The sequence below is a fragment of the Pelodiscus sinensis genome, chromosome 12 (genome assembly GCF_049634645.1).
Source record: "Pelodiscus sinensis isolate JC-2024 chromosome 12, ASM4963464v1, whole genome shotgun sequence".
NCBI lineage: Eukaryota > Metazoa > Chordata > Testudines > Trionychidae > Pelodiscus > Pelodiscus sinensis.
In genome coordinates this window covers 45,559,749-45,628,808 of record NC_134722.1, presented here as the reverse complement: position 1 = coordinate 45,628,808, position 69,060 = coordinate 45,559,749, and the positions used below count along the sequence as shown (strand labels likewise).

Sequence of the window (69,060 nt, the reverse complement as noted above, 5' to 3'; positions counted from 1 at the left end):
CACAGCCTGCTGGAGCCGCTGGGATAGAACCACTGATAGGCTGGGCTGGGGATGAAGGCCGGGCTGGTGGGGCAGGCTCGGCTCCATAAGCCCCTGGGGACGGAGGAGGGGCGCTAAGCGTGAGAGGCCTGAAAGCAACGCCTGGCTTGCCCCTTGGAGCAATGGATCGGTTACGCCCGGTGTGCTCAGCGATGGTGGGGGGAGGAGGCCGGGGGCTCAGAGAAGGTTGCAAGGGACCATAATGACCGGGCAGCCCTTCCAGCTGGGAGCAGAGAGCGTAAGTCTTTCCGCTTTGGTATCCCAGGCCAGATGCTTAGTTGGAGAACGTCCCCCCTCCGTCACCCTGCAGGGCTGAATTGGGTTTGTTGCTGACGAGGGACCGGGGCTGCCGGTGTAAGTGTACAGCCGGCCATGTGTGGAACCGCCGGCGGCTGGGAGCACAGGCGATACCAGCAGGAGGGTGAAGAAGGTCAGGTGGTCACAACAGCACACTGTCTCCCTCTCTCTGCAGTCCGTGAGGCAGCCGGACGTGTTCCATCCTCCACGCAGGCCTGCAAGAGTCACGTGGAGAAGCCACAGCCTGTAACCCGAGGGCAGCCGATAGCCGTGGAACCGCACCAGCCCTGCGCTGAAGGGTCGTGCCAGGGCTCGGCCAGCTCCAAGCCCCACGTGGGAAGACACTGCAAGGCCCCAGGGTGGGGAGGGGATGGTGAAGGCCACAAGGCGGGGCAGTGGTCTTGTTCGCCGTGGCTCACAAAGGCCGTGCGGTCGGCTCTGAGGGGGACGTCCCTGAGTTGGTGTCTTTCTAAGCCATGAGCACAACGGCTACACACAGGCGCTGACGCCGCAGGACCCAGGAGCCATATTATTTGGGAAATGCACAGAGGGCGAGGGGGCAGCCCATAGTACATGCCATGGGCTGGCATTTCGGGAGGGGGGGTCCTGTCCCGCTCACCTGGCCCTGGCTAAGTTCTGAGGCCTCTGGGGCTCGCTCTAACGCTATGTTGGCGCGAGTGGGTCTACCTGCAGGAATGGAGGCAGGCCCGGGCGCTTTGCCGTGGCGAGCCGGGCAGGTAAAACACAGAACGCCCAGCCGGCCAGGCGACCGCAGCCCAAGGCAGAGTGGGGGGCAGCCCCCAACGCTCGCCCGGCCACGAGGCCTCGGCGCCAGGGGACTCGGGTGTTCCGCAGAGGGGTTGGCAAGCACGCAGGCGCCCACCCTGGTAAGCCCGAGGCGTGGTCCTGTCTGGGTGGGGGGGCTTGTCTCTGCCCGACTTTTCCTGCGCTCTGCCCGCCCACCCTGGTGAAGCAAAGGTCTATGCCCAGCCCCTTCGAGGCCCAGCCCCTCACGCACCTTTCTTGGGGTCCCAGAAGACGCAGTGCCTGGCCGTGTCCTGCAAGCACAGAGGGGTTAATGTGCATGGCAGCCCCCCTCGGGGCGGAGGGGAGAATGGGGGGGCCGGCTCACCAGGGGCAGTGGGCTGTGGGAGAAGGTGAGTTCCATGCAGTTGTTGAATGCAGCGGTCTCCCTGTCTCCCACGTTCACGCTGACCATGACATTGTCCAGCATGGTGCCCGTCTGGTCAGGGTCCTGCAGGGTACCGGCATCGTGCAAGGGCTCCAGCTCATCTGCACAGGGAGAGGGGCCCCCCAAGCGCCACCCCCCTCGCAGGGCGGGAGGAGACTTCGCGCACCCCCCCTCCTCCCCCAGGCCAATCAGTCTCCTCCCGTCCTGGCAGGGTGGGAGGAGCTTTGCGGGCAGCCCCCCCACCCCCAGGCTCTGATTGGCTGGGAGGCAGGGAGAGTGGCAGGGCCTCCGTGGGCTGGATCCACATGCTTGGAGGCCCTTTTGCCCACCCCCGCTCTAAGTCGTGGCTGGTTGATGACCCTGTCACGATTCACGGCTCTAGATCCGGCAGGCCTAGGCATGCGTCCTGCCACTGCCCCATCACACGGCAGCCCTCCCACGGCCCTGGCTCCCACAGTGGGGCCACAAAAGAGTTTGTTCAGCCACCTGGCCTTCAGCCGTGGACTCAAGTGGCAGCTGTCCTGGAGCAGTGTCTAATTCAGGGTGGGGAACCTAAAGCCCGGGGGCCAGTTGCGGCCCCTGGCTTGCCTGGATCCAGCGCCCCTGCTGCCCTCTGTGGGGCTGGAGCACCCAAAACCTACCGGCCTGGGCCCACATAGGCCTTGCTGTGTGAGGGGAGTGTGGGGAGTGTCTTCCTCCTTCTCAGTTGGGGCCACGTCAGTGAGAGCTTGGGGGGGGGGGGTTGTTTTTTGTTTCTCATGCGTGTGCGGCCCCTCGACTGATTTTTCTGTGGGTCAGTGGCCCCCAGCTCAAAATAGTTTCTCCAGCCCTGGTCTAATTCACAAGGGGAATGTGCCCTCGTACGCAGACTCTGCCCCTCGCCATAGCTGGGGGAAATCAGTGCGTGTGTGTTCACCTTGCCCTGGTGAATCAGGGATTGCTGGGGGGCCAGGGGATTAGCTACCAGCCCTGGCTTACCTTAAAGAGGCCCCATTGTTCCACGTTGAGCACCATGATGGCCACTTTGACGTGGTCTGTCTTGTTGTGAAGGGACTGAAATATTCCCTGGGGCAGCTTGACGCTGCTCACGTGCCCCCTCACGCTGGCGTTCCCCTCCCTGGGGACCTGCATGGCGGAGCGGGAATAGCACGTTACTGCGCGCGAGGACGCCGGGTTCTTCTCTAGCACCGTCCGCCGCAGACCCCGGGCCCTTTCCAAACACCCTGGCGAGGTGGAGATTATCCCCCCCCCCCCGCAGAAATGGGGAAATCACAGACAAAGAGGAAGCCCCTCGCCCACCGTCACTCAGCGCCTCGAGAGCTGATCTGGGCCTAGACCTCAGATGCCCCACTGCTCAGTTCCGTGCTCTGGCCACGAGAGGGCATGGCCGCCTCGCGGTTGCCACCTGGGCTCGGTGTGAGGGTCTGTGAGAAGAAGCAAGTTCTTCCAGGCCAGGGGGAGCCTGGGGAGGTGGGGGAATCTCCATCCCTGGAGCTCCTTGAGAGCAGGTTGGAGAGACCTCGATCAGGGTTGGTCTAGAATGGTGCTTGGTCCTGCCATGAGGGCCCTGATGGCCTCTCGAGGTCCCTTCCAGTTCTAGGGCTCTGTGATTCGATTGACTTGGCCCCTACCAGCCCTGGCGGCAAACGTGAGCGATATGGAGCGTGAGGTACGGCCGCCAGCACCCCCCACCTTCTCCAGGGGTGGTTTCAAGGGACTCGTTCCTTCGTTGCCCCACTGAAGCGGAAAACAGGAGATCTGAAGAAGTCCCTGGGTCCATCCTGGCCTGCAGTGTGCCGGCAGGGGCTAACGCAACACAGCGGTTGCCTTCGGCAGTGTGGCCGCCCCCCAGAGCACCCTGACCCCGAGGTGTCTGCCTGAGAGCCGAGGACCAGCGCCCAGGCGGCAAAGATGCTGCCCTGCGAGGAGGATGGTGTTTGCTACCTCGTTGGGCGCCAGCGTGAAGAGGAGGTCCTGGTCGAGGCTGGTGCTGATGTTCTGCACCCGGGCCTTCATCCTGCTCATGTCCACGATGTCCTCGTGCGCCTCCTCCTTGGTGAGGTAGTCCTCGAAGGCCAGCCAGAACCTGCCATGGGAAGGAGGGGCATGCTGGGAATGGGGGAAGGGGTGCAGCTGTTCCTACTGGCTGGGAAATGGCCGCCCGGAAATGTGTGTCCCCAGGACGCTGAGGAAGAGTAGTGCTGCCTAGGCGTATTTCAGCTAATGGGGAGCAGGGAAAAGAGAGGCGGGAAAGAGCCTGGCTGAAGGAGGCTGGGAATAACCCTTCCCGGGGGGGGTTTGGCTAGGGTTGCCAGATGATTTAGCCAAAAATACTGAACACTCCCCCCGCAAAAACAAACGAACAAACAAACAAAAACCCCCAAAAAACACCACCCTGGGGAAAAAATTCTATTGAGAAAAAGAAAAGGGGGGAGACCAAAGCTGCTGAACAACAAAAAAAAAAAGGACCCTGAGACTTATTAAGCAAAAAAAAATATATAGATAAAAAAATAATTAAAAAACCCGCCAGGATGGCCCCTTTAAGAGGCTTTTTGGACCTACGAAGTGGCCATCTTGTCTCCCTGCTCCAGGCCAGACGGCTCCCCTGCAAAACCAGGAAAGCGGGGGTGGGCCCAGTTGCTGAGTGTGTCGTAGGGTTGCCAGGTGTCCGGTATTGACCCGGGCAGTCTGGTATTTTCACCCCCTGGCCGGGAAAATATCAGAAAACACCGGACATTATCGGACATTATCGGTGTCCGGTATTTTCTGCATTTTTTTTTACCAGAGAGGAGGCGAAAATACCGGACTGTCTGGGTCAACGCCGGACACCTGGCAACCCTAGTTTTGGCACGAACCCTTCACCTCAGCACGAGGCTGGCTTTGGGACTGACCGACCCCTCGCTCCTGAACTCTGGCACTGCCCCTCTCTGGCCAGGAGCCTCCCTCCTGGGCCAGGACATGGGGGCATCCTGGGCTGGCTGCCTTAGCCTGCCCCTCTCCCTGCTGAGCCCTGACGGGGCACCGGGCCCCACTCCCCAGCACGCCCCCCCTGTACCTGTGGAGCTTGTCCTGCAGACACGCGCAGGACGTATCGTTCTTCTTCTGCGTCTGCTCCTGCTCCTGCTCCACACACGTGTAGTTGATGCTCATGATTTTTCTGGCGCACTCCGGAGTCACGGGTAAGTCTTTTCCAGGCTCGCAGAAGCCGCAGCACTTGGTGCCAGCGTCCACCCCTGGGGGAGGCAAACACAGCAGCAGGGATGTGTCCACGTCCCCCCCCACTCACCTGGCCAGCGGGGAGTGATTCGGAGACCCAGGGTCCCCGGGGCTACAGGAAACAGAGCAGCGACCGGTGTCTGGGGGCCGTGGCTGCTAGAAGAGAACTGAGCAGCCCTGCCCTGCGCCGCTCTTGGGCCTGCAGCTGGGCAGCTCCCCGGCAGCCTGCTCCGAAGTGGGGGTGGCTGGTTAGCCGTGCCAGGGGGTGCTCTGCGAGCCTCAGCAGGCCGGGCAGAAGCACCAGCCGGCTCAGAGCGGCGCGTCCGCGGGACCTGCCCCCGTGGCCGTGAGCGGGAACCCTCCCAGCACGCACACCTGCCGGGCGGCTGATGTCAGGAACGGCATCTCCCCGTCCCGCTGGGGTCCTGCCTGCCCCACCCCGGGCCAGCTGTCGAGGAGGACCAAAGCCGGAGTATGGGTAGCAGAAACTGATAGAAGCAAAAACCGGCACCGTAGAATGTCAATAACAGCTCCCGGGAGCAGATTTTGAGAGCAGCTGCCCACGTGGAAAGAGAGACCTAGAACCCCTCTCCTGGGATCTCCTTTCTCTGGGGGGCGGCTCAGATTTGGAAGCTGGTTTTCCTACCCCACTGGCTGTCCTCAGCAACTGCATCTCCTCTAGCGCCTGGCAGGTTTGCCTCCCTCCTGTGACCTGGGCTCTCGCCCTTTTTGCGTGGTCCCCGTGGGACCGGCAGCTGAAATGAGTGCGAATCAGCGCGGCACGAGGCCTGCTATAGAGCAGCTTCAGGGCTCTTGCAAGTGAAGGCAGCGCCAGGGCGTTTGGGTCCCAACTCAGCCCCCATCAGGTGCACAGCACGTCAGAGGCTGCTGCTGGCCCAGGGAGCCGCGGGAATGCCCCACCAGGGAGGTTTGGTGCCAGTGGCTAAAGAGCCATGGGAATTCCTTCAGCATGAATCCCGGAATGGGATCCAGTTTTACCTGTGTGTGGGCACCTTCCAGCTAGACAGGGGATGCATTTGCCAAGCTACTAGGGACATCTGGGGTGAGCCCACGGTGGACTAAGGGGTCTAACCAGGTGTGAGGCTATAGCAGCGTGGGCTGCGATGGGACAGTGAACACAAGCCTCAGTTGAAGACTGAAGCCTCCGCTGGAGTCTTGTGTCCAGTTCTGGGCTCCACATTCCAAGGAAGATGTGGAGAAATTGGCAAGGGTCCAGAGCAGAGAATGATGGAAGGTCTAGAGAACATGAGCTACGGGGGAAGACTGAAGGAACTGGGCTTGTTTAGTTTGGAAGGGAGAAGATTGAGAGGGGACATGATAGAGGTTTTCTAGTATCTAAAAGGGCATTACCAGGAAGAGGGAGAAAACTTGGTTGCCTTGGTCTCTGAGGCCAGGACAGGAAGCAACGGGCTTAAACGGCAGCGAGGGAGGTTGAGGTTGGACATTAGGAAAAACTTCCTGCCTGTCAGGGGGGTGAAACACTGGAATAAATTGCCCAGGGGGGTTGTGGACTTTCCATCACAGGAGATATTCAAGTGCAAGTTGGACAGACACTTGTCAGGGATGGTCTAGTTGGTGCTTGGTCCTGACGGGAGGGCAGGGGACCAGACTCGATGCTCTTGCGAGGTCCCTTCCGGTTCTATGATTCCTGGCTGGGGGAGACAGCCCGTAGCATGTGCAAGAGTGGTGTGTGGCTTTCCAGCTCTGTGCAGACGTTGACCAAGCCTAGATCCCCAGGAAGTAGTGGGTGACTCGCTCGTCTTATCGCCCGTTGCAGAGGGGGAAACTGAAAGGGAGGCGAAGTGGCTTGCCTGGGTCACAGGGCAGCACGGTAATGCAGCCAGCGTGGCCGGAGGGGCTCCTTCCTCACCCACTGCCCGGGAACAGGTGTACCCCACCCTGCCCTGGACTGCCTGTGCTCATTTGCCCTCAGTGGCCCTGCTACAGGGGCTTGGCTCGCGGGTCATGGGGGGACCAGGGCAGGCCTGGGTGTCTGTGTAAGGCATCCTCGCATCGGAGGGAGGCAGAGGGAATGCAGAGGCAGAAAGAGGCCCCCGGGGATTTGTCCTCGAGGGTTTCTGCAGCCACAGCCCAGCCACAGAGCCCGGGGCCCGGTCCTGCAGGGCTGGGGAGGCTCACCCTGGCAGCTGGCTTGTTCTCTGACGCAGGCTGGAAAAAAGGGGAAATGAACAAAAGTCACCGGGGCCCGTGAGTGCAGTCGGACGTGGGGAGGGACCGTTGCCGCGCCGTTGCATGGCTCAGGGCTTCCTCCCCCCAGCGACACCAGGGATACCCTGAGTTTGTCCCGTGGGCAGCTGCTGAAGGCAGGGTTGGGGGAGGCAGGCCCCCAACCCCACCTACAGCTCTGCCCCTTCCGCGGAGGCCCTGCTCCTTCCACAGGGAGGGGAGGGTGTGGGGCAGCGTGCCGAGTGCAGGTGACCCCCCCACTACATGGAGGGGAGGGGGCCTGCGTGCATCCCCCAGCCCACCCCACCCGGAGCACCAGGGAGGGTGCGTGGCCCCAGCTTCCTGACCCTGGAGCATGGGGAGGCGGGCGCCTGGGGGCAGCAACACTCCACCCCCAGAACACCTGCAGCAGGTGTTCTGTGGGCGGGGCCATGCCTGGCAGTCTGGGAAGGCAAAGCCTCCCCCTGCCTAGCACACCGGCCGCCCGTGGTCTGCCTCGTCCTAAGGCCCCTCATCCTCGTTTCTTTCCCTCCCGCGCTGCCTTCACTCCCATTGGCTCAGCGCCCGGGGAGCCGTGGGGACAGGGCAGAAGGAAACGGAAAGGACTAGATGAGGCAAGATCCTCAGTGGCGGATCATTTCCCATCACTTCTTTGCCTCCGCCACGTGCCCGGCCACTCACCGGTCCCCCGTGGACTGTGGTTGCTCCTTGCCCACGGCAAGTCCCCATGCAGCCAGATACGTCCCTAGCGCATCCCCGAGCCAGCACCCCAAGGAGACCCAGGGAGTAGGTCGGAGTCTGTATCCTAGACCAGCACCACTAATACCACTCAACCCCGCGTGGATGCGTGGGATTTCGTGGGGACTCGTTGAGATGCTGCTGGCAGGCTTCCCCCAGCTCTGGCTAAGGTCCATTGCTCCAGGGTCGCCTGCTCGCTCTGCAGTGGTGTTCTCAGCAGCAAAGCAGATCGGCTCTCCCTGTTGGTTCCCAACCGGCCCTCCCACAGTGCAGGAAGCAAGCCAATTCACCCCGCCCGCCACTCCCCGCCTGACACCAGAGGCCTGGCGCTAGGGGCAGATGCCAAGCCAAACCCGGTGGTCATGTGATCAGAAGGCAGGCCCCACCGGACTGCAATGCAACTTGTGGCCACGTCAGTCTAGCCCAAGAAGGAAAAAAACGGCTTCGGTGGACTCGTCTTTTCCTTCCCAGCGCTCAGCTGACCACTTTGCCCTGAACTTTGGCCTTTCAAATGGAAGGGTCAGGCCAATGGTTAACAGTTTGCTAAGAGGGAGGGCATGTTCCCCTGGTCTCACGCAGGGCTCTAGATCCACCCAAAGCATCGTCAGGTGGGACACACACAGGGGTGACCTTTCCCCACCCCCTACTCACCCAGTAGCAGCAGGAAACTCAGGGCTGTCATCAGAAAGGAATATTTCATGGTGTGCGGCAGGGTCACCATTCTACCATCTCTCATAAGTTTCTCTGCCGCTCCGCTCTGTTCTCCATCCTATGCCCTCTCTCTCCGGCCCTGCGCTCTGAGGTTTAAATTGGGCAATGACCGTGTCTTCATTTCCTGCTGAAAACGTCACACATCTTCCTGCACTTTTACAGAGCCAACTCGCTGGCACAGGGCTGGCTGATGGGTGACAGAGCAGTCCCCAAAGCACACAACTGGGCGTTTCCATGTCTGGGCCCGGGCCCAGCTCCTTACCAGCTACTGCAGGGTCACAATCCCACCTGAACCCCTAAATCTCCTCTCTTCCGTGTGTCTGGCAAGAAATGCGCCCCCCGCCTTGGGTCTGAGGTCAGCAGGGCTGGACACACATGCAGACCCGAGCCTCCTGCGTTTCAGCCCATCCGAATGTTGTCAACGCTACGATGCCCAGCCTGGCCCAGGAAAGTGAAAGGCTCACGGTTTCCTTGCCAGTGCTCCTGGCTTCTCGCCGGAAAGCTGGAAGGAGCCTAGGTGTGCCCCAGATGTAAGTATCTCCCCATCAGCCCTTTGCAACAGCGGTCTTACCAACTCCGGTCCTTCAGAAATCCAGTCAGTCCTCCTTAAAAATCATGAGAATTAAATAAAAATAATACAGGCTGTCCTTGCTATGAATCCAAGCCATGTTCCAGAAAACTTGGACTTCTAGCAAAACAACCTAGCGCGGGGAATTTTTTTCTGGCGGCTGACTTCCATTTGTGCAAATTGTTGATGTTGGGTTTTTTTGGCACAACTTACGAGCGGGGAATGAGTGGACTTACAATGCATCAATTCCTACAAGCGTCAACAGGAGGGTTGTGAGCAAGACACAAGAAGTCATTCTTCCGTTCTACTCTGCGCTGGTTAGGCCTCAGTTGGAGTATTGTGTCCAGTTCTGGGCACCGCCTTTCAAGAAAGATTTGAAGAACTTGGAGAAGGTCCAGAAGAGCAACGAGAATGATGAAAGGTCTAGAGAACATGACCTATGAAGGAAGGCTGAAGGAATTGGGCTTGTTTAGTTTGGAAAGCAGAAGACTGAACGGGGACATGATAATGGTTTTTAAGTACCTAAAAGGGTGTCACAAGGAGGAGGCTGTACCCCCTGGACTTCTCTCAAGTGCCCCTAAGGGGACTCTACCACTGCCCTACTCAGCTGCATGTTCTGCATATGGGAAAGTGGGTCAGCTTGGGAATTTGGTTCAGCAGTTAGGTGGCTAATGAGATTCAAAGGACCTACAAGCCTCCATGCAAGCCAGGAAAGGGTTAACGGGTTACTGAAGGCTTGATTGCCTCACAGGAAGGCACCTAGGCTATGTCTACACTGACACTGACACGATCTTGGGGTGGGGGGGTTGGTCCTCACTTGTGTGCAGCCCCCGACTGATTTTTCTCTGAGCCAGTGGCCCTGACCCAAGAAACCTCCCCCGCTCTAGGAGATGTGCTGTGAGCCCGAGGGAGCTCGTAAGGGCGGCTGTGTTGCCATGTTGTGGCGAAGTGAAAGGCTCTGGAAAGAGCCACCCAGCTCCAAACGCAAGGGTCAGGATGTGTTTGCACAGACCACTCTTCCTGTTTGCTGCTAATGAAGCGGGTGGTAGGCGAGGGGTGTGTGTGTGGGGGGGGTACGTGCACACTCGGCACTGCAGCTCTCCCCACAGTGTGTGGGTGTGGGTGTGGCATCTCTCCCCACAGTGGGTGCATGTGTGACAGCTCTTCTCACAGAGTGTGTGTGTGTGTGTGTGTGAACTCTTCCCAGTGTGTGCATCTGTGGGGTGTGCGTGCAGCAGCTCTCTCCATAATGTGTGTGTGTGTGTGTGCGTACAGCAGCTCTCCCCACAGTGTGTACACGTGTGTGGCCATTCTCCCCACAGAGTGTGTGTATGTATGTGTGTGAGCTCTCCCTACAGTGCGTCAGCTCTCCCCAGTCTGTGTGTGTGTGTGCGTCAGCTCTCCCCACTGTGTCAGCTCTCCCCAGTGTGTGAGTGCATCAGCTCTCTCCATTGTGTGTGTGTGTGTTCAGTTCTCCCCACAGAGTGTGTGTGTGTGAGCTCTCCCTACAGTGTCAGCTCTCCCCTGTGTGTGTGTGTGTGTGCGCGCGTCAGCTCTCCCCACTGTGTGTGAGCTCTCCCCCGTGTGTGAGCTCTCCCTACAGTGTGTCAGCTCTCCCCACTGTGTGTGTGTGTCTGTGTGTGAGCTCTCCCCACAGTGTGTGTGTGTGTGTGTGTGTGTTCAGCTCTCCCCACAGCGAGGTGAGTGAGGGCTGCTGATTCTCTTCCCTCTGTGCCGCGGGGCTCTCGGCAGCACCTCTGCACGCTGCAGCCACCCACACACATGCCGCTTGGCCTCCTTTGGGCGCAGCTCTCCGGGGTCTGTTCTGTGCTCAGCACCTGGGCGTCTCAGCGTCTGCCCACATGACTCAGCTCCCAGAGCTGCTAATCTGCTCGCCCCCCCTCCCCCGCACAGGCAGGTGCCAACACCCCCGGGGGAAGCCAGCGCAGGGCTGTCTGGCACCCAGCACCGCAAACAAACGGGCAGTGGGCAAAAGCCAGGTCCCGACCCAGATCTGCTCCCCCTGACCCGGCTCGGCAACGGGGCCTCCCTGCCCTCCAGGAGCTGTGGGGAGCACGGCGAGAGCCCGGGCAGCCACGGGCCATGGTGCCGTGGCCCACAGGGGCTCTTTCCACACCAGCTGGAGCCACGCGACCCGGCGTGGAAGGAGGGAGTAAAGCAACGACGGAGCGTGAGCTCCAGGGGGCAGCGCCTCCTCTTGGGTGTTTGTACAGCGCCAAGCGCAGCCCGTACCGAGGGCTCTGAGCATGTGCCTGGTCCGTGCCCTTTAACCCTGTGCAGGTTTAATCACTGCACCATCATTAAGCCAGTTGCCGGGGAAGCAAATAAATTAATAACATCATTGCTCGTTACTGGGCCAGGCCTGAACTCTGGCAGGAATCCTGCTAATGAGGCTCTGGCCTGAGTGGAGGGGGGATAACAAGAGAATGGGTGTAACAAAGTCCATTTCCGGTTTTTGGGCTAATGCTTATGTAGCCCATGTCCCCACCAGGGAGCTGTCTCTTTAAGAACCCCCCTCGGGAAGAAGCAGGAGGGAGTAGTGGTTAGGGCACTGTTAGGTGGATTTTGCACCCCACACTGGGCAGCTTCTGGAATTGGGTGGGGTAGTTTAGGGTCTGTCTCTGCGGTGGGGGTCAGACCCCATGAGCCAGCAGGCAGGGCAGCTGCTTTGCTAAGGGCCTGGTACTCAGAGAGCTGGGGGAGAGGCTGAGCTGGGAGCAGAGAGCAGGCTGCTGCCCCTCGGTTGGCAGCAGAGAGCGCTGATCTTACCCCCCGACCAAGGCACATGGGCATGTGAATTCTAGCCAAGGGTAGGGTTGCCACGTGTCTGGGATTGGCCCGGACAGTCCGGTATTTGCAGCCTCTGTCTGGTTAAAAAAAAACCCAGAAAATATCAGACATGTAAAAAAATTTTTTTTTTTTTTTTTTTGCTCAGCCAACTTTTCCCCTGCCCTGTTCGGTATTTTTTGTGAAAGTATCTGGCAGCCTTAGCCAGGGAAACCGGGGAGGGAAAATAACTTTGGTGTGAGTTGTGAGCTTGGAAAGTTGCTTGACTTTAGCAAAACTCTTCTAATTAAACTTTCTCAGCTGGCGGGATTCTTTGCATGTCGTAACGAGGAAAGAGCCCTTTCTGTTTTGCTGGTATCTCCTTGTGGGTTTTCCTGTAACAGGGTTTTCTCGCCCTCTGTTCACTTCTGCCTTAGCTGCCTGATTAATCAGTGAGCTCAGAGGTCAGCGTCCTTTTCAAACCAAAGAGCCAAACTACATCAAAACTCAGAACAAGTGGGCAACAAAGAGCCGTAGAAGAATGCCCATTTGCATGACTGAAAATATACAATGTAATATTATTGACAATAGACATGATGATTAATAATAGCAAAGAAACATTGCACTCACAGACTCTATTTAAGGGGACTTCTGTCGCTGCATCTTTTCGCAAATTTCTTTGAAGTTTACATCATAACTGGTCAAGTCCAGCTTCAGGCACGCCTTCAGGATGTCTTCTGTCAATCTTATGGCAGGGATGGAGATGTGGGGGTGCAGGATTTGGGGTGCATGAGGGGCTCAGAGCACAAGGTTGGGGTGTGGGGGGGGTTGGGAGTGTTATGGCAGGGGCCTAGGGATGGGGGGGTGCAGGAGTTTGGATTGGGGTGTATGAGGGGCTTAGGGCAGGGGGTTTGGGTGTATAATGGGCTCAGCACAGGTTTGGGGTATGTGTGGGATGCAGGGGTGTTCTGGCAGGGGGCTGGGGATGTGGGAGTATGAGGGGGATCAGGGCAGGGGGTTGCGGTATATGATGGACTCAGGTTTGGAGTGTTGGGGTGTGTGCAGAGCTATTATGATGCTGCGGTGAGATGGGGCTGGGCCCCAATTGGGGGCTTGTTGACCAGGATGAGGGTGCGGGTGGGTGTCTGGCCAGAGGGCAGGAGCAGGGTGCGGGTGGGTGTCTGGCCAGAGGGCAGGAGCAGGGTGCGGGTGGGTGTCTGAGGGAAGGTGAGGGAGCAGGGTGCTGGTGGGTGTCTGGCCAGAGGGCAGGAGCAGGGTGCGGGTGGGTGTCTGAGGGAAGGTGAGGGAGCAGGGTGCAGGTGGGTGTCTGAGGGAAGGTGAGGGAGCAGGGTGCTGGTGGGTGTCTGAGGGAAGGTGAGGGAGCAGGGTGCTGGTGGGTGTCTGGCCAGAGGGCAGGAGCAGGGTGCGGGTGGGTGTCTGAGGGAAGGTGAGGGAGCAGGGTGCGGGTGGGTGTCTGAGGGAAGGTGAGGGAGCAGGAGCAGCTCGGCCGGTACCTGGGGTCTCCAGGGACAAAGATCTCTCCAGCAGGCTCTGAAGGCAGCACTGGAAGAAGCGCACGTGCCGCTCCTAAATCCGGTTCCACCATCTTAGCACCACTCCCCCCAGCGCCTGCACACCCAACATGCAACACCCCCACATCCGGCTTTGGAGATGGCTGAGCCTCTGACATGGTGCTGGGTGGCCGTGACGCAGTCGATGATCGACTGGCCCAACTTCTTCCGCCCTGCCCCTCCCCCACCCGGGCTGCCCCCTCTCCATGCCCCTGAGCAGGGGAGAGACGGGACTGCGAGGCCCGCAGGGAACCCACCAGCCCGTCCCGAGTGCTGAGGTATTTCCTACCCGCTCTTTACAGCCGGCCAGGTAGGGATTGCCGGAGGGCCGGGTGAAGCTGGCTGAGGAGGCTCGTGCAGTTGGGAGGGAGCTTCTTAGAATCCTAGGACTGGAAGGGACCTCGCAAGGTCATGGAGTCCAGTCCCCTGCCCTCACGGCAGGGCCAAGCATGGTCTAGATCAGCGGTCTCCTTCCTTTTTACACCCAAAACCACTTTTTAAATGTCAGGGCAAGTCAGGATCTACCCCCTCCCTCCCCCAAGGCCCCACCCCTTGCTTGCCCTCTCCAAACCTTTCCGCAGACTGCCCGTTGCTAATGGAAACTCACTGTTAATTAAATAATTACACCCGAGCCATTTTGCGAGTGCTGCAGCTGGGGAGAACGGTTTAATTTAAATTATTAAACCAATTAAGTGTTTGAACTTTCGCATGTGAGTTGATCAAACTTCATTTTAAATCAAGTTAAATACGTCCAGCACAAAAGGTTTCAATGTTTTCTTTCTTTATGGCAGTGGCGTGCAGCCTATGGAACCCTTTTTCAGTCTGGGGCCACTGTTCCATAGAAAAATCAGGTGAGGACCACACAAGTGAGAAGCAAAATAATTCCTCCAAAAAAACCCCAACCCTCCCTGTTGTGACCCCTCCACTGAGACACCGACAAGGGAGATTTCTAAAGGCACAGAGAGCTGTTAGATACCTTGACCTAGATTCTCGAAGGGGTCCCATGGAAATCATTGGACATTAGGTGCCTAAATCCCCTTGGCAACTTAGGCAATGGGAGTTAGGAGCCTTCAGTTGAGTACTTTTGAAAATCTCTCAAAAATACAGCAGGGGTGTGGATTAGGTAGCGAACAAAACCCCGGGGACAGACTGTGTAGGAGTAAGAATGCTTTAATAAGCAGAATGCAGATTTGACATCATAGAAAAATAGAAGCATTCAACACCCAAGGCTATTGTATTTCAGGAGCGAGGCTTCTCAGCGTTTGGACAGATTATTTATTCCTGTCTGAGGCGTCTAAAAATGCACTTTTCCACTTGTTCAAGGTGCATGTGCAAAATGGCAACCATAGCCAGCAATAGGCATCTCCCCGCCACCATCTACAAGCAACCCCCCCAGAAAAGTGACAGACGCCGCCCTGTGCCCTCACACACTTCCTACGACACCGGCCCAGAGGCCCAACCCTCATTTGGACCAGAGGACCAAGAGCCAGGTGCATCCCTTTCGAATGGCTAGATACATTGCGGCTGAGGAGATAGCTGGGCATACTGGAATGTGGACAGAGAGGTTACCCAACTTACGGGCTTTAAAGTGAGTGCCTTGAACTGTATCCAGAAGCAAAGCAGCAGCCACTGACTCTGTGTAAGAGTTGGTTTAATATTTACCGATTCACACCAGCACATCTGAAGAAGTGGGTGTTGCCCATGAAAGCTCATGATACGATATACAGCCGGTCCCCGACTTATGACCACCTCCACTTATGACCATCCGCACTTACGATGAAAGCGGTCCTAAATTCGGTCCCTGAGTTACAAACATGATCTGCGCTTACGAACAGCGCGGTCGCCATGTAACTCAAAGGGATCCGAGTTACGAACACTTCGAGTTATGGCCAAGTGTTTGGTCCATAACTTGGGGACCAGCTGTGTGTGTGTGTGTGTGTGTGTGTGTATGTATTTGTTAGTCTCAAAGGCCTGGTCTACTTTAGACCCTTAGTCCGAAATAATTCCCGCACTGTCAAATTCGTAAGTGAGGAAGTTACGACTTTGTAAAATCAGGTGCCCAGAAGTCGAATTTAGTAAATTCAAAATAATCTCCTAGTGTAGACATGGCTGAAGGTGCCACCTGACTACTCATTGGTTTTAGCGGCTCTCCCTTGGAGACTTGATCTGTCACTGGCAGTAGCCTCTGAAGACACCACAAGTATGGTCCACCAAACCCTGGTTAAGGGTGAGCCAGATCTGCCGGGGAAGGGGGAAAAGTACCTGGCCGTGGCTTTCACAGCCGTTGAAGTGAGCTGGGACTCTAACCCTACAGGAAGAACTAAAGACACCAGCAAATTACACAGGGCAACAGGTAGACAAACCCACTACAAGAACCACACAGCAACCGCCGTCTCCACCATGGTCCCCCCGTCTGGACTGGCCAGAGGAACTCCTGGACAGTGCTGTGAATGTGCAGACACACACCTAGCTGCAGTGGTGCCCTTAGCGGGTACCCAGCTCCATGCTGGCAGACTGTGTCTAGGGGGGAGTGTGAATTTCTCTAGATTCCTTGTGATTACACAGGGCCACGTGTAGCAAGGCAAGAGCGTCACTGATGCGTCTACCCGCCCCCCGCCGGGAGCTTGATGGCTGGCTGACCGCTCCCAGGCACAGGCAGACCCAGCTGCAAGCAGAGCGAGCGGGTGACTCAGTCGCTTGTGTGGCTGGTGCTAAGCTGCACCTTGTCATAGTCGGAGGTGCTCTGCAAGTAGGACTTGGGCTTTCTGGCCTGCCACACCATCGTCCTGTACCAGAGGAAGATGAAGACGCCTGCGAGAGAAGGGAGACATGGATGAGTACTGAGTGGGTAGGGGCAATGCAGGGAGCAGGACAGGGCCATGGGCGCCCTGCCCGCGCATGGTCACCCCCAGCACACCCATCCCATCCCATCACTGCTGCCACTCCCAGGGAGCACGCCGGCAACGCCACGTCAGGTGAACTGAGCTGAGTCTTAGTTGAAGGTAGCAGGGCCCGGTCTCCATCCTTAGCCGGTGGCACCCTTGTGTGGCCCCAGGGCACTATCGCAGGCGTAGAAACCCGCTGTCGCTCTCCTGCAGAAAATCCCATGGCCCTGCAGGGCCATCTCTGCACAGAGCGAGAGACCAGGGAAGGGAGCTCCCCTCCACAGGGAGGAACTGGCCACAGGCTTGTGAGAAATCTATCTGCTGCTCTTTCGAGAGCCTCCAGACCCCTCTGCCATGTGCCCCCAGCACTGGTCCCAGGGTGACAGCCAGTGTTCCCGCTAACACTTTCTATCCTTTGGAGGGTTGAATTTTCTTTTGGGCAAGATGAATTTTCCTTATGTGCAACACTAATCCTGAGGTAGTGTGTGCATGTGATATATTAAGACAAGGGATAGTTAACAAGGAGCAATGCTTACAATGTTTATTTGTTATGAAATTAAATAAAAACAAAATTAACACTACCCTTGCAGTATATGTATCTTCAACCGTTCTAACCACTCAGGCTAGTATACACTCTAAAATGCGTATTATCCACACAAAGCTCAGCTTTAAGATGCTAAACAAATCTATGAGTCAACTAGAAATAGTATTTGCAAGGAGAGCATGACTAATACTTGCTTATAGACAACCCCCTAACCTGAAACAAATTCTTTCCAGTAACCATGCCACACAGCTACATCATAAGGATCCAGAAACTCACGCCTGCAATCAACCCCGGTGCCAACTCGGCCCACACGTCTACAAGTGATTTCATCTCATCAGCCACCAAATCAGAGGATCATTTAACTGCATATCCACTAATGTGATCTATGCCATCAAATGCCAGCAATGCCCCACTGTGATATATAGTGGACAAACCAGACAGTCCCTATATGAAAAAATTCATGGACAAAAATCAGCTATCCGAAAAGGCAACACACAAAAACCTGTTGGGGAACACTTTAACCTCCCTCATTGAAATGTAGCCGTGGGACTCTCCGAACTTCCCTCCACTCTGACTCCCCCCGCCAACCAATTAATTAATTACTCCCTCGCTCGCTCCTTCTCTCCCCCTTCACATGCCACTTATTCTCTCCTTATCTCACTTGCTTACTGCTCTGGGAGCTGCTCAGAGATGCCCCCCTCCCCGGCCAGTCAGCTGAGCTCCCTGCCCACATGGAAGCTTTGAGCCACTGCATGGCTGTGCAGCTTACAGGGAACATAGGGGGCAGCGCCTACATCGGATCCCCGGCTGCCAGCAGAGGGCGCGATGGGGAAAGCAGGTCCGCCACCGCCCACTCACCTTGGAGAGAGTTGATGACAGTGAAGAGGTAAAGCGTGACGAGCCTCACTGCTCCCGAGAGAAAGGAGAAGAACACCAGCGCCCAGGGGATGCCCAGCACGAGGCTCAGCCCCAGGAGCAACAAGGCGTGCTCCCACTTTTGGCCTGTACTTTTCAGCCGGGAGATGGCCCACACCATGGCGCCCAGCATGACCAGGTTGAAGATGAACACCAGGCTGAAGAAGCCCATGTTCACTATGCTATGGACCAGCTGGTTTGTGACGAAGCACCTGGAGAGAGGAGAAAGGCAGATGAGTCAAGTCTTTTATTGCGTGGGTAACAGGCTGCCAGAGCTCTGAGCTAACAGGGGGCCAGTCTCCCGGCAGGTGTACTGCTATACTACGTCATGAGATCTTTGCTGACCTCTGCATGCTGGGGCTCTGGTGGGAGCAAGAAGAGATTATCGGGGAAACCCAGCAGAGGAGCTATAATCATAGAACACTAGAACTGGAAGGGACCTCGCGAGGTCATCGAGTCCAGTCCCCTGCCCTCACGGCAGGACCTACTACTGCCTAGACCATCCCTGATAGACATTTATCCAACCTGCTCTTAAATATCTCCAGAGATGGAGATTCCACAACCTCCCTGGGCAACTTATTCCAGTCTGATCCAAGGTGCTCATCATAACTCAACTCACGGGAGAGGGGCATTGCAACAGTATGACCGGGAACGCTGTGACACCTTTCCAGTTACTCACATGGCTGCACTGGTGGAATTTCCTAGGGAGTCCAATACGTCAATGTGCAATAATCCATAATTTTTCCAATCTGCCAGGAATATCACGCCCACCATAAGGAAGGGAATCCCTGGATGCAGAGAACAGCATTAGGAGGTTTTCCTAGCCCCAGTTCCCATCCTGGCATGTCCCTGAACAAGGAGCCCATCCTTACTATTCCACAGGAATTGTCCATGATGTTCTCCCATGCCCTTTGTCACCCTAGCGGCGGACTGAGGACGGTGCATTGAACCGGTATGGTTGGGTGCTGCTTTGGCCTGCTCTACACTAACCCCCCTCGTCCCTCTCTCTACATGATGTCCGCTACGCAAATAGCGAAGCTAAAGTTGACGGTGTCTTCCACGCAGTAACCTCGGCAGGGGCTGCTCTTCCATTGACTCCGCCTATTCGTCTCATCCTGGTGGAGTACTGGAGTCGATGGGAGTGCTCAGAGATTGATTTATCGCATCTAAGCAGACATGATAAATCGACCGCCGATGGACCGATCACTGCAACCTCCATCCCCCACATAGCAGAGACAAGCCCTTTGGACCCTCGGGTCCACCCTGCTTATAAGCTCCTGGGTGTTGAGGCCAGAAGGGCCACTGTGGTCCTCTAATGTGACTTGCTGCATAGCACAGGCCAAAGAAATTCGGCCAGTGGCTCCTGCCCGTATCTGGTGCTTGCGCGACAGCGTATTTTACACAGAGCCAGCCAGCCGTGCCTTAGCGATGGAGATACCGTAGTAGCCGATGGCTAAGGCACAACTCTGACCAGTGAGCGGGCTCATCCCTAGTCTGAATTTCTCCCCTTTCAGCTTCCAGACCCTGGTTCTTCTTATGCCTTTCCATAGCCCCCTGCTATCAGAAACCGTCGCCGCATGTAGGTGCCTACAGACTGATCAAATCGCCTCAACCTTGGGAGGGGAGAGGCCTCGCGGGGTAAACAGTCCTGAGGCCTGCAGTTCGCTGGGCCACCTCTGCCGCCGTTGGGACTCACCCCAGCCGGCCAAGCACAGCTTGAGAAGGAAGCTCTCCACCTGCCCGTTGAAGACTTTCACCACCAGCCTGTAGAGGCTGTAGCCCTCAATGCCCATCCAGGCCAGGCAGCTCAGCAGGGAGAAGTGCAGGAACAGGGCACCGGCGCAGCAAACTCCCTCGCTGCCGGAGGAGGCCAAGAGCTCCGTGAGGAGGAAGTTCACATCCAGCAGGAAGATGGCCCCAAGGAGGTTCATGTGGATGTTGTTTATGGTGCTGTGTCTGGGCTTCCTCCTGGGTAAGGGAGAGGCGGAGATTTCACTCCTGGTCCTGTCTGGGGGTCTCAGACTCAGCGCCCATAAAACCCCACAGTGGGGTCCCAGCACCTCGGTTCAAGCAGCTCACCCCAACCAGACACACGCAGGAGTTCTAGTGATGTTCCACCGCCGGTAACTACACCAGGGGGAGTGAACTGGGGCCCGGTGTGTCATTGGGAAGCTACATCTCTTCTGGCCTTTGGACCTGGTGTGCAGGCCACCGCATCCAGCCCGATTCATCCAGGAAATCTCGGTTAACACGCTGCTGAACAGCTGTGTGGGGCTGTCAAGATTATCAAAAACAATGGGCAGCTCTGGAAAAGCCACTCATGGGACCTGGTTTCCAGGGGTGGGTACTCAGCACTTCCTGAATATCAGGTCCCTTTCAGGTGCCTCAAAAAGATCTCTCATCGTCTCAGAAAAGATACCTTGGCATCGGAAAAAGTTCAAAAAAGGGCCACAAAAATGAGGAGGGGTTTGGAACAGGTCCCAGATGAAGAGAGATTAAAAAGACTTAAACATTTCAGGTTAGAAAAGAAGAGAGTAAGGGGGGATATGAGGTCTATAAAAATCACATCTGGTGTGGAAAAAGTGAATAAGGAAAAGTTATTTACTCATTCCCACAATATAAGAACTAGGGGTCACCAAATGAAATGAATAGGCAGCCGGTTTAAAACAAACAGAAGGAAGTTTTCCTTCACACAGCGCACAGTCCACCCATGGAACTCCTTGCCAGAGGATGCAGCGAAGGCCAGGACTCTAACAGGATTCAAAAAAGAGCTAGATAGATTCATGGAGGTTAGGTCCATTAATGGCTGTTAACCAGGATGGGTAGGAATGGTGGCCCTGGCCTCTGTTTCTCTGGAAATGGCTGACAGGGGAGGGAACACGTGAGGATTAACTGTTGTTTTCCCTCCCTCTGGGGCATCCGGTGCTGGCCACTGTCGGCAGACAGGACACTGGGCTGAATGGGCCTTTGGTCTGACCCTGTATGGCCATTCTTATGTTTCATGTTGGACCCCCCCCCCCCATTATCACTAGCCCCTTTAGAAAATCACGACCAGTTTGTGTGTAACGGCAACCGAAGGGGATGCTACCCACCCGGGGTAGCAAACTGGTCAGCAGGGTACAAGGTTCAGGCTGCTCGCTAACTCTCGGTCCCAAGCCAGTCCAGTACCTGGAGCAGCAGATGAAGATGATGGTGACGAGGGAAGCCACGGCTGAGGTAACGCAGCCAATGATGGTGATGATGGTCAGGGGCTGTCGGTGGATTTCATCGATTTCCGGAGAGGCCACCTGAGAACAGAGAGGAGGGGAGGGGTGAGAGCCCAGCGTAGCGCGCTGCACATCGCCGCGGAAGCACATCCGCAGGGAGGACGCACAGCTGGAATGGGAGCCGGTACCCACCATCAGCACAGCAAAATAGGTGAGGTGGTTGCAACGGCAAACAGTCACTGCATCGCTCCTCTCGGTTTCACAGCCATCACTCTTCCAGCTGCCCGGGGCGCCTGCGAAGAGACAAGCCAGGTTCCCTGGGGAGTTTGCACACACTCAGCCCAAGTCCAGGCTCGCAGGAAGCTCTCTGCAAGCGGGTGGCAGGAGGGGAGAGTGCTTTGTGATGGGGCCCAGTGACTCCCATACTGACCACGCAGCCGCACTGCTCAAATGGGCTCTTAGCACCCAGGATCACCCAACCCGTATCTGCATGGGGAGCAGGGCTGGGGGCAGATTTCTAGGGAGATCCGGGGGGGCTGGCCAGAGATCAAGGGGAGGCACCTCTGGCAGGATTCATGCGGAGGAGTGGGTATCATAGCAGGGCCCATTGAGGCTGAGAAGGAGAAGCGTCCCAGGGCGCTGGCGTGATACAGACAAGAGGAAAGGGGATGGATACAGCTCCAGCCACGGACCAGTCCAGTAAACTGGAATCTTTCCATCCACTCCAGCGGGAGCGGGACTCGGTCCAGCATGTGTCATCACAGGCGTTAAAATACGATCTTCAGTTGTCAGGTGGTTGATCTCAATCCCCTGCCTGGGCAGCTAGGGGAAGGGTCTGCTTCTCACCTGCCCCGCACCTTGGGTCCTCCCTCCCTTCACACAGGTGCTAAAGCCTCCCTCCCTCCCACACCGAGGCCCCGGAGCTGGCCAAACCACCCGCTCTGGTTGAGATACTCACGGTTGGCGCTGACGTGCCAGAACACGCACCGGGGGGTCACGTTCCGCTGCAAGGACAAGAACGTGGGGAGTGACGCACGTGCACCAATGGGGGAGTTCCAGGGCGGGCGGGATGGGCTGAGGCAGGGGTGGAAGTGGGCTGGTACCGGCCACCATTAAAAGGGGCATCGGTTTCAGGGCCTGGCAATTTAACCACCGCTGCTGCTGTGACCATGAAGGGATGGACAGGGGGAGTTTGGTCCCCAGTCCCGCCCCTTCTGCCAGAGGCCCCGCCCCTTCTGCCAGAGGCCCCGCCCCTTCTGCCAGAGGCCCCGCCCCTTTCAGGGACTCCGAGCCGCCCCCCACTTTGCCCAGCAGCCACGCTGCATGCCGGTAAATCCTGATTCTTCCTTTCAGCTCTGGGCTGAAGAGCAGAAGATCCAGGGGAAAACGGGGCAGGAGGAGAAAAGAAGCCGGCCCTTGTCACGTGACTGGGGCCTGCCAACAGAGATCCTTCTCTCCCCAGCGCGTCATCTCCTCTCTCAACAGGGAGGCTGCTCCCAGCAACGCCCCCCAGGGCCGGGCAGGACCAAAGGCCCCGCTCGTGCCGTCTCTGGAGGCAGTCGCCTGCCCCGGCTAGCTCCCGAGTTACATTTTTGGAAGGGGCGCCCACTAGGGAGGACGGGGCGGCCGGGCCGAGGCTGAAGCTGTTGGCCAAGTCCCAGGCTCCGCCTCTCGCCCGGGGCAGGCTGATTTGGACCGGGCCATTTCTCACACCTACCGGCAGCTGGTCATGAAAGAATTCGAGGACCACGTCCTGGGAGAGGCCCGATACGTTGGTGTTCCCCACGGTGAGGCCGATCACCTTTTCTCCGAGCACCCTGCTGCCGTTCTGGTCCTAGGAGAGAGGGATCCGCTGGGACGGCGGCGGGGCACCAAGCCGCTAACCCCTTCCCCCAGACCTCAGACCCACAGAACTTCCCTGTCTCTCACACACACACACGCTCCCTAAATGGGTCTGCACACACAGGCTCCGGTCAGAGCTGGAGCAGTCCCTGCCCACACTGTGCTTCACCGCTGTCACACCCCACCACCGCTGTCACACCCCACCACCAGCTGGGGGTTCAGGACACCAGGTGGCCTCCTGTTTACTGTGGCAAAGGCCAGATCACAACCATCTGCCCCGGTACCCTGACTGAGGGGAGCTGCAGCCCCAGAATTCAGGGTGGGGGGGGGGTTGGGCTGCCTTCCCTCCTCCCCCTCACTGCGGCACTCTGCCAGCGGCAGGGGTGAGGGAGCCCAGTGGGACTGCAGGAGCCAGGTGCAGAGGGAGGCTGGAAAGGGCAGGGCTCTGGCAGGAACCGGAACAGGGGGACGCTGCTAGCACTGTCCCAGAGTGTTTCTGGGACTGGCCTGCAGCCGTTTCCATGGAGGAGGCAGTGAATATGCTGGGCTTGTGCCCCTGGAAACGGGCGCTGAAAGCCTGGCTAGAAGCATGTGGTAAAACTAGGCCACTGTGCAGCTGGGCGCAGATCAGATTGGTGAGCTCAGGGGAGTCTCAGGGCTGGGACAGGACGCTGGGACTGTGGGGAGGGGAACTGGAAGGGCTGGGCAGAGGGCCAGGCCTGGCACAGCAGGGGGCGCTGAGAGCGGGGGAGGGGCGTTGGCGGGACTGGCACAGCCGGGGGCGCTGAGAGCGGGGGAGGGGCGTTGGCGGGACTGGCACAGCAGGGGGCGCTGAGAGCGGGGGAGGGGCGTTGGCGGGGCTGGCACAGCCGGGGGCGCTGAGAGCCGGGGAGGGGCGTTGGCGGGACTGGCACAGCAGGGGGCGCTGAGAGCCGGGGAGGGGCGTTGGCGGGGCTGGCACAGCCGGGGGCGCTGAGAGCGGGGGAGGGGCGTTGGCGGGGCTGGCACAGCCGGGGGCGCTGAGAGCCGGGGAGGGGCGTTGGCGGGGCTGGCACAGCCGGGGGCGCTGAGAGCCGGGGAGGGGCGTTGGCGGGACTGGCACAGCCGGGGGCGCTGAGAGCCGGGGAGGGGCGTTGGCGGGACTGGCACAGCCGGGGGCGCTGAGAGCCGGGGAGGGGCGTTGGCGGGACTGGCACAGCCGGGGGCGCTGAGAGCCGGGGAGGGGCGTTGGCGGGACTGGCACAGCCGGGGGCGCTGAGAGCCGGGGAGGGGCGTTGGCGGGACTGGCACAGCCGGGGGCGCTGAGAGCCGGGGAGGGGCGTTGGCGGGACTGGCACAGCCGGGGGCGCTGAGAGCCGGGGAGGGGCGTTGGCGGGACTGGCACAGCCGGGGGCGCTGAGAGCCGGGGAGGGGCGTTGGCGGGACTGGCACAGCCGGGGGCGCTGAGAGCCGGGGAGGGGCGTTGGCGGGACTGGCACAGCTGGGGGCGCTGAGAGCCGGGGAGGGGCGTTGGCGGGACTGGCACAGCCGGGGGCGCTGAGAGCCGGGGAGGGGCGTTGGCGGGACTGGCACAGCCGGGGGCGCTGAGAGCGGGGGAGGGGCGTTGGCGGGACTGGCACAGCCGGGGGCGCTGAGAGCCGGGGAGGGGCGTTGGCGGGATTGGCACAGCAGGGGGCGCTGAGAGCCGGGGAGGGGCGTTGGCGGGACTGGCACAGCAGGGGGCGCTGAGAGCCAGGTAGAGCTGGGTGCCAGCCCATGCCTGGCAGAGCAGATGGTTGCACAGCAGGTCAGATTTCACACGGGACGCCAGACCGAGGGGGCAGGCCAGGCCCCACTGTGGGGCGCAGCTCAGATGCCCGGGCAGGGCTGTGGGCAGCAAGTACCATTGGCATTCACAGCAGCCCCTGGCTTACTCCACTGATCCCCGAATGCAATCCCAGCTGGGGCCCGGCCGTTACCTGGAAAAAGGCCTGGCTGTCGATGTCCACCAGGAGGACTCTCCTCTCCACCAGCTTCCTGCCCTTGGGCGTGAAGACCTCACGCGGCAGCGTCACCGCAACCCGGCGGACCCGCCTGCCCGCCTGCAAGACAAGCCCCGCAGCGCGCTGTCAGGAGAGGGGCCCGGCTGCGCAGAGCGCCGGGCAATACGCGGGCGCCGGCGTCACGCCCCAGCACATCAGCAGCACTGAGGTGAAGCCTCCTGACTTTCTCCCTCCTCCCCGGGCTCCAAAGGGGGACCCCCGCCTCCTGCTGGAAGGGAGGAACGGGACCCCCGAGAGCCGCCCCAGGCCCCCCGGGACGCCAGGACCCGAGCGAGAGGGAGACTGCCCTGCAGTCGGGACAAAGACCAGCCTGAGGTGTCAGGGGAGGGCTTCCCTGTGGCGTCCCAGGGTTTCCGGCCAGGCCCTCTTCCAATTGGCACGAGTGTAAATGGGCCTCCAGCCTGTAGCCTGGCCGGGCGCTTGGAGGCTCTGGGTGGCTGGGGCGTCTGCGCGCGGTGCCTTACAACCGCGGCAAGGGGGCCAATCTAACCCGAGCTCCCTGGGGTGAGACCACACCCTGGCTAGACTCCGCGGAGAGCACGGAGCAGCCTGGAAACGCGCCAAGCACCCACAGAGGTTCGGCACGTGCTGCGGGTGAGCCGGGCGGGGGACACCACCGAGCGCAGCCCCTGAAAGCAGGGGAGCTGGACCCCGCCTGACCGATCCGCTGCCGGGTCCGGGGATTATAAAGGCCGGCCGGGTACGCGGCTCTCCGAAAGAGCCACACAAAGTGGGCTGCCTGCTGCAGGAGGCAGGGCATAACCGTCGGGGGGAAAAACAGGCAGCCCTGGGATCGGGGGCGGGGAGGCGGGTGTGGAACGTGGGCTTCCCCATTCTTATGTGGAACAAAGCTGCAACCCGCATGCTTCAGGGCCTCAGCTGGCCACCAAGAGCGGTCAGGAAGTGAGGGTTTCCCCTCCCCCGCAGGTTACTGGCCCATGGGCGCTTGCTCCCATGCTCAGAGCTTAGCTGGTCACTGCCATGGGGTTCCGCCTTCCCCTGCAGTATGGGGCACAGGTCACATGCCGGGCTCCTCTCAGGGTCCCTCCCACAATCATTTCCCTGCCATCCTCCGGCACCGGCGCCCCTCAGTCCCTGCTGTGCTCTGCCTGGGGCCCACAATAAATCTCCTTCGGGCCGTAATGCTTGGGTCTCGCTGCTGCCAGTGGGCTCAGTGTGCGGGTGGTGGCCTGTGATGGACACTCGCACTAGGCGATCCAGTCGTCCCTTCTGGCCTTGAGCTCTCTGGCCCTGACTCAGGGGAAAAGGCCTGGACCCCAGGCACAGCTGCACTCACCTTCAGTGTAGACGTGAAGGACAAGTCCTGAGGGTCGCGGCTGGGTTTCAACTTCCAGACAGTCGCACGCACTGTGCTGTTCCCAAAAGTCTTGTTGTTCTCCTTGAACTCCACCTGTTCCAGGTTCCGTTCCAAACGCAGGAGCTTTCTTTTGGGGAAGAAGGAACAGAATCAGAGACTCACAGAACTGGAGACCTGGAAGCGACCTCGAGAGGTCATGGAGACCAGTCCCCTGCACCAGCGAGATCATCCCTGACAGGCATCTGTCCAACCTGCTCTTAAATATCCCCAGCGATGGAGACTCCACAACCTCCCCGGGCAATTTATTCCACCCTGACAGTGAGGAAGCTTTTCCTAATGTCCAACCCAAACCTCCTTTGCTGCCGTTAAGGCCACTGCTTCTTGTCTTGTCATCAGAGACCAAGGAGAACAATTTTTCTCCCTCCTCCTTGTAACACCCTTTTAGATAATAGAAAACTGCTCGTGTCCCCCATCAGTTTTCTCTTTCCAAACTAAACATAGCATATAAGAACATAAGAACGGCCAGGCAATGTCAGACCAAAGGTCCATCTAGCCCAGTATCCTGTCTGCTGAAAGTGGCCAATGCCAGGTGCCCCCGAGGGAGGGAACACAACAGGGAATCCTCACATGACCCCTCTCCTGTCATCCATTTCCAAACAGAGGCTAGGGGACACCATTTCTACCCATCCTGGCTACTAGCCATTGATGAACCTAACCTCCATGAATCTATCTAGCTCTTTTCTGAACCCTGTTCAAGTTCTAGTCTTCACAACATCCTCTGGCAAGGAGTTCCGCAGGTGGACTGTGCGCTGCATGAAGAAAAGTTTCCTTTGGCCCAATTCTTTCAGCCTTCCCTCATAGTTCACATTCTCTAGACCTTGAATCATTTTTGTTGCTTTTCTCTGGATCTCCAATTCCTCCAAATCTTTCTTTAAATGCGGTGCCCAGAAATGGATGCAATGCTCCAGTTGAGGCCTAATCAGTGCAGAGTCGAGTGGAAGAATGACTTCTCATGTCTTGCTCACAACACTCCTCTTAATGCAGCCCAGAATCATGTTGGGTTTTTTTGCAACAGGGTCACACTGTTGACTCATATTTAGCTTATGGTCCACTATGATCCCTAGATCCCTTTCGGCAGGACTCCTTCCTGACAGTCACTTCCCATTCTGTATGTGTGAAGCAGGTTGTTCCTTCCCAAGTGGAGCACTTTGCATTTGTCCTTATTAAACATCGTCCTGTTTACCTCAGACCATCCTTTTGAATTTTGAGCAGAGAGGGAGTCTAGCGAGGGTGGGAGGGAAAGGGACCTCAAAGCAGGATCTGTACCACCAGAATGTGACAGGAGAGGGTTAATAGGCAGCAGGTTTAAAATAAATGAAGGAAGTTTTTCTTCATGCAGAGCACAGTCAACCTGTGGAACTCCTTGCCAGAGGATGTGGTAAAGGGTAGGACTTTAACAGGGTTCAAAAAAGAGCTAGATAAATTCATGGAGGGCAGGTCCATCAATGGCTATTAGCAGGGCTCGACAAATTCTGGAAAACCCTACTCGCCAGACAAAAAAGGGACTCGCCACCCTTCCCCCCAAAAAGTGTTTTTTTTAATAGCATAAATTCCTAATAAGAATAAGAACAGTAATTACTAATAAGTTATTAATAAATATCTTATAAACCTCTGCCTTTTCCCTCTGCTGCCATGTCTCCTCCCCTTGCTCCATCAGATCCCCTGGTGCCTGCTGCCCCCCAACTCCTCACCCTCCTCTGCTGTCCTGACTCCTGCCCTTCTCACTGTCCTCGGCCTTCCTGAGACCTGCCCCCTCCACAAACCCTTCTCTCCCCCCTGTGCCCACTCCTCCAGTAGCCCCACTCTGATCATGTGAGCTACCCCTCCTCATCCCCTCTTCTAACACCTCCCTCTACACACCTGCCCTGCCTCTCTCCTCTGGTGCTGGTCGTTCCCCTGCAGGTATCTGCCCTTCTGCTTCACTCCCAGAATCCCTTGGCACCTGCACCTTCCCTTAGCCTTGCACCCTCCTGGTGCCTCCCCTGTCCCACACTGCTCCTGCCCCCTTTGGCCTCTTTTGCCCTGATACCCACCCCCCTCACCACCCTCTGCCTGTTACCCTCATGCCCCTGTGCCCTCACACAACTTGCTCCATCCCCACCTTCCTCATGCCCACCCCTTCTTTCAAGCCTTCTCCCAGCACCTCCCCCTCCCCGTCTAGCCCCCAGTGCCCTTACCCTCTTCTCTCCCAGCATCACCCTGTCCCCCCTCCCACTGACACCTCCCCCCTGCCCTTTTCCTCAGTGTCTGCACTTGGCCCCCTGGGATTTATCTCTTCTGCACCCCTGTCCCTTGGTGCCTTCCCCTTTCTTCTTCTTCTTCTCCTGACCTCCTCCCCTCTCCTCGCCTCCCCTCAGCACAAGCCCCTTCCCCATATTTTGCCCCTCCCCTCCCCACAGTCCAGTCGAGCCCAGCCCCTTCCTCTCCCCCAGGGCCAAATCTAGGTTTTTTGCTGCCCCAAGCAAAACATCCCCCCCGCCCATTTTTTGTCTTTTACACGTTTGCAATTTGCAATGGGGTTTGTTTGTTTTGTTTTCATTTTTGTCCCGGCCTTTTAGCCCTATAAATAGCAAATAGCATTTTCATTTGGTTTTTTTTCCATAAAAGCAAAGGCGCTTCAAGTGAACTCCCCCTTTCACTCGCTGCTGGGTCACAGCAGCCTTTTCCCTGGCCTGTCCAGCCCCTCCCTATGGGCAAGCACCCCTCACTCCCGACCCACAGGGGGAGCAGGGTGCAAGGTCAGCACAGAGCCAGAGGGGTGCAGGGATCGGGGGGAGCAGGATGCAGTGGAGGCAGAGAGCCAGAGGGGTGCAGGGAGCAGTGTGTGTGGGGGGGGGGTACAGGGGTGGCGCAGGGAATGGGAGGCACAGAGCCAGAGGGACACAGGGTGCGGTGGAGGCACGGGGAATGGGACGCGGGGAACGGGAGGGGCAGAGGGATCGGAGTCTAGGGGCAGGGGCAGTGCAGGGAACGGGCAGCACAGAGCTGGGGGGCAGGGATCAGAGGGGAGCAGGGTGCAAGGGCGGTGCAGACAGAGAGTCGCAGGGAAGAGGGAGAGCAGGGGATCTGGCGTACAGGGGAGCAGGGGCGGCGTGGGGAACAGGTGGCGTGGAGACAAAGGGACGCGGGGCGGGTGCAGCGAGCTGGGTGGTCGGCCGGGAGCGGTCTCTCATCAGTGATGGGGTTGGGGCTACGGCAGGACTGGAGCCGGCGGGGCGTGGCGTGACTGTGCCACAGCCAGCTCCCGGGGGTCATGCAGCCAGAGCCGAGCTGCCGCAGCCCTTTGAAATCAGCGGGGCCATGTCCCGCCAGCGTCCTGGCGTCTGCCGGCGTCCCGCCCTGTGGCCCCGCCTCCTCGCGTTGGCGCTGCACACAGGCAGCCCGGCGCTGAGAAATACCGCGCTTCCCCCTTCCTGGCGGCGCTCCGCTCCTCCGCCCGGCCGGCGGATCGGATGGAGCCGTAGCGCAGGCTTTGGCCAGCCCGTCACAACCGCCCACCGGGCCAGTCCGCCCCTGCACTCGCCAGCTGGTAAAATCTACTTGCCACGGGCGAGCGGCCGAGCGCATTTGTCAAGCCCTGGCTGTTAGCCAGGATGGGTAGGAATGGCGCCCCGGCCTCTGTCTGTCTGCAAATGAGGGACAGGGGCGGGATCACGTGAGGATTCCCTGTTCTGTTCCCTCCCGCGGGGGCACCTGGTGCTGGCCACTGTCGGCAGAGAGGACACTGGCCTGGATGGACCATTGGCCTGACTCAGTCTGACCGTTCTTAGGAGAGCTGTGGGGACCCGCTGCCGAGGTCGGGAGGCTGCTCCTCTGACCTACCCCTTCGGAAAGCCATCGCTGTCCACACACCAGGGGCATAGCCAGGGTGGGCGGTAAACACCCGGCCCCGCTCCCCTGCTGAGCCAAGTGGGGTCAGCCCCGATGCGCTGGCCCTGCCGTCCAGTCAGTGGCCTGGTTGAGAGGGGGTGGCCCACCCGTGCTATGCCGCCACCACGGTCTCACTCCTCGGGCAGGTGAGGCTTGGGGCCTAAGCAGGGAGCACAGGAAGCGGGCGCCGTACACGTCCCGTACTCACTGGTATGAGTCTAGGGCATTGGTCTGTCTTCCAGCAGCTCTGCTGGGATTCTTCATGCTGTTTCCCAGGCTCGTTAATTCTTCCACAATCTTGTTCTCCGTGACCGCGCTGGCCCTGCCGGGGTCTCCAGCGGGTCTGCTGGGATTCCTCACGGTGGTTCCCAAGCTCGTTAATTCTTCCACAGTCTCGTTCTCCATGACCGCGCTGGCCCTGCCGGGGTCTCCAGCGGCTGGCGGGGGAAGAATGGAGAACATCGTGATTCATTCTGGGAGGAGGGGCCAGGGCTGGTTTCTCCCCCCGCCAGCAGCGTGTGCGTGGTACGGTGTTCTCCGGTGACCGCGCTATTGATCGATTGGGGCGGAGGCGGACTGGGCTGAACCCAGGGGATGTACATCAGCAGGAGCGAGGGGCACGCCAGGGCTGGGAGTTTGGTCAGGATGGGTAGGCCCGAAGGGCCAAGCAGAGCATGGGTGTAGCGGGAGGCATCTGGGGCTGGACTTCCCAAGTTCTTAGGCATCTAAGGGGAGCCTCAAAAGCCTCTCTCAGCATCTGTAGGGGTCTCGATGCCTTTGCGAGCCGGCCTTGGGCCTGGAGCCTCTTGCACATGGCAGGAGAGGGCCGACAGCCCCCTGGGGGGTGAGTTTCTTGGCCTGTCTCAGTCCTCTCCCGGCGCACAGGAGACGGGCTTGTGGCAGTTTGCAGGGGGGTCCTGTCGACTGCACTGAGCTGTAAGGAAGGGGCTAGCTGGGGGTAAGAGCAGGCACTAGAGCCCTGGCCAGCAGCTTTGCCGTCTCTTCCTCGGCACGCCTCTAACCAGCGTGCAGCCGGGGCCGCTCCAGCCTCGCCTCCATCTTAGCCTCAGCTGTCCCCAGCCAGCGGATGTTCTAAGGGCGCCATGTGGCGGATGCCCTGCGGCTGAGACCCTGCTGAAGGCCGCTCGACTGACCACGAAAGGGGGGGGGGGGGCGCACTGGGACTAGAGGAGGGATGAGCTGGTGAAATGCGTAACCTTGGCAACTCTGTTATTGTGGGGGCCTAACCGGAGATGCTTTAGGCAGGATTTCAGAGGAGCTGAGACCCGGCACTTCAGCACCTTTCAGTGGGAGAGGTGGGGAAACAGAGCCCAGAGAACTACAAACAGATGCCCCAAAACTGGAACCCAAAACCAGTGGCCATTTTGGAAAAATGAGGGAATTGGCTTCTCCACTGCTAGCATCCAGAGCCACAGCAGCCTGTGGGAGCTTCCCAAAACCCTCCCACGCATGAGCCATCCCCGCTTAGCTCCCAAGAGTGCCCATGCGGGTGGCTGCAAGCTCTCCCACCCTTTTAATAAGTGGGTTCCACTGTACCGCGGAGTTGGAAGGAGTAGACGGCAGCGCTGCCGAGGGAGCTGTTGGCCGCCTTGTCGTGGGTGTAGGACACGTTGAAAAGCAGCGAATCCCTCGTTTTGTTAGACAGCGAAGGGGCGCAGGAGACGCTGAAGGAAGACTCGGTCGTGTTACTCAGAATGTAGTCAGTTCCGCCATACGTGAGGAGGAGACGCCTCTTCTCTTTGCACCAGCGGAGGCAGAAGCGGTATTTCCCCAAATGCTGCTGCAAACTGCTGTTGAATACAGAGGCCGTGGGGAACGGTGCGCTTATCTTCAGCATCTCGGGGCTGTTCTCGATGGTGATGTTCGCCTCCTGCGTCTCATAAACAAGGCGGCTTTGCTTGGTCTGGTTTCTGTCGCCACAAAATCGGAAATTGTCCGCACAGCAGCTGCTTCCGTGGAGCCCTGCGTTACACAGACCTGCATGGTGAGGTGCCGCTCTGCCTGAGGTGCCCTGTTCACTAGCAGCTCCCCGGTCACCTCCTTGGTGTCCCCACAACACTGCTGCCTGTTATTTACGGCAGGGGGTGCAGGAAGGGCCACCGTGCCAGGTGCTGCTCTGAAAATCTTGGGAGCCATGTTAGAACCCATTAGCACAGGGCTGAGTGACTTCCAGTCTGGCATGTGCTTAGCCACACATGGGCCTCTTATCCCCATGGGCCAGATGGGGAATTGAGGCCCAGAGAGATTAAGTGAGGCCCAGGGAGGTTTTTCTGAGGCTCAGGCCAGGCCCACCCCTCCTCTGAAAGGACTCGAAGCTCACTCGGAGGAGCTGAGCACCCCCACGTGTGCCGCAGGATAAGAGGAACACAAACTGGTGGGGGGAGGGGAGGGGACATCTACCTGAGGGCCCAGCCGTTTTAAAGGGCCTGGACCCCTGGGCACCAGACGGCCGCTCCAGGCAGCTCTAAGGGCTGTGGGGCAGCATGACGCACCCGCTGCCTCTGCGCCAGCCCTGCCCCTTCCACCAAAGGCACTGCCGTTCCTGGGCGTGTGGAGCCCCTCTGCCCCCTTGCCCAGGGCCCCGGCATGGCTGTCGGCGCCCCAGAACACAGAAAACGATCATGCCTTCTCCTCGCTCCTCCAGTCAATATAACCGGGGAGCATCTTACCTTGCAAGAGGAAAAGCAGAGCCAGAAGGAGGCGCTCCATTGTGGGCATCTTTCCCAGGTCTTGATGTTCCTTAGCAAGAGGCTCTGACCTGGAGGGACACAAGGACACAGCAGTAGAGTCAGTTTGTCTGAAGAGCAGCAGGAATTTTGCACAGTGCAGGGTTTGGAGCAGACCAACAGGCAGCCATTCTTTCCGCGCCGGCCTGGGCTGAGTGGAGCGACCGTGCTCGGAGCGGGACACCTGCGAATCCCAGGAATTGCGTCCTTGTGATTGCCAGCGAGAGCAGAAAGCACAGTAGCTCTACAGGGCGTCCCCACCATGAGCCGCCCCGGCGTACATCCATTCGACACTAAAGTCGTTGGCACTTGCAGGGACTGATGTGTTCTAAGTCCTCCCATTCCCCGCTCATAAGTTGCGCAACAAAACAAAACACGCGACAATTTGCGCAAATGGAAGTCAGCCCCGGGAAAAAAAATTCCCTACTTTCACTTGTTTTGCTAGAAGTCCAGTGGTTTGGAACGTATCTTGGACTTACAGCGTGGACGGTCCGTATGAGCAAGGCTGGATACAACTATTCTCTTGACCCCTGCCACTAGAGGGAACGACAGTTTCTTAAAAGCCAAGTAAAAGTCTCGGCATAACTGGAACAATTTCATATAGTTTGTGAAATGAGCGATTCTGCTCCCTATGGAGCCTGGATTGGCATTCAGATACACTGCACTCCCTAGACCACTCCAGGCACGGATTGAGGGGAGAGCGGAGCCATTAGCGATTATCTTTCAATAGTCATGAGATACAGGGAGAGATTGCAGATACTGGCACTGCATTTGCCCCTTCCTGATCTATAAAAAGGGGAATAAGGACAACCCAGGGAATGACAGACCTGCCAGCTTAACTTCTGTCCCAGGAAACATAATGGAGCAAATAATTAAGCCATCAGCTTACAAACATCTGGAAGCTAGTAAGGTGATAAGTAACAATCAGCATGGATTTGTCAACAAAATCATGTTAAACCAGCCAGAGAGCTTTCTTTGGTCTGATAAGGTTTGTGGCTAAGGGGGAAGCCATAGCCCAGGGTATATCTTAACTTTGACACAGTCTCACATGACCTTCTCATAAACCAACTAGGGAAATTAGATGGGGCTATTATAAGGTGGGTGCATAACTGGCTGGGTAACTGTTCTCAGAGTTAATCTGCCTGGGCACTCATTAATGGATTGCCAGGTCACCTTGTCGTTTCAGGCCAATTCCACAAGCCAAATACACAGAGAAGGATTGGAACAACTTCATTTACAAGTTTAATTCTTATGCAAATGGTATGAACAGGGACATCCGCTGCTGACTCGCATCCTAATGACTTACAAACCAACCAATGGAGGTGCTAATTGTTTTTATTAGCCTCCTGTAACTACTTGAACCATCTACTCTCTGTCTCTTTTTCCCCCCTCTCCCCCTTCCCTTATTTGTTCTTGCATCTAGACTTCTAATACTCCAGTCATCTGAAGTGGGCTGTGCCCCTGAAAGCTCATGATCCCATCTACACATTTTGGTGCCAACTCTGCCCACATATATACACCAGCAACACCATCACAGGACCTAACCAGATCAGCCACACCATCACTGGTTCATTCTCCTGCACATCTACTAATGTAATATATGCCATCATGTGCCAACAGTGCCCCACTGCTATATACATCGGCCAAACTGGACAGTCCCTACATAAAAGAATCAAATCAGATATTAGGAATGGCAACATACAAAAACCTGTAGGGGAACACTTCAATCTTCCTGGACACACAATTGCAGATTAAAGGTAGCCATCCTGCAGCAAAAAAACTTCAGGACCAGACTTCAAAGAGAAACTGCTGAGCTACAGTGTATCTTTAAGTTTGACACAATCAACTCAGGATTAAACAAAGACTGTGAATGGCTCGCTAACTACAAAAGCAGCTTCTCTCTTGGAATTCACACCTCCAGATCAGCTACTAGAAGTGGGCCTCATCCTCCTTGATTGGATCCACCTCGTCATCTCCAGCCTAATCCTGGCCTGCATATTTATACCTGCCTCTGGAAATTTCCACTGCATGCATCTGACAAAGTGGGTCTTTGCCCACGAAAGCTTATGCTCCTACACTTCAGTTAGTCTATAAGGTGCCACAGGACTCCTCGCCGCTTTTGCAGATTCAGACTAACACGGCTACCCCTCTGATATCTACACATTTTGTTAGTCTTTAAGGTGCTACTAGACTATTTGTTGTTTAAGGTTTTCTGTTACAGACTAACGTGGCTTCCCCCTCTGAAGCTTTTGTTCTCACAGAGTAGTTCACAGTTATGCTGCAAGTTATGCTCAACGAATGGAATTGAGCAAGGATCCATTCTGGGGCTGGGGTTGTTCTTCAGTGAGTTAGCTGATGGCACAGAGAGGACGCTTGCTCATTATACCACACTGGGAAGGGTTGCAAGTGCTGGGGAGTAAAGGGTCATAATTCAAAATGACCTGGACAAATTGGAGAAATCTTCTTCTTAAAGCCTGGCACTCCGAGTGGAGTATAGGTCATCTACAAGTCTCCTCCACTTCGCTCTCGAGACAAAACATCTAGCTGACTCCAGAAGTTCCCCAGTTGTTGTTCTTCAGTTATTAAATTGGAAAAATGGTCTGAGGTAAATAGGATGCAAATGTGAAGTGCTTCACTGAGGAAGGAACAATGAGTTTCACACACACAAGGGAGCTCTGCGGGAAGGGAGCTGGGGAGTCAGTGAACCAGAAGCTAAATATGATACTGTGGCCCAAAAAAAGGGCTAACATTTCTCTGGGATGTATTCACAGGAGTGCTGCAAGCAAGACACGAGAAGTCATGCTTCCGCTCTGCTCTGCACCGGTTAAGCCTTGGCTGGAGTACTGTGTCCAGCGCTGGGCACCACGTTTCAGCAAAACGATGAGAAATGAGAAAGGGCAACAAAGCAATTAGAAGTGATGAAAACATGCCCTCTGGGGCAAGACTGAAGACTGGGTTTATTTAGTCTGCAGAAGAGAAGACCGGCTGGGGAAGTGGTAACAGTTTTGAAATACATGAAAGGTTTTTTAAAGAAGGGCGGGGGGGGGGGGGGGGGGCGAAGAAGGGGTAGAAATATTGTTCTCCTTGGCCTCAGAGGACAGGACAAGAAGCAACGGGCTTAAACTGCAGCGAGGGACGTTTAGGTCGGACATTAGAAAAACTTCCTACCTGGCAGGGTGGTCAAACACTGGAATAAATTGCCTTGTCAGGGAAAGTCCAGCTGGCGCTGGGTCCTGCCACGAGGGCAGGGGACTGGACTAGATGTCCTCTCGAGGTCCCTTCCAGGCCTATGATTCTACACCCCTCCAGGACTCCAAAGCAGAGAGCTTGTAAAATAATTATTAAACGAACAAGTCCTCTGTGTGCTACTGCCGTGGGTTGAAGTATAAATCACCACACTGGCCCACAAAGGGTTAATTAGCACCTGACCTCCTAATGAGCCAGCCTAGCTGTGCCCTCCGGGTGCAATTCAGGGTCAGACCCAGCTGGGGTGGCACTGTCTGGTTCCATAAAGGAGGGGTTTGAGAGCAGCGGCGAGTGGTCATTTTGTGTCCTCTCCTCCTGAGGAGCAGGCCGAGGGGAGGTGGAGGGAGAGGCTGAAAAAGATCCAGCCACAAGGAAAGGGAGAGAGGAACACGCTGAAGGAGCCAAGATTAGCATCCACCATAGGCTTGGGGTAAGAGGCCCTGGTGCACGGACAATAGGGTGGAGAACAGAGGGGAATCGGAATAGCTCTTGCCATCTGCAACCTCTAGCACCAGGAACGAGCTGGCAGCCGTGGTTCTGTTTTCGGTTACTTAGTGAAGAGGCTGGAACTGAAGTGAGACCTCAGGCTTCTTGGTTTGCTACTTGTGCCCTCATCCTGGTGAAGGCCGTGATGGAGGACATGGATGACCCAGAAAGGGTGTAGTTCCAGCAGGACCTGGCTGGAGGGCCACGTGCCACGCCCCACAAAATGGGTGACCACATCAGAGACACTGTTCTGGGGTGGGTGTGAGAACAATGCTGCAAGGGGGGGGGGTCTAGTGTTGGGAAGACTATTGCAGTCCCGTTGCAGGATCAGAGTCAACAGCAGCACAGGCAAAGAGAAGCCAGTGTGCTATGCGGCTGTGTTTAGATTGACTTTCTCTTGGGCTTGACCTTCTTGAAAGCCTTTGGAAAGGGCCCATGACACACCGCGACAGCTGTACGGCAGAGCACTTCTGAGAGCAGCAGCGTGATTCTGATTTACACCAGCTGAGCAACTGCCCACATGTGGTCAACCAGCGACACCAACCAGTGACACCAGCTGGGTAGATGCAGAGGACACAGAGAGAGGGGGAACGATGGGGAGTGCTACCCGGAGAGCCCTGGCTGCTCTCGTCCTCGGCTTCTGCTGGAAAACGCACACCCCTTACAGTGCCCTGCCGGGGTGCCTCATTGTGGAATCAGTGGGAACACCCTGCAAGCAAGGGGCGTAGAGCTTGGAATACTCCACTCGGATAATGTTACCCGGTGGTTCCGGTTATTTTTCTACCGGCAAAAGCTCTGGCGTCGGTGCCGCTATACCGACAAAAACATTCTTCTTGCTTATTTCATTGGGGAACCTTGGATCAGCTCTACAGACAAAACGAGTCTATTGCCAGTACATAAGAACGGCCGTACTGGGTCAGACCAAAGGTCTATCTAGCCCAGTAGCCTGTCTGCCAACAGTAGCCAGCGCCAGATGCCCTGGAGGGGGTGGACCGAAGACAATGATCAAGCGATTTGTCTTGTGCCATCCCTCTCCAGCCTCTGACAAACAGAGGCCAGGGACACCATTCCTACCCCCTGGCTAATAGCCTTTTATGGACCTAACCTCCATGAAATTATCTAGCTTCTCTTTCAACTCTGTTATAGTCCTAGCCTTCACAGCCTCCTCTGGCAAGGAGTTCCACAGGTTGACTACACGCTGTGTGAAGAAGAACTTTCGCTTATTAGTTTTAAACCTACTACCCATTAATTTCATTTGGTGTCCTCTAGTCCTTATATTATAGGACCTAATGAATAACTTTTCTTTATTCACCCTCTCCGCACCAATCATGTACAGCTTCTGAGTTCAAACAGGGCCCTTTTTAGTATGGAGAAGAGCTGAAAGTCAGCTCCACACCTCCCTAAACTAAACTGAAGTCCTGGAGCTTGACTCGTATCATGCCGGGGTGGGGCGTCTCTCTCTTGAAGTCAGTGGGGATCCCACATAACACTAGTAACACCGTGGGAGTCAGTGGAGTTCGTCTTGCCGGGGTTAGCAAGAAACGAATCGGTGCCAGGGAATTTCTCTTTGTGGGACGCCCTCTCCATAGAGCGTAAACACGTCCAGACCCAGGGTATTGTGGTTTTGACTTACTCCCATCTTAAATCTAGGAACAAAGCCACCGATGGGCCTGTACCAACCTGTGATACAGAGGCAGCAGTGCAGGGTGGCAGCAGCCCCTCTCCAGAGGAGGGACTGAGCTCCTGGACCTGGCATGAGCCAGAACTGAACTGGGCTGCCTGCCGGCCTCCTAATACACTTCTAATGCAGAGCCGCAGCTGGGTAGGTCCCGGAACCGGCATGAGCCAGGTCTGTGCCGGGCTGCTGGCCAGCCTGCTAAAAAATTTACTGGCAGGTGGCGGCGGGGAGAGACGGTGCGGAATGTGTGTAGTCTATAGCATTGACCAATAAGCTTTCGCTTATCGGTTAATCGACTTCACTATTACATCCCTAGTGTGGGTTGTGACCCAGAGGTTGAGAAACCGGGCTCTAGTTCAACCACTGCCTCTCCAGCCAGCATATCTGCCCCAGCTGTTTCCTTAGAACCATGGCACCGCATTACAGCCAACTCCTGGCTCGCTCCAACTTTTCCTTCCTCTCCTTTCAATTCGCAGCACTGCTGAAATTACAGCAAGGCAGACTCAGCCACAAGGAAAGAACAGAATGTGCTGACAGCTGTTCTTTGCATGTGTGGAAGAGCAGCTGGTCTCAGGCCAGCTCCGAAAGGACCGGTGTCCCCATCACAAACCCCACTGCTACAACCGCCAGGGGCTTCCCCTCGGGGCAGGTTAGTCGACAATTTTACAATCTCCTCCAACGCACGCAGGGCTGGCTGCTGTCAGAGCATACGTCCCCCCTGAAATCAAAGCTGAGATGGCAGCTTTCGCAGACACACACTCGCTAGCATGGCTAAAAATAGCCGAGGAGGCGTGTGGGTTTCAGCAACGGGAGGTAGCCGGGGTCCCCGATGTGCTTGCACAGGCCACACTACTGCAGCTATGTTGCAGTTTTTAGCCACATGAGTGTGCACAGGAAAGTTTGTCTGCAGGAGCAGCATTTCCACAGCAGTCTGCAAGGCAGACACGCCCCGAGCCAGGATATTGGACTAGCGGCTTCAGTGGTCTGCTCCTCGGTTTCTCGCTGAGCTGATCCAGTCCGGGAGATGCCCGTTACCACAAGTTTCACACGTGCAGACTGGGAAGGAACTGCCTAGCAAGGGGTCCTGCAGAAAGAGAGCTAGGGGTCAGAGCAGACCAAAAGCTAAAGATGCGTCAACAGCATGACGCTGTTGCAAAAAACAAAAAGCGCACACGATTCTGGGCTGCATTAACAGGAGTGTTGTGAGCAAGACACGAGAAGTCCTTCTTCCGCTCGACTCTGCGCTGGGTAGGCCTCGGTTGGAGTCTTGTGTCCAGTTCTGGGCACTGGAAAGATGCAGTGAAATGGGAGATGGTCCAGAGAAGAGCAGCAAAAACGATGAAAGGTCTAGAAAACATGACCTATGAGGGAAGACTGAAAGAACTGGGCTTGTTTAGTTTGGAAAAGAGAAGACAGAGGGGACATGAGAGCGGTTTTCAAGTATCTAAGAGCGTCACAAGGAGGAAGAGAGATTGTTCTCCTTGGTCTCTGAGAACAGGACAAGAAGCAATGGGCTTAGATTGCAGCAAAGGAGATTGAGGTTGGGCATTAGGACATTCCATACTCTCAGGGTGGTTCAACACTGGAATAAGTTGCCTAAGAAGGTTGTTGAATTTCCATCCCTGGAGACATTTCAGACCAGGTTGGACAGACGCCTGTCAGGGATGATCTAGACCAGCCGTGGCCAACCTGTGGCTCTTCCTCCCCAAAGTGCGGCTCGTGAAGCCGCTCCTGCTCCCCTCCACGACAGCGATTCAAAACAGCACCCAAGCTGGCAGCTGTCAATGGGAGGCTAATATAGCCAAAAAGCCTAAGCTTGCTTGCTCCTTAAAGGGGCAGCCTCTCCCCCCCCCCCCCCTTGACAACTCTTCGCATTTTTTCCCGCCACTGTTTCAGCTCTTTGTTAAATGGGTTGGCCACCCCTGATCTAGACAGTGCTCGGTCCTGCCACGAGGGTCGGAGTCTGGACTTGCGGACTCTCGAGGTCCCTTCCGGTTCTACTGTTCTGTGGTTCTCCGCAGCGTGTCCTTGGAGGCGCTCTCCGCAGAGAAGCCACGGAGACACTGGTGGGAGAGCGTTGGGGAAGCTGCCCTGCTACTGTTCCCGTTGGGCAGCTTCTGTGCTTACAAGGGGGGACTCCAGCCTCGAGGGATGCCTACCTGGTACCTCCCTGGCACTAAAGCCACTAAGCAAACTTTCCTGCCCAGCTAGCTGACCGGACTCTTGTGAGCCCCGGGAGAAGTCGGCCTGGCCTTGCTGTGATTGTGATTTCTTGACTGTTGCTGGAGGATTTCACAATGAGTTTTTTTGCACTTGCATAAAAGCCTTTCCCACGCTGCTGCTGTCAGATAATAACCAGCCAGCACCACAAGCTAATTGACCTCCGACCATGTTGACGCTTGCATGTGTGTTACCCACAAGGGGGTGAGTGCAGAGTGGGGTGGGAAACAGTAAGTAGCAGCAAGCCAGAGGAGACCTACATGCCAGCAGCTCGGCGGAGCGTGCGGGCTGGGGTTTGCAGCCCCTTTCTCGGACCTGGTGGCTCTTGTTCAATATTGATATTGCAACGCACACATCCCCGGGATGTGGTGCACTGTCCCATGCAGTGGGACGAAGCGCACGTACACAGACAGCAGCTGGGTGTGCTCCCCGGCCTTAGCTGAGGGCCAGCAGGCTTTTAGCTCGAGCTGTAGAGGTACGTGCACTGAGGTCCCGGGTTCGGTTCCGCCTGCCGGCATCATGCTAACAGCCCCAAACCAGGCAGGAATCCAGGCGCTGCTTTTGCGCCAAGTGATATGGGCCCACAACACCAGCTTGCGTGCATGATCTCTCTGGCCGCACCCCAGTCCCTTGGGCTCGGTCTTTCCTAGGTCTTGCCTCCAGAACTGAGCCGAGTCCCAACAACTCTCCCCCCACTCCTGCCTGCGTGGGGAAGATGGAGCAGCCTGGCTGTCAGCTCCGTTCCCAGGCTAGGCCTTGTGGCTACCCCTGTCCAGGTGCATAAACCTTTACAGCAGGACGGTGACAGTCTCTCTTTCCCCGGTGCCAGCTCTGTCCACACAAGCGATTTCGTCACTGGACCCAACCACATCAGGGGCTCATTTAACTGCACGTCCACTATTGGGATCTACGCCATCAAATGCCAGCAGTGCCCCTGAGCCATGGATATTGGCCAGACTGGATCGTCTCTACGGGAAAGAATTGATGGACACAAATCAGATATCCGAAAAGGCAGCACGCAGAACCCTGTTGGAGAACACGTTAGCCTGCCCGGGCGCTCATTCATGGATCTCAAAGTCACCTGTTGTTTCAGGCCAATCCCACAAGCCAAACACAGGGAAGGGTCGGAACTTAACTTCATTCACAAGTTTGATTCCTATCAGAGAGGACTGAATAAAGACATTACCTGGCTAGCACACTCCCTTCCACGTCCTAATGTCTTAACCAACCAACCAACAGGTGCTTATAGAGGTGCAAATTGTTCTTCTCAGCCTCTTGTAACCTGAACAATCTAATTCATTATTTTTCTCTTTTTCCCCCCCCCTTTCCCTCCCTCCCTTATTTATTCTTGGATCTGAACTTCTAATACAGTCATCTGAAGAAGTGGGTTCTACCCCCGAAAGCTCATACCACCTACATGTTTTGTTAGTCTTTAAGATGCTGCTAGACCAGTGGTCCCCAACTTTTTGGGGCTGCCGGGTGCCCAGGGGCGGGGCTGCGCACACACGCCGCATGTCTGGTGCCGGTGCCGCTTGTGTGCTGCACGCCCAGGGGCGGGGACGCCCATACGCCATGCGCCCGGGGGCTGGGCTGGCCCCGATCAGTCAGCAGGCGCACAGAAATGCCCCGGTGGGCGCCATGGTGCCCGCGGGAACTGTGCTGGGGACCACTGTGCTAGACTATTTGTTGATTTTTAAATATTTCCAGTTACAGTAACTCGTCTCCCCCTCTGAATCTTTCTTTCCTGCCGTTACACACACCAGCGCTATCTCAGAATACACTCCTTTGGAATCCCCTGCATTAAACAGGGGCTGAGCCATAGAAAGGGGCATTCGACTCATGCTCCCAGTGAAGTCCACGGACAAATCCCCCGAGGGCCGCACTTGGAAAGCTCTGTGAGGACTCCCAGCTGTTCGGCTGCCACCGCTCGCTTTCCAGCGCCTCCTCACCCGCTCGCTCTGCCCTGCAGAGAGCCCCGAGGAGAGCTGGACCCTGCAGTTCCCTGGCAGGTTGTGCCGGTTTCGGTCTGACTCAGCCGAGCTGCACCAAGGATCCCGCGGAGAGACAAGGAAGAGGAACAGAAGTTGGTTAGGCCGGAGAGAAAACTCTGAATGGGGGAAGCCAGGAAACACGCCCTTCGCGACGTCAGCTTCAGGGAAGGACAGCTCAGCTGCACCGGGTGGGGGGGAGAAAGGGAGGAGAGGGGCAAACGCGTGGTCAGCGGCCCAGGTGGGAAGCAGGCCTTGCGGGCGTGTGCCCAACGTGAGGAAGGGCTGAAGTACCCGGCAGCTGCAGAACTGAGGTTAGAGCTCTCCCGTACAAACGCCGACCACGCTTCCTTCAGGTGCTCACGCTAGCACTGCTGTCGTGCAAGATCCGTGCCAGCAGGTGGGCGCAACGCCGGAGGGCGAGGTCGCCACACTCATCACTTCACAGCAGGAGGGGCCGACGCGGCTGCCAACGCCGGCTCCGGCTGTGGCTTGCAAGCCGGCAGCCTGTGCGCCTCCAGCAACCCCAGCGGCACCCCCGCAAGCGGCGGGTTCATTCTTAGCGCAGCGTCCTCGCCTTGCCACCCCCGAAAGCCCGGTATCGATCAGCGCGGCTGAGCGGAGCCCTGGGCGCCCTGCGGCAGCTGCTGCTCAGAAACCCTGGTGGGCAGCAGGAGTTTCGCTTTGTCTGGCAGTGGCGCCACGTGGGCCAGGGAGCTGGCGAGACGCCGCAGGGCTGCCTGGCAGCTGCTCTGAAGCGGCATCGGAAGGGGGGAATGCCGGCCTGCATGCCCCCCAGGGGAGCAGAACGGGCTCTCTGTGTGTGTGGGGGGGGGGGGGGGGGGGGGAATAGCTGATCTGCTGCACTCTGAATTAAGCCCGTTTCCTTCTCTCCATTCCTCTCTCAGTCCCTCCTTCTCTGCATCCCCCTTGGCACACTCCCGTCCTCCCCTCACGCCCTGATCCTGCCTGCTCCCAAACTTCGCTCCTTCCATCTCTCCACCCCAGGCCCCACCGAGCCCCTCTTCCCTCTGTCAGCTCCCTCCCGTCCCCTTCCCCCTCGCCGGCTCCACCCGCCCAGCAAAGGGGAAACTGCCGCTGACCCAGGCCAGCCGACTTGCCGACGGGGCAGCTGGCGTTTCCCACCCTCTCCCGCGCCCGCGCTGGGCTTGGCGCCGCTTTCCCGTAGAGCCGCGCGTTGCAAGACCTCGTGGCCAGCAGGGAGCTGGACTTGAGAACTGCCCGAAGTACCTGCTCGCCCTTCTGTGCAAGGGCCTCAGCTGGAGCCAGAGAGGCGGCGTGTTAGCCATGAACGGGGGGTGCTCAGCCCAGGCCCCCTGGCTACTGCACCCAGGAGTCCCGGGGGAGCCAGGCCGTCCTCTGGCCGTGCGAAGGGGGTGGCTGGTGGCCACACAGAGCACTTCTGGCTCTGGGACTCGCTGTCGTCTCCCTCCTTCCCCCGAGGGAGCAGCCTGCACGGTGTGGTCCAGACACCAGCGACCGAGAGGAGGGGAAGGGCCCCGGCGGAGGGGCAGCAACAAGCAGAAGTGGCCCTCGGCGCATGGCTGACGGCAGGCACTGTGTGCACGCGTGGTTTGGATACCGGTGCTGCCGTCTGGAGTCACAGCCCGGACCCCGGCACGTGGCAGTTTTCTGGCCCTTGCTGGCTTCACGGCCCAGGTGCAAGGGGGGGGCAGGCCGGCTCCGAGGCCAGAGGGCGAAACCCTGAGAAAACGAGCCGAGACGCCCCCGCTTCAGAGGTGCCCGTCCCCTCCCAAGTGTCAGCCGGGGGGGGGGGGGGGGGGGTGATGCCCTCTGCCCCAGGACAGGCGGGGGCAGGGAGGAGCCAAGGCAGGAGAAAGGGACTCGAAGGCAGGCCTGGACATTAGCCCCGGCCTGGCAGCCTCTTGCCCTCGCTCCCTGCTGGCATGATGGCCGTGCCACCCCTACAGCCACACGGAGCCCAGCACGGCAGCCCTAGAGCAGCCGAACCCGGGAGCAGCGCTCAGCTGGAAGGCAGCGCAGGGCGAGGGGAGCAGGACAGGCTCTGGGGGCTGGGCTAGTATTGGGGGGCTCTGGGGGTGGTGGGTGCTAAGAGGTGGGGGGCTGGCACTGGGGCTCTGGAAACAGGAGACTGGCACTGGAGGGTCATGGTGGGGGGCTGGCGTCAGGGGGGTTGGCTGCAGGGGACTCCGGGGTCAGTGGAGGGGTGGGGGGCTCTAGGGGTGAGGGCTGGCACCAGGGGGGCTTCTGGGACCAGGAGATACCACATGGCGACTGCTGGAGCTGAAGCCGGCTGTTCACAGCAGCGCTACCATTTTATTTGCATAGTCATTATTTGCATAATGAATACAAAAATATGCAAATCAACCATTACTAGGCCAACAGTTTGCGACTGGGTTTGCCGGCCCGCGCCATAAAAAGGGTGGGAACCGCTGCCCTAGGGAACTGCAAAACGGGGCGGCAGCTTCGCTCTGCTGCCTCGGGGCCTCGTCTTCAGGAGGCGGGGCCCAGTTCTCACAGGGGCGGGGCCTAGTCCTCACAGGGGCGGGGCCTCACCAGCCAGGTGACTGCGGCTCCGGCGCGCCCAGCGGACAGGAGAGCCGTCGGGACAGGCCCACGGTGCCCTGCCTGCCCGGGGCCTGTCCCGACCGAGCGCTGCCCACGCAGAGCGGCGCTTCCTGCCCTGAACGTCGGCAGAAACAGGAGCGCCAGAGACACGGTCCCTGCAGCGCGCTCGCCGGCGGGAGGTGGAGTCCCTGCTTCTGCACGGCCCAGTCGCGGTGCCAGCTCCCGCCAGGACCCTCAGTCCCCGCAGCGATGGTTCCTCGCCCGGGGCACAGCCATCGCCGGGGGGAAGGAGGGGCCCTCCTGCCTTCGGGTGGGCGCCGCCACGCTAAGCACAGCCAGGGCCTGGCCACGCCGCCCGCTGCTGCAGCCGGCCCCCGCCTCGGTGAGCCGGGAGGGGCTCTGTGCAGGGGACCCCTCGTGCCCGCCCAGCAGCCCCTTGGCACAAAGGGCAACAGCGAATCAGGTGCCCAGAGCACTGCCCCTGCAGCCCCCCCTCGGACCGAGCTGCACTGCCCCCATGGACAGCTAGCGCTGGGTGTTGGTGGGGCGATTCGCAGATGGGACGGAGGCAGCGTCCTAGTCAGCTGGGCCCAGGAGAGTTTCCAATGCTGCCCCACTGTTTAGCAGAGCGCCCTGTTGGTGGTGCACACACCCCCTGCGCCGGTGCACAGAACATTTATTCCGCACGTGGCTGGAGAGCATGAGAGGGAGCAGAGGCCCCGAGGTTTGGCTTGCTTGGCTGGAGTGCAGGGATTTCCGTGACCCGGGAGAGTCCAAGATGGTGCAGCTGCACCACTCAGCGAGAGGCTGGGGTGGAAGCGATTCACACCCCTTGGCCAAGGAGACGGGGCGCAGGGCCCCAGGCAGGTATGCGGCGAGCAGAGGCGAGGCCCAGCCCAGGACTCAGGAGACACCAGCTCAAACCGAGAACAGGCCCCGGGCGGTTTCTGAGCCACCCCCATCAGGCCTCCAGGGCTGTCAGGCAGCTGCTCCCTTGGAGCTGTGCTGTCTCAGATCCATCTTCCCCTGGCCCCCCCCCCTCCGCTGCCGCTCTCTCGGGCTGGATTCTCCCCTCACCGCTCTACAGGTCGTGGTCCAGGGCTCCCTCGGCGCTGTGGGAACACGGATGACTAGCAGGCCTGGCGGGTGCCCTAGGGCTGGGCTGCCCTAGGGCTGGGCTGCCCCCCCGCTCACTGGCTGGCTCTCCCCTCGGGGGGCCCTAGGGCAGTCCAGCTGCCGCTCCCGTCGGCTGCTCTCCGAGGATGCGCCGGACCAGGAAATGTCCGGACCCGCCCAGCTCCGCCGACAGCAGCGGTGGGGCCCAGTGCTGCTGGAGACAGTGCGGGTGTCTGGCCCAGGTGGCAGAGCCTGGCAGGGGCATGCGCCCCCGGGGGCAGGTTTGCCGCAGGCCTGCGTTTTGCTAGCGCAGACCAGGCTTACGGCCTCACTAGGTCTCCTGGCATTGGCTAGAGTCCAGTCTGACGGGGCTGTGCACGCTCGTCTGGGAACCCCCAGCCACTGCCGCTCCCCTCTCCAAGGAACTTTCCTGTTCTTAGAAACTGCAACGCCCAGCGGCTAACCAGCCTGACATCGGACAGCCCACCCGAGCCCACTGCTATCTCCAGGGACCAGGCAGATCCTTCCTCCCCACACGGGGCTGCTCTCAGTATCCTTGTATCCCGAGACGCCAACCCCCAGCCTCCGCCCCGGCGGCTCAAGCAGCCTTATCTCCCCCAGGCTGCCGCTAGGAGCAGGCCTGTGGGTATTTTTAGATCCCACCTCAAGGCCTGCGCGTCAGTGAGCTGGCTAGAGAACAATAGCGCACGAAAGTTCCTGCTTGGTCACAAACAGTCAGAGCACAGATGGTTCCCCAGAGTATTAAGTAACCAGAGGGGACACGAGCTCGGGTGGGGCGCCTCCCTCCCTGCTTTCCTGCCCCCCAACGGCAGAAGCCATGTGCTGCACAAACAGCCGTGTAACGGGCCGGGGTCAGGCAGCGGCAGCTGTTACTTGTGCAAGGCTCACGATTCTGCTGCTTAGCTCACGCTGAAAGGCATCCCCTCTTCATTCACACCCAACATAAATCCGGAGTAAGAACAGGAGTCACAAGAGCCTCCCAGGCATAAAACTGGTGCCCGTGAAATTGGACTTACACCCAAGAGCTGGGCACACGTCGGTTAGCAGGGTGTTGGCGCCACGTTACCAGCTCTTGTGATTTGTATCGCAAATCTTGCAATACGATATCACTTCCATAAAGCTCCAACTCCTGGACTGACTCCGCGAGACTCTCCGCTTTCATTCAAATCAAACATGAAAGCTGGGGTGGAGAGAGAAAAGCTCTGGGACACAAAAGCAAACGGCTAGAAGAGCAGGAGGAGACCACAGCGCCTTTTAAAACCCTCACGATTTGGGGGACCTGACCCAGACACGCCAAATGCTGTTGGAAGGCGGGTTTCGATTCCTATTTGAGTTTTTTCCTTACAGAAGGGAACTTTATGGCAGAGAGAAGACCTGGGTTCTGTTCCGTTTTGCCTGCTCTGCATCCTTTAGGAAAATGCCAGTGCTCTGCCTTGATTTGCCTATCTGTAAAATGGGGATAATATCTGCCGACCTGCCCGTTATGGGGCCAGGGAGCTAAATTCACTCAAGTGGTCGAAGCCCTTTGAGAGCCCAGTTTATCCCCTAAAAACAGATGAGGTTAAGTCCCACTACTGCTTCCTCTTCTCTGAGAGGCACGATTCTAGCACAGTCTCTCTGTGCTGATTCTGCTTATTGAATGTTTGCCTTTGCAAAGCATTTTTTGTATTTCCAGAGCCGGTTGGGGGGGGGGGGGGGGTGCAGACAACTCAAACACATCCCTGATGAGCAAGTGGCAGCGTGTGCGTTATTCAGAACGCTGGCATTTGGCGGCAGCCCAGGCCATGCAAGTTGCAAGGGGCTCGTGACAGAACCTTTGCCCTGCACTGGCCCTTTAAGGGCAATGAGCAAGGGCTGAGAGCGAAGCCCCAGCTGAGGCAGCTCTGGCTAGTGAGGGCCCAGCTGGGGGCTGTATAAAAGAGGACTCGGAGGGAGGGGAGAACCGACTGCTGCTCTGGACAGAAAGCTGTAGGGACCTGACCGCCAGGGAAGCAGGAGGCTTCCTGGAGGTAGAGCAGAGCTGGGGCAACTCTGGCCAAGCAAGCTCCCAGGCTGCAGGGCCCGAAGCAGCCAGGTTAGGCAAAGGCAGCAGGTCCATACCCCTTTGCCAGTGATGAGTGGCCGTTATGGACTGCAGTTTGCCAGAGGCAGGGGCTAGATGAAGACTGGCAGTGGGTCACTGAAGCAAGGTGGGGACGGGGAACTGGGCGTTTCCTGGGGGAACTGGGTGCCCCTTGGGAGGAGAGGATCCTGGATAGCACAGTTGGATAAACACCATGCCCCGGAAGGGGGTGCAGAGAGACTGGAGTGGGCACTGCCAGAGAGCCGTGTCTGGAAGAGGATGCCGTGGTCAAAGAGAAACATGGGGAGACACCCTTCAGTGGTTCCCAAACTTTTCAGCACCACGCCCCCTTTTTGATATTTGAAAAACCCTCGCCCCCCCAAAATAGTAAAACTTCGGGTGCTATTGACAGGTGTGTGCACACCTGGGTCACCTCGCACCCCCCTGGAATTTCTTTATGCCCCCCAATTTGGGAACCCATGAGCTAGAGGGAGGCGTCCAATAAGCCAAACAAGTGAATTCCCAGAGCAGCCACGCATGGTGCTGAGTCTGCCCCATGACAGCGCCGAATACACACACACTCATCTGAGCCGTGCAGAACGGTTTCGAAGCAGTCTATATTTGCCATCACTGAAAGATCTGAATACAGCGGAGTGGAATAGAAACAATAAGACTCGCCAAACATTTGTCCCGTTTTCAGCCAGCTCTAACTTCTATTAATACCCAATATCACAAATATTGGCCTCAGAATTTGCATTCTGGGTCACAACATGCAAATGGAGCCTTGCAGTCTTCCTCCAGGCTGACTGAACGAAAAAAGAAAAAAAAAAAAAAAGAAGAAGAACAGACTGGACTGCATGAGAGCTCTACTCTTATTTTAGCCCATGCAAAGACCCCCACCGACTTTGCTCGGAGCTGGCTTCGGTTGCTAAACCGAGCAGAAATGAGAGTGCGGGCTCGGAAAATAAGACAGCTAATCTTACTTTATGAGCTGTGCACAGGGAAAAAACGGAAGTGTGGGGACAGACTTTGAGACTTTTCAGGAAAGTGATTTAGTAAGACCTGTTGTCTGGGGGCTGAAGGTTAATAATTCTCATTTCCTAACATGTTCTTCTGCACTGGCTAAAAATGCTCCAGTCAGTTTCATTTACTTTGAATAGAGGAACTTGCAGCATTTTGCTCCGTGAACTAGCTTCTGCAAGAGCTATGAATGGGCTGCCACGGTGTGTCTACACTGTCCCCGTAGCTCGAAGCAAGCGACACCATCTGAGCTACTCGAGTGAATGTCGAAAGAGCTCATTTCGATAAACTGTTATTCCGAAGCGTCCCTTAATCCTGGTGGAACGAGGTTCTCAGGGACATCGGAACAGCGAGCCCGTTAGATTTCAAAAGAACGCGCTGGTTCGAAAGGTGCGGAATAGCTATTTCGGGATACCGGAAGTATCCTGAAATAGCGCCGCAATCTAGACACGTCTAAAGGAGATGGGTGAAGGCCACCCATCCTCAAGGTTGCAGAGAGGGTTGCTATTTTAGATGAGCGAGTAGGTAGCTTGCAGGATGAGATTAGGGCAGGGATGGGCAATAATTTTTAAAGGGGGGCCACTCCAAGGTTCTGGCAAGTGGACGAGGGCAGCATTCTGTGGCGGGGATATGAAGGTTGGGTGCAGAAGGGAGCTTGGGGTAAGGGGCTGGGGTGCAGGACGGGGTGAAGGGTCTGAGAGGGAGTTTGGGTGAAGAAAAATCACGAGAGACGGTAACATGGTGCCAACACATGTACAGGGCCTAGCACAAAGGTCTCTGCGCTCTCCCACAGCGTGAACAACACAGTATCTCTAATGAACAACACCCTGCCGTGGCAGCAGTTCCCCCGAGCCGGGAAAGCCTGGGCAACCTACTTATTCCATCTTGGACTCTTCCGTCCGCTCGTTCATGACCGTGTGTTCTCCGAGCCAGAGCACAAGCTGCTCCCTGCAGACACATTTGTGTGGTCTCAGATTTGCAACTCCAATACTAATAGTGCCTCGCCCAACACGCTTAGCACGCACGCAAGCCGCATGCCTGTGATGCTGTGGCCACACACACAGACAACAGGCGGCAGCTGACTGCCGGATTCAGCAGTGACCACGGCCAGGCCATTGCTAAGATACGAGGAAGCATCGGTCACACTGCTTGAAGGGAGCTGATCCGCTCGTCCCTCTCCCCACCCGACACTGCAGCCCATGGTAAGGCAAAGCTGGGTGGCTGGAAATAACATCACAAGGCTGGCCAGGAGCATCTTGCAATGCTCCCCATGCCGCCCTACCCCCCAAAAATGCCTTTTGCAATCACAGTGCTAAGAATGGTACCAAGCATCCGCTGAGGTTAGAGACCACACCGGCATCATCAAGGCCTCCACGTCACTTTCCTTGGGTTCCCTAAACACCAAATATGGAGCAGTCCTGCTGAGGTCCGCCTCTTCCATTTACCATAGCACTCAGCCAGACAGCTACTCTCCTGCTGTCTTTTCGGTATTGAACCCCCGGGTCAGACCTCCTGGGGGCTGAGGGGAACCCAGGGGCATAAAACACCGTAAGGCAGGGGTTCTCAAACTTTGTGATACCGCGACCCCCCTCTAAGTTGCTCGCGACCCCCCAGAGGGTCGGGACCCACAGTTTGAGAAATGCGGCCGTAAGGAGAACAGAAGTCGGCCAGCCCTCACCTTGCTTTGAGACCTGGGCGCTGCTGTCAAGACATCTCATCAAAGACCCACAAAATAAGCTAACCACCGCTGCAGGAGACTTCTGTGGGAAAGCCAGGTGCTGCCACGGCATTCTGCGCTCACAGACAGAGCTGAAATGAGACCCTAAAAGAGCCATAGGGAGCAGGTGCGCTCTTCATCTGGGTCACTGACGGTTGTGAAAGGTACCATAATACTTTGCCTTGGAGGACCGTACACACTCGGGTTTCAGGCTTCTACCTACAATTCTCCTCTGGTTTCGACAGATCCCAATAGTCTCCCACCTACCCTAGACAGTTGTGAACTGCTGGTGTCTCGTGGCAGGGCTGTAGGCTCCTGCGCCCACCAAGGAGCACTATGAAGACGAAACGGGCCCTTGGAGGATAAAGACTTTGTCAATCGCCCCATTTGTTTGAACTTGGAGAGAAGAGCAGCTAGAGATTCTCACAAGAAGAACCGGTGAGCTGTTTGACCTCTCGTTGGGCTAAAGCGAGGGAACAAAAGCAGAGATCCCCAGAATCAATCTGGGGTAGCCCTAAAAGCCAGTCAGTGGACACATGACCTCTCCGTTAGGGAGGTCAAATTTTGATTATTTGGCTAATCGAATAGTCGATGGGTAGTCATCGGGCCTGCCTTGAGCAATAGGTGGACTTTCCTGTATTATCGCTTGAAATTAGTTTTGGGTCGTTTCTGTTCTAGGCCTTTATACCACAAAATAAGCTAAGTTCTGATGTTCACTCCAGTTTGTCTGATGGTTGCATAGATCGCCCTTGATTTGTAGTCGATAACGGGTGCCTCCGCCTTCAATGTGTAGCTCTAGCTCCAGGGGCCAGCAGGGTACTCAGGCAGTCCCCCGCTGGCGCCGTGCTCCCCGCAGCGTTTCTAAGCAGCGCTGCCACTTTGAAATACCCCCTTCTCTCCTCCCCTCGCCGCACTAGTTAACCAGTCGTTCACATCTTTGCTCCGCGTCTGCCTGGTCGTTCACATCCCTAGTCTGTCATCTCTCAGAACCACAGACAGTAACTCACCTGTGCTTACCTGCCGCCGGCTTTCCCCTGAAAATAACGCCCTCGTTTTCCCCCAGTTAGTTCACGATAGGATTGGCTACCGGCCCTGTCCTTGCGGTGAGACCTAAGGCACACAGTGCTCTGAGGTACGGAGCAGGTCTCTTGGGACTGCGTGCACTGGGACTATTTTGTGACTTTCGCATACGCGACCCTTTATCACTAAGTCCAGCTTGCCTGGGTGGGAAGACAGAGGGGCCTGTCTGATTCCACGGTAAGACCGGTACAGTGATCTAGGTCCCGTTTGTTACGGTGCTGGCAAAATCTAATTATCAAACATACCACCAGTTTGTGTGGTCAGCTCTGAGGCCCCAGAACTGCCCCAGACAGCGTGGCTTTGAAACGGCTGCTGCTGGTCCCCTCGCTAGTAGGGTGTTGCTGTAAAGGGGAATATAGGAAGGGGAATAAGGGAAGGTAGGAGGGGGTACAACGTGCAGCCAGGTACACATGCATGTGTGTGCATAGGAAAACAGAGTGCACGCATGGGCTGCAACCACTTTGTTAGCTGCTGATGATGGGAGGGGGACGGTGGTCCTCAAGAGAAAAAGTGTGAGATGCAAATGTTGACACTTTGTAGGTGATACCAAACTGCTCACGATAGTTAAGACCAAAGCAGACTATGAAAGATCTCACCAAACTAAGTGATTGAGCAACAAAACGGCAAATGAAATTTAAGGGTGATAACTGAAAAGTAATGCACAGTGGAAAAAATAAGCCCAACTATACATACAATCGGATGGGGGCTAATGTAGCTACAACTACTCAAGAGAGCTCTTGGAGTCATTGTGGCTAGTTCTCTGAAAACATCCCCTCGGAGTGCAGGGGCAGTCAAAAAAAGCAAATAGCATGCTAGGAATCATTTAGAAAGGGATAATAGGATATTTTCTGTCTTATTCTTTACCTCTTTATAAAACCATGGTACGCCCACATCTTGAATACGGTGTGCAGACGCAGTCGCCTCATCTCACAAAAGATCTCTTGGCATTGAAAAAGGTTCAGAAAAGGGCAACAAAGATGATGAGGGGTTTGGAACGGGTCTCATATGACGAGCGATTTAAAAGACTTGGACTTTTCAGTTTAGAAAAGAGGAGATTAAGGGGGGTTATGACAGAGGTCTATAAAATCATGACTGATGTGGAAAAAAATGAATGAGGAAAAGTTATTAACATGTTCCCATAATATAAGAACTAGGAGTCACCAAATGAAATTAATAGGCAGCAGGATTAAAAACAAACAACAAGTTTTTCTTCATGCAGCGTACAGTCAATCTGTGGAACTCCTTGCCAGAGGATGTTGTGAAGACCAGGACTATAACATGGTTCAAAAAGGAGCTAGATAAACTCATGGAGGTTAGGTCCATCAATGGCTATTAGCCAGGATGGGTAGGAATGGTGATCCTAGCCTCTGTTTTTCTGGAAATGGGTGACAGGGGAGGGATCACGTGAGGATTACCTGTTGTGTTCCCTCCCTCTGGGGCATCTGGCATTGGCCACTGTCAGAAGACAGGACACTGGGCTAGATGGATCTTTGGTCTGACCCGGTGTGGCCCTTCTTATGTTCTCACAAATGTCAGTCACTGACAGTTATAACAGCTGTGGCAAGACAGTCACTTACAGGTGCCAGCGAACATGCAGGAGAGAGGTAAAACTACAGAAGTGGCTAATGCTGGGAGTCCAGAGCTGTGGGATCTGTTCCCACCTCTGGCGCTGACTTCTCGAACAGCTGTTTTGCCGCACACCATACATCTCGCTGTGCCTTATCTTTTCTTTGCAATTGTAAGTTTAAAGCGCTGTTGCAGCAACACCTTGACACATGAGTGTGGTCACGGCACCGGCGCTGGGAGCGCGTTAGTTAAACCACCTAAAACACGATGGGAGTAGCTAACAGCTACTGTAACTTGCTGCACTCGGGGGAAGGGAGGGGAGGTGTTTTTCACACCCCTGAGTGAGAAAGTTACGGCGCAGTGAAGTAGCAGTGTAGACAAGCCCTTAAGATGTATAATTCAGGGATAACAAAGGGCTTTGAGACAGGCTGAGTCTCTCAGCCTTCAGCCCACGCTGCAGAGAATCCGCCTGAAGGTGCCTAGACAGGTTAATTCGGAAATTGTGAAACTGGTGACAGTGCAAGTCCTACTCTCCTCTCTGCCACGGCTGGGCCTCTCTCCCCACCGTCCCTCCTGCGAGGTGTAAGCGCACCCTGGTCTGACACACCTCTTCGAGGAGCCTTCAACCACGGAAAATGCCAGGCAGTCAGCGGCCCACAGAAAAGAGAAAACCAGGGTACAGGGATTCAAATCAGACCCACAGACTGGCAGCATTGTGTGCAGACAGCCCTTTGACCCGTCAGCCTCAATGTGCTTTTATAGACTCCTTTGTAGTCTGATCACGACTTGCCGAATGTTTACGGCTCTTCAATGAATGCAGAATTCCTCGGGAATGGCAGAAACTCATGTGACACCCAAGGGCAAGCGGGCCACCTGCCAAGTGCCAGGGAGCGGAGCGGGGAGTGAGTCACACAACCTGGGGCCATGCATCCGCCCGCACAAGAGCCTTTGTGCTCTGCCCTGGAAAGGGGGGAGGCAGGGCTTGGCAAACCTTCTTGGGAGCTTGGAGGCGCGAGGGGGATGGGTCACAGGGCGTCTGCCACAGCCGTGGCTTCGGTGACCAAACCTAGGCCACGCAGGGACTGTTGCTATAGCGGTGGGCCCCGATCCTCAGACCTAGTGGGCCAGCAGTGTCTAGAGCAGGGACGGGCAATAATTTTTTGCCAGGGGCCACTTCGAAAAGTTTGGAAGTGGCTCCGGGCATTGAGCGGAAGGGGCAGGGCAAGATATTTCTGGGTTCCCACCCTCAGACAATGACAGGTCTGGGGGTGAGGGAGTGCCTTTGCCCCACCCCAAGTTCCCCCAAGATGCCCATGCCCCTGGTGTGGGAGGAGACTTCCCTCGCTCCCCTGCTGGAAGGTTATTTAAATCCCGGAAGTAGCCCCAAATCCCAAGGCCCAGCAGTGTCTTAAAGCCGGCTTCCTCCCTGAGCTCCATGGGGCTTGCCCTTCTGCACCCGCCATCTCACCCTCGGTGCACAGTGGGATGGGGGTGGAGGCAAAGATGGCTTTGAGAGGGCCCCGATCCTCAGCTGTTCAGTCCCCAGCACGAATCAGAGCCAGCGGTCCCCTCGTTGGGGTCTCCAATGGCCTATTATGGCAGCTGGAGACAGGCAGCGTAGGGAAGTTAACTGAATAGTCGATTAACCTCGTGAGTTTTTATCAGTTACTCGACTCTTCTATAGTCCCTGGGGGCGGGGCCAGCAGCCAGCGCACACTGGCCACACCCCCAAGGAGCCCCATCACCCCACACTGCTGCTCTGAATCAGAGGCAGCAGCGTGGTGTACCCTGTGGGTGCTGGTCCATTAGAGGAGCCTGTTTAAAAACCAGCTCCTCACGAGGACCGGGTGCCTGCCACCCCGCGCTGCTGTCCAGGGTGGGTGCTGAGCTCCCGGATCCTGCACGAGCCAGAACTGAGCCAGGCTGCCTGGCTCCTGATACACTTTAAATGCAGAGCCACAGCGTGGGTAGGTCTCAGACCGGGCACTGAGCCAGCTAAACAATTTGTGGGGGGGGGGGGGGGGAAATGCATTAACCTATAAAGCTTTTGCTTATCAGTTAATCAGCTACAGCATTCCGCCCCCAAGGCAGACGTCTGCCAACCTCTGCCAACCGTCAGGAGCGGGGGGGGCAGAGGAGTTGCTCTCCCCTCTCTATGGGGCTCCCCCTCTAACAGGTGGGCTTCCTCTGGCCGGCTTCTCAGCTGCCTCGGGCCGTGAGGGCTTTGCCACCCTCCTGCTTCACGAGCCGCCTCCGCGAATGTCTCACACTCTGGCTCACCACGTGTCCAGAGCAGGACGTGGGGGTGGGGTGGGGTGGGGGGCAGGGGGAATGGCCATGACTTATCAGTTAATGGTTCGTAAAGAGCCATCAGCCTGTCTAAAAGAAAGGGCTTGGAGTTGGCTTTCGCCACCATTTCCCATGACACACCACTTAGCGTTCATTCCAGCTCTGTGTGTCACCACTTTCCCTCCTCGTTACGCCTCGTGCACGCTTTCCCTCCGTAGCTAGAATCCCCGCTTCTAGCCCAGCCCAGGGTGGGAGCGAGCAAGACGTTAGCCCCGGGTAGCAGCTGCTTCGGAGCTGCTGGGAAACGTGTTGGTGGGTCCCCGCGTGGCTACGTGGGAGCAGGTGTCAAAACCACCACCTACAGCGGCACCAATTAGGTCCCGAGATGGTCTCAACAGAGCAGCTAAAAACTCAATGGTCGGACTCAGCAGTCCAGTGGCAGCCCCACTCCCCTCCCCCCGCCCTGCTGTTTCATTGTGAGGGATGGCTGCTAAAGAAAACCATCTCCATCAAACCCAACAGAGCATAGCAAGCTCTGGGAACAGCTCCCAGCCTTCCACCAGCCCAGCTTTAAAGCGCCACGAGCTCTCCTTTCCCACCATGCCTGCTGTTGTTTACAAACCTGCCGCCCTCTGATCTTCTCCCTCCCCCACTCCCATCTCTCCAGTCGCTGGATTAAGATTTGGACGGCAGTCAAATATGTAACATTTATCGTCACGGCCTGAGCTGCGCGAACCCTGCAGGTCACAGCCGTGCAGACAGCGCCAGGCAGAAAGCGCCAGGGCAAAATTCCCACCCGGCCTGGGGCAGCAAGTTGTCTAAATCAGCCATGTCAGCCTTCCAGCACCTCTCTCAGCACGTTCTCCCTCCTCCCTGAGCTGTGGGACCGCAGGCGGCTCTCTTCGCCAGGTCTCGCCCACTACCCAAAGTTGGTCCGATAAAAGCTATGACCTCACCACCCCCTTGTCCCTCTAATATCCCAGGACCAACCTGGTTACAACAGTGCAAACTCCAGCTATGTCCAGTAAGGGCACAAACGTGGAGCAGACACTTATGCCTAATGGTCGTTGCAGGAACCTCTGTTCGAATCCATAACATGCATAAACCTGTCAGGGGACATTTTAATCTTCCTGGTCACTCAATCATGGATTTAAAAGTAGCCATTCTTCTACAAAGGAATTTCACTAACCAATTACAGAGAGCGTCTGCAGAACTGGAATTCATCTTCAAATTTGACACTGTTACCGTAGGCTTGAACAAACACCTTAACTGGTTGGCACAAAGAAAAGCCAATTTCTCCTGCCTCTATCATGCACATTTTCACAACAAATGCTGTGAACGGGACACATCCAGACCACTTAATTCGCCTCATTAACACAGGCCCTACAATTGACAGGTACTTGTTCTGCTGTTAAATATATACATCTGGTTTTCTGTTATTTCCACTCCAATTTCGTGGGCAAAGCCCACGAAAGCTCATGATTCCATTTTTTTTGTTAGTCCCTAAGATACCGCAAGACTACTCGTGGTTTTTCAAGTTACAGACTAACCCAGCTATCCCTCTGAGCCTTTTCATTAAGGATGCTTAAGGACAGTCAATACAGAAAGGCCCTCAGAAGGAGCTACCCCAGCCATGGCTCTGCTATTTAAAATGTAGTAAAAGGCAGCCGCTTCTGTCCACCATGGTCCTGACTCTTACTAGATTTAAACTGCAGAACCACAGCTGGGGTAGCACCTTCCCTTACCGACTAATCCCGTAGTTGATACAAACGGTATCGACTACACAATTACTTCATTGCCTGCCTCTTAACATCCTTAGTCCACAAATAGAAAGAGGTGGGGCAACATTGCAGGAGGCTCGCCAGACCTGAAGGGCGGGATCCATCCACCAAGAAGACTGCTCACACCCGGCTGGAATAAAACTCTCCTCCCTCCTCCACCACTCCAGTTTCTCCTTACCTGCCTGACTCTGTGGTCAGATCCCTGCTGCTCCCCAGCAGGTGTTGGCACAGCTGAGTCCTGGGCTGCTGCAGTGGGACATTTCTCCAAGAGCCTGTGGTCAGCTGTGCCGGGCAGCTGGTGGGGTGGGGGAGTGTTAACTGTTTAATGGCAATGACTCCCCGCTGCCTAGGACGGGCCAGACCCATCCAGCTGGAAAACACACCCCAGGGTGGGCAAATATCGGAATTCAGGCCCCAAGGAAGTCACCCTCCCCCCCCACACACACACCCCAGCTTGACCCCATCGCTCTGTCTCCTGCTGGCCAAGCAGGGCACCCAGGCTGCTCTAGCTCCGGCTAGAGAAAGTTGGGCTCCCTCAGGAATCCCGGAGGGGGGAGGCGAGCTGGAAGGAGCGCAGGAGCCCGCCTGGGCCCGCCCCTCCCCCGGGCAGCGCGGAGACGCCGCGGAGGGAAGGCTGCTTTGTGATCGCCAGAGCTGCTCGCCCTATAGGAGACCGTGGGGGGGCGGGGGGGGGCGCAGCCTGCCCCAGGGCCACGGAAACATTTCGGACCCAGCCCCGGCTGCAAATCCCCGCGCAGCTACAGCGCCAGGTGCGCCCTGAAACGCCCCCGCCCTGCGGAGCGAGCAAAGCCGCACCTGGCCCCAGCCGGGCTGCTCCAGGAGCCCCGGCGGGGCGGGCAGGGCCGGGCTGGGCGCTCGCTGGCTCCGGGCCCCCCGCACGGGAGCCCCCTTCGCCCCGGTCCCGGGAGAGCCCTCCCGGCGCCTGCAGCCTCCTTGGGCGGGAGCGCGGGGGAGGCGACGGCCCGGCCCGGGGCCCGATCCCTGCCCCACGGGCCCGGGCTCTGCCCACCAGCGGCGGGGGAGGCGCCGCCGAGCCGGTACCTTGGTGCTGCTGCAGGGCGAGCCGCGTCCGGCGGGAGCGCTCCGAGGCGAGACCCGGCCGGGGCCAGGCGGGCTGGGCTGCAGCGGCGCCCGCGAGCGACCTCCAGGGGGGCGGGGGCGGCTTCACCTGCAGCGTCCTGCGGAGCCGCCCTGAGTCTGCGAGTTACCCCGCCCCCTCCGGCCGGCTGTGCGCGGAGAGACAGCCACACCCCCCACACAGCCAGTGCCACACCCCCCCACACACACACAGACACAGCCACACCCCCCCCCACACACAGACACAGCCACACACCCCCACACACAGCCAGTGCCACACCCCCCCACACACAGACACAGCCACACCCCCCCACACACAGCCAGTGCCACACCCCCCCACACACAGACACAGCCACACCCCCCCCCACACACAGACACAGCCACACACCCCCACACACAGCCAGTGCCACACCCCCCCACACACAGACACAGCCACACACCCCCACACACAGACACAGCCACACCCCCCCACACACAGCCAGTGCCACACCCCCCCACACACAGACACAGCCACACCCCCCCACACAGCCAGTGCCACACACCCCCCCCACACACAGACACAGCCACACCCCCCCCCACACACAGACACAGCCACACCCCCCCACACACAGCCAGTGCCACACCCCCCCACACAGCCAGTGCCACACCCCCCCCCACACACAGACACAGCCACACACCCCCACACACAGACACAGCCACACCCCCCACACACAGACACAGCCACACCCCCCACCCACACACAGACACAGCCCCCCCCCCCACACAGACACAGCCACACCCCCCACACAGCCAGTGCCACACACCCCCCCCACAGCCAGTGCCACACCCCCCCACACACACAGCCAGTGCCACCCCCCCCCACACACAGCTAGTGTCACACCCCTACACACACACAGCCAGTGCCACACCCCCCCCCACACACAGCCAGTGCCACACCCCCCCACACACAGACACAGCCACACCCCCCACACAGCCAGTGCCACACCCCCCCACACACACAGCCAGTGCCACCCCCCCCCACACACAGCCAGTGCCACACCCCCCCACACACACAGCCAGTGCCACACCCCCCCCCACACACACACAGCCACTGTCACACCCCTCCACACACAGAGCCACTGTCACACCCCTACACACAGCCAGCGTCAACACCTATACAGTGTCACACCCCTACACCTCCCTAGTGTCACACCGCTACACCCACACAGCCAGTGTCACACCCCTGTACAGTATCATACCTCTACACACACACACACACACACACACAGTGTCACACCGCTTCACACACAGCCACCCATACACTCCTATGCAGTGTCAGACCCCTACACACACAGCACCAGTGTCACACCCATATACACATAGCCAGTGTCACATCCTTACACACACACAGCCACCATCACACCCCTATAAGACAACACCCAAAATATCAGGACTGTCCCTATAACATGTGGACATCTGGTCGCCCTCACGGGGTCCCTGGCCTGAGTGAGGTATTCAGGCTCCCTCTGCCCCACTTTTGTCTAAGATCCTGGCTGGGCTGCGACACCACATCAGACAGGTGTGACTCTCAGGAGTGGTGGGAAGAGACTTCGCTTCATTCCCGGGCCAGTCAGGGTTACAAAGCGTCAGCGCCGCTGTGTCAGGGGCAGAGGGTGGCTGCTGTTGCCGCCGCTATCGGCTACGCTCCATCTGCCTGCTCCGGGAAAGAGAGAGAAGCCAGACGTGTGGGTAGACAAGGTGACGGAGGTCATCTCCTTTACGGGGCCAACCTCTGCTGGTGAGAGCGCCACGCTTTGGAGCCACACAGCGATGTGCGGGTCTGGGGACAGACCCAGCCACTGTCCTACCAGGCTCCTGTAGCGTGGGGCTGAGCTCTGTCTACACTCCTCCATCAGCTGGGGGGTGGGGCAGAGAGAGGTCTGATCATGAGCTATTGAGCTGAGTTGCCCGTGGGCCCCAGACAACCCTTATCTAAGGTACCGGTTTTACTGTAATAGCTGACGAGGGTTGATGGCTGAACAGCTGTTTTCTTCCTCAAGTGCTTCTGCAGGGATTCAATCCGTTGTGGGGGTGTGCACACCCTGGGCACCTGGCCAGAGGCTGTTATCCGGCAGAGATGGCTGGCTGGCGCATGCATCCTGCGTGTCCTTGTGCCGCCAAGCGGGGGCATAAAAGGAGAGGCTGCTTCGACCCACCCCCTCCCTCAGAGCCCAGCAGTGAAGTCTCTTCCTTCTTGCTTATCAGAAGTTTCTCCTTGTGCAAACAGTCTGCAACTAGGAGAGTCGTTAGCGCCTGTATTATAATGTTTCCTTTGTTCTCCCGGATAGGAAATCCTTGTGGGTAGTCTGGTACAAGCTTAGTCATGCACAAGTCCCCAGGTTTTAATGCCTGCTCCTCCTGCCAGGCATTCAGGTCTGTTAATGAGGGACATACCAGACGCCTCCTTCCTCAGGCTGAGTGCCCAGTGGTTCATTTGAATACAGACCACGCCCCTTCGAGTGGCCATGCCTCTCCCTCCAAGCATTGTCACCTGGCCCGCATGGTTGCTGCACCCTTCGGGCCTTGTGCGTCCGCCTTGGTACAGATGGCAAGATGGACGTGCCAGACCTGAATTGCGTTGCACCCCCGTGTGCTAGGGTCAATGTTCAGCGAGCCGGGCCCTTCACCCTCGTCTCCATCTGCGCAGGGGTGGATGTGACAAGGCAGAGTGGCACTGCGACCCCGGAGGTCAGGTTACAAGACCTGGAGTGGGGGCCTGGGTTTGGGAGCTCAGAGCGATCATGGCAGATAGACTTGGGGTCTATGGTCTACCTGAAAATCACCTTGTAGCTGAGGGGCACTCTTTATGTCTGTGGGGTTTTCCTACCATCTATCAAAAAACCTCCCCTTCCTTCCTTCCTCTCTCTCTTTCTCTCTTCCCCCTCTCTTTCCTCCTCTCCTCCCCCGGAATAAATTGCCTAGGGAGGTTGTAGAATCTCCATCGCTGGAGTTATTTAAGAGCAGGTTAAACAGACACCTGTCAGGGATGGCCTAGATCAGAGGTCACCAACCAGTCAATCGGGATCGACTGGTAGATCTTCGTAGATCACCTCTGACAGGGGATCCTGACTGGTTTGGCCAAGAGGCTGTCAAGTGCTGGCACTTCAGCTGTCCCTCCCCCCACTGCTGTGCATCGCCTGCCCTTTGCCTTAGAGCTGCCTCCTCCCATCCCTGGGAGCCTCCTGCTTGCTGGGCAGGGCAGGGGAGGGAAAAGAGGACGCTGATGTCAGGGTGCCCCCTCTCCCACTCTGTATCCTATCTCCATAGAGCAGAGTGAGGAGCACAACAGGACTTGGGAGGGAGTTTGCTGGCTGCCTTTGGGAGTGGGGCAGGGCCCGGGCAGGGATGAGTCTGCCTTAGCCCCACTGCATCACTACCCAAGAGCCACCTGAGGTGAGCAGTGCCCAGCTGGAGCCCACATCCTGAACGCCTCCTTAGCCAGGAACCCCCTCCTGTACCTCAAACCCCGCCCCGAGCCCCCCTGCATCCAAACACCCTCTCAGAGCCTGCACCTAGAACCCCCTCCGGCACCCCAACTGCCTGCCCCAAGCTCAGCTCAGAGCCCCTCTCACTTCAAATCCCTTAATCCAAGACCAGAGCCTGCACCCCAACCCTCTGCCCCTGCCTGGTGAAAGTGAGGGAGGATGGGGGAGGGAGGATGGAGAGAGCAGGGGGCGGGGCCTCAGAGAAGGGGCGGGAAGGAGGCAGGGCCAGGGTGTTTGGGTGCGGGGTAGATCTTACATTGCACGTCAATTCAGAAAGTGATCTTGTGCTAAAAAAGGTAGGAGACCACTGGTCGAGATGGTACTGGGTTCTGCCGTGGGGCAGGGGACTGAACTCCGTGACCTCTCGAGGTCCCTTCCAGTCCCAGTGTTCTGTGAGTCCCAGCCCAGTAATGACACACCATGCAATTGCCATGTTGTATCTCAGCAAACCATGGAGGGTGAGTTCCAGCCCCTGTTTTCTGGATCTGCATCCGGAACGGCCTCGCTCTCAGGGCATCTGCTCTTCCCAGTGGCTACAATGCTCTAGCTCAGGGCTACTCAGCTTTGGAACCCAGGGCCCACAGTGATACTCACAGCACATGCCGAGAGCCGCAACTTCAGTGTGGGTGCATAGACATGCAAATATCTATGCAAAGATATGCAAACAGCTTCTTTCACACAATGCCCCGGTGCTCCCGGCACCTCCTCCCTGGGGGCTAGAAACACCGACACTCTGTCCCTGTCGGTTCCAGCCAGCCCGTCGGCTTGCCTTCTTCAGTGCTCACCCCGCCGGGGAGACGCCTCGCCACTGTGGAGCTTGTTCCCAGTGTCGGCCATGTTCAAAGGATCCCACCTGCTGAGCCCCGCGTAAACCCGAACCACACTGCAGGCTGCAAGCAAATGGGCCGCCTGCGGCCAGCTCTAGCCGGTCACCTGAGCAGAAGTCGATCAGGGACCCCGAATGGACTCTGACATCCAAAATAGCCGCCAGAGCATTGACATGAGAGCAGCCCAAAATGCTTTCACTCTGCTGTGCACGGCTGAGGCAAGTCTGCTTTCCAGCTCACACTCCCACAGTCCTGCCTCCCAGAAGCCTGCCACTTCTCCCAGACGGACTCTTCCGGGATCTTGGCGAAGACCCTCCTCTTGCTCCTGTCACTGTGTGGATTTTGACTGGCCAGTGACATCAGAGGTTCTGCCTGCATGGTGTCCAGATCACCTTGTTTAACAGCCGGCAAAGCTCAACCAGATCAACTGACATAGCTAAGTGGGGAGCTAGATTCAATTTGGGCTAGCCACCATCCACAGCTCAGAGTCAAGATCTCCTCAACCCCCCGCTAGACTTTGAAACCCTCAGGTCGCTCTGCAAGTTCAATAAGAGCCATCTTTGCTCTCCAGTTGCTCTCGGCCTGTAGGTGTTCTGTTTGGTTTAATTTCCGGTAAGGGAACTTCTGCCTTCCCTTGACCTTAATTCAGGACTGGCAAGGCTTTTGTGACGGCCGTTCAAGCCACTGTCTTCCACTTGCCAGCTCAGATAGTCATTCGAATGGCAACGACGCCATAGCAGGGAGGAGAGCGTCGCATTTTAATGGCAAGGCCCTTACCTGCTGTATTTTGTAAGGACCAACTCCCATGAAGGCCTGATTCCTCCTTTTACAGAGAGCAGGCTCCGAGTTCTGTCTGAGTCGGGTCATTTCTGTGCCAATATCCTTTGTGAAGCTGCATGCTCAGAGGATGAAGAGTTGGTATGTTTTCTGGAGGGCCCCCAGGGCAATCTCATGTTACAGAGACAGGATGGCACAGTTTAGATCCTCAGGGAGAACGGGAGGTCAGGTAGCATCAGCAACAAAGAATTTCCAGTCCGAGATTTGCCTGCCTTAGGACATGTTATGACTTGGGAAAGGGACGGCATCTTTCCACCGGGGATCAAGCTACCGCCGGGGCCTTTCTCTGCGGTGTTCCTGTCCTGCACACCTGGAAAACAGAGGATTGGTCTTGAGTACAAATGTTGATGCCTCATTATGTTCTCACTGAAACATCCAGAGCGGATGCAAACTTTGGGAAGGCAGTTTGACACTCACTGGTGAAGCAGACTCCATCCCAAGAGCGCTGCTTGGAAATCTCGAATGGTGGAATACACGCAGGGGTGGCCCGAGGTGGGCTGCAGCAGCTGGCGCCCCAGGTGGAACGTGCGATCGGCGCCCCAGCCTGCATGGCCCTCAATGGCGTGACGTCATCATTGGGCGCCCCGTTGAAAGCGACTCCCTAGGCAATGGCCGAGTCGGCCTATACTCACGGGCCACCCCTGAATACACAAGTACACAATTACTCAGAAAAAGTAGAAATGGTAATGCCCCTACCTGGGAACTGACTGTGGTTCATGGAGGTGTGTTGTGTGCACCTGTACTCATCCACCTGCTGGTCTATTAATATCACGGTCTCCGTGGCGAAGGAACCCACCACATGGATTTGAACTTGGGACCTTAGGAGGTTAGTATAGGAGTCTGTACCCCAGTGTTTCTTAAACTTTTTAAGACCGAGGAACACCAAACAATATTTTTTTTATGGGGAACACCAAGGTTGGGGGGGGGGGAATGGTTGGGGGGACGTTATTGAGCAAAAAAAAAAGGTCACCTGCACCTTTAAGGGCGGCCATTTTGAATTATGTGTTACTCTCCGTGGCATACCTCTGACTGCCTCAGTTTAAGAAACACTGCTCTACCCTTTGAGCTAAAAGCCAGCTGACACTCAGCCCGTGCTGCAGAGGTCTTTTGGTCTTATCTGTTGCTGTGGTCTAGGTGCCACTGCATGAGACAGTGAACCACACTAGGGCTACGGCTACACTACAAACGTTTTCCAGAAGACGAAATGCAAATGGCACGCTCATTTGCATATCTTGTGCTCTCATTTGCATATTCTCTTCCGATCCTTTTTGCCGAAGAGGTTTTTGTGCAAAAAAGTGCCGTGTAGACGGCACCTTTTTGTGCAAAAAACCCCTTTTGCGCAAGAACCCTAATTCCTCCAAAAATGAACACACCAACAATGGACTATAGAGGTTCACAACGCAACGTGAAGCACAACCGTTACCCTCCAGATCAGTTACCGCAACTTTCGACAAGCTAGTCTCTCCTGGGTTGCGGGGCGTTATCCAGGGGGTGTCGCCACACCCTTGTGCGGAAGGAGGGGGCTGAGCTGCTTGATGGCCGTGCTGCTTGTTTTGGTTCCCAATGCACAACCATTTTTGTTCCCATGGGAAAGAGGAACCTCTTGCCTCTGCCGGTGCCCACCAAGATCTCCCAAGGGGATTCTGACCACACTGGCGACCAGCGTGACTGGCAACGTGCACAGCCCACAGGAGGCCATGGCTAACTGGTCCTCCTTTGAAGAGCAGCCGGGCTGCACACATGCCTGTTCAGCATGGCCAGGCACACAATTGGCTCTCTGTGGCTCAGCACATGGTCCTCAAGACCACATCCATGCGGGCAGAGATCAAAGCCAGCCGTGAGGGGGGAGGAGGCCAGGGAATGAGATGGCCGATGGAGTTGGGAAGACTCCACGTTTGACGTGCGCCTCAGCGAAAGACGGTGGAGCCGGATCCAGACTCCCCCAAGCTCAGGAGCATTCAGAGCCAAGCGCTGGATTCAGGCCCATCCACCCGCACCTTGAAATAACCCTGCTCCCTGGGCACAAGCCAAGCCAATGGAGCCAAGGCACTGGGGGCCGAGGAGCCAGCCTGGAGAGCGCAGGGAGGAGCCTGTGGGGAGGTGTGTGGACTCAGAGGGAAGGCCCGGGGACTTGTGGGCAAACCTAGAGGTGGAGAGCCAACGCCTCCTGAATTTGGGGGGGCCCTGAATCCCACGTGGGGCCTACGGCTGTCTCAGCACTGAGAGGCTGAGGAGGACCAGGGAAAGAGGTCGGGAAGGGAGGACAGTGGGGAGTTTGGGAGACAGACCCTATGGGACCCTCAAGCTGTCAGGGGGAGTCCTGCTTGGCTCGTCTGTGGGGAATGTGCCCCAAGGTCCCAGCCCTCAGTCTACAATTGCCAATGTTCTGGCCAAAGAAAACCGAACCCCGTTGTCCTGGCCCTTCCCTGAGGCCGGACCCCACTTGCTCCATGCCCCCCGCCCCCATCGCTCGCGCTCAGCCCGCCGACAGCAATTCCGGGCCAGGGGGAGAAGAGTCAGTGGGCCCCCACTCACGCATCTGCCGCACCCGCGTGGACGCCCCCGCCCCCCAACATTTGGCTGGGACGGTGCTTGCACCGGCTGGTGCCCAGCGAGCTCCGGCTGCGCTGCTCCGTGTGCTCCTCCAGCATGGCCAGGGCTGCCACGTTCCCACCCCACATGGTGGCCAATGGCCTAATCCTGCAGACCCAAAGACCCTTGCCTGGGTCCTGCCCACCCCGTCTCTGGGGCCCTGCTCCGTCCACCACTCACTCTCCCCCACCTTCACCACCTGGGCTGGGGGTGCGGGCTCTAGGAGGAAATTTGAGTGTGAGAAGGGGTGCAGGGTGCGGGCTCTGGGAGGAAGTCTGGGGGCAGTTTCTCAGTGTCTGGCCAATAGGAACTGAGAATTTTTGCTGGGAGCAGGGGCAGTGTAGGGAGCCTTCTTCTTTCCACCCCCCTCCCCCCCCTCAAAGCAGAGCCGCGTGGAGCAGCGAGCAGACTGCAGCAAACAATCTGCCTCAGGTTTCTGCTGGTAAGCGCCTCCCGGCCAGAGTCTGCCTCTGGCCCCTAGCCCCTCCCTTCCCCAACTCTCTGCCCCCTTCACCTACCCAAACCCTCTGCCCCCTCCTGCACCCACATCCCCACCCAGATCTGGCACCCAAATCTCCTGCCCCTGATCACAATCCCTTCCTACCCTACAACAAATCCCAAAATCCTGCATCCCAGTTTCCTGCCCTAGGTCACAACTGCCTCCTTCCCCCAAACCGCCTCCCAGACTCCAGTCTCCTGCACCTCGGTCCCAGCTGGCACCAGGGTTTGTTGATGATTCTTACCAACAACCACAGGACATATCACACTAACACCAACCCTGGAACTTTCCCTTGCAACAAAGTGCCAGCTTTGTCCACATATTCACTCTGCCGACACCATTATTGGACCTAACCATGCCAGTTATAGGCTCAAGAACACATATTCCTGTTCATCCAGAAATATAATTTATGCCGTCATGTGCCAACAGTGTCCGTCTGCTATGTACATTGGACAAACGTCTCAGACACTTCGCCAAAGGATCAATGCCCACAAAACAGACATCAGACTCGCTCACAGAGAGAAAGCTGTTGCCTGCCATTTCAGCCAGACTGACCATTCCCTCAATGAGCTTAAAACATGCATATTGCTTCAAAGAGACTTTAACTCCAGACTTCAAGGAGAAGCTTCAGAACTGTCATTCATGCTTAAATTTGACACTTTATGTATGGGTTTAAACAAAGACTCTAATTATCTCACCCATTACAAAGATAGCTTCCCCAATTATCACCCCTATGTCATTACCTCACAGAGACTAACTTTCTCCCCTCACCCCCACTCTGTTCTAAAATTTGATTTGTCAGTTTCACATGGGTTCATTTTTTGATTGTATCACTTTGGTATATATGGTTGTGCCGATTTTCTTCCACATATTGATCTGAGGAAGTGGGTCTGGCCCACGAAAGCTCATCACCTAATCAACCATCTTGTTAGTCTTTAAAGTGCTACATAGTCCTGTGTGACGTAGTGGGGGTACCTGGCTGGTTTCTATGCTGCTGGCTCTGGGGTAACCCCCACTGGCTGTCGTGGGTACCACGACCCAGCAAAACAGGATGAGTCACTATGCAAACCAGTGGCCAGACACCCTCCATGGAGAGGAACAAAGGAAGGTGAAATGCTGCCCTGGCTGGGGGGCAGGGCTGGAAGTTAGTTAGTTAGTTGCTGGCTGTCTGGGAGCATGGAGGAGAGCCTAGGGAAAGGGGCTGGAGTTTAGGGGCCCAGTCTCCCCCATCTCAAGGGGGCCTGAGGCATCCTAGCCCAGCTCTGTGACCAGATTACATCTGTGCTGTGCTGTATCCTGGAGAGGCAATAAACTTCCTCTATTCCACTGGCTGGTGCAGTCTGTTTGTGCCATTTCGGGGTGCAGGAGACGGGGGACCCCCAACGCGCCGTCACATCCTGTCTTTTGTTTCAGCCAGACCAGACTAACACGGCTGCATCTCTATCGCTATTCTTTTGTTGCAGTTTGTGACAGTCATCTGGAAGCCGGCAGGGGAACCAGCTGTGATCATGGCGCCAACCGGCTTCCCTAGAGAAGGCTGATTGGAGACTATGAAGCTAATTAGCAGCTCAGGCCAGGTGGGTTCATGAACCATTTAGCATCAGCTGAAGGATAGAAAAAGCAGAGTTGGGAAGGGAATCAGGAAGGCAGCTCTGGGGCTAGCTGAGTCTCCTATGTGCTAAGTGCTTCTGGAAAGCACTCAGAACTGTCATTCATGCTTAAATTTGACACTTTACAAATGGGCCTTAACAAAGATGCTAACTACCTTACCCATTACAAAGATAGCTTCCCCAATTATCATCCCTAATCTCATTATCTCATAGACACTAACCTCCACCCCTCCCGCCCACCTTCCTCTGTTCTAAAATCTGATTTGTCAATTTTATGTGTGTTCACTTTTTTTTTTATTTATTGTATCCCTTTGGTATATAGGGTCATGCCAATTTTCTGCCACTACTTGATCTGAGGAAGTGGGTCTGGCCCACAAAAGCTCATCACCTAATAAACCATCTTGTTAGTCTTTAAAGCGCTGCATAGTCCTGTATTTTGATTCAGCTACACCAGACGGACACGGCTACATCTCTAT

The 69,060-nt window shown here is 57.0% G+C and overlaps 2 protein-coding genes across 6 annotated transcripts in view; both read right to left on the bottom strand.

Annotated features, from left to right (window-relative positions):
- ADGRG3 (adhesion G protein-coupled receptor G3) overlaps window positions 1-9,067 on the bottom strand; it is a 17,172-nt gene extending 8,105 nt beyond the window's left edge. Inside the window, exons 1-8 of one of the 2 annotated variants that reach the window (XM_075940439.1) lie at window positions 8,342-9,067; window positions 6,905-6,934; window positions 4,584-4,761; window positions 3,473-3,614; window positions 2,507-2,653; window positions 1,469-1,591; window positions 1,355-1,394; window positions 451-551 (exon numbers count right to left, since the gene is read on the bottom strand). In XM_075940439.1, coding sequence (XP_075796554.1) covers window positions 451-551; window positions 1,355-1,394; window positions 1,469-1,591; window positions 2,507-2,653; window positions 3,473-3,614; window positions 4,584-4,761; window positions 6,905-6,934; window positions 8,342-8,426 — 846 coding nt within the window. In that variant the 5' untranslated portion in view covers window positions 8,427-9,067. The remainder of the gene's footprint in view (window positions 1-450; window positions 552-1,354; window positions 1,395-1,468; window positions 1,592-2,506; window positions 2,654-3,472; window positions 3,615-4,583; window positions 4,762-6,904; window positions 6,935-8,341) is intronic. The other variant, XM_075940440.1, reaches the window with a different exon arrangement.
- A 5,414-nt stretch (window positions 9,068-14,481) lies between these two features.
- ADGRG1 (adhesion G protein-coupled receptor G1) lies at window positions 14,482-58,837 on the bottom strand. Of its 4 annotated transcripts, XM_075940437.1 has the most exons (15): window positions 58,660-58,837; window positions 57,776-57,892; window positions 32,700-32,788; window positions 31,567-31,992; window positions 30,218-30,446; window positions 26,059-26,206; window positions 24,678-24,800; window positions 22,595-22,711; window positions 21,836-21,881; window positions 21,070-21,170; window positions 20,840-20,958; window positions 19,368-19,639; window positions 18,351-18,459; window positions 17,615-17,883; window positions 14,482-16,138 (listed from the first exon to the last, which is right to left on the bottom strand). In XM_075940437.1, exons 3-15 carry the CDS (start codon window positions 32,746-32,748, stop codon window positions 16,017-16,019), a joined length of 2,130 nt encoding a protein of 709 aa, XP_075796552.1. In that variant the 5' UTR covers window positions 32,749-32,788; window positions 57,776-57,892; window positions 58,660-58,837; the 3' UTR covers window positions 14,482-16,016. The 4 variants fall into 4 exon arrangements, with proteins under 4 accessions (XP_075796552.1, XP_075796549.1, XP_075796548.1 ...); XM_075940434.1 differs by lacking the exon at window positions 57,776-57,892 and having other exon boundaries at window positions 58,660-58,791; XM_075940433.1 differs by lacking the exon at window positions 58,660-58,837 and having other exon boundaries at window positions 57,776-58,038.
- Between the last annotated feature and the right edge of the window lie 10,223 nt (window positions 58,838-69,060).

Excerpts from the sequence above, each read along its gene's own strand:
- ADGRG1 (XM_075940433.1), bottom strand. The coding sequence starts at position 57,963 with ATGGGTCTGGCCCGTCCTAGGCAGCGGGGAGTCATTGCCATTAAACAG. Across the intron at positions 20,959-21,069 it reads CCTATTTTGCTGTGCTGATG|GTGGCCTCTCCGGAAATCGA; the intron begins GTGGGTACCGGC and ends CTCTGTTCTCAG. Across the intron at positions 19,640-20,839 it reads ATCTTCATCTGCTGCTCCAG|GAGGAAGCCCAGACACAGCA; the intron begins GTACTGGACTGG and ends TCCCTTACCCAG.